This window comes from Chenopodium quinoa, unplaced genomic scaffold (genome assembly GCF_001683475.1).
Source record: "Chenopodium quinoa cultivar QQ74 unplaced genomic scaffold, ASM168347v1, whole genome shotgun sequence".
NCBI lineage: Eukaryota > Viridiplantae > Streptophyta > Magnoliopsida > Caryophyllales > Amaranthaceae > Chenopodium > Chenopodium quinoa.
The window spans coordinates 90,419-162,507 of NW_018742656.1; the positions used below are offsets into that span (position 1 = coordinate 90,419).

At 35.1% G+C, this 72,089-nt stretch overlaps 6 protein-coding genes across 8 annotated transcripts in view; 2 read left to right on the forward strand and 4 right to left on the reverse strand.

The window, feature by feature from the left end:
- Positions 1-1,086, reverse strand: part of LOC110722208 — a 4,099-nt gene extending 3,013 nt beyond the window's left edge. Inside the window, exon 1 of the mRNA XM_021901475.1 lies at positions 634-1,086. The gene's annotated coding sequence lies outside the window, so the exon portion shown is untranslated. The remainder of the gene's footprint in view (positions 1-633) is intronic.
- Positions 1,087-4,960: 3,874 nt separating this feature from the next.
- Positions 4,961-17,247, reverse strand: LOC110722209. The gene is made up of 5 exons (XM_021901476.1): positions 16,751-17,247; positions 14,886-16,132; positions 10,288-11,146; positions 7,854-10,107; positions 4,961-5,412 (listed from the first exon to the last, which is right to left on the reverse strand). Exons 2-5 carry the CDS (start codon positions 16,048-16,050, stop codon positions 5,386-5,388), a joined length of 4,305 nt encoding a protein of 1,434 aa, XP_021757168.1. The 5' UTR covers positions 16,051-16,132; positions 16,751-17,247; the 3' UTR covers positions 4,961-5,385.
- A 5,987-nt stretch (positions 17,248-23,234) lies between these two features.
- Positions 23,235-31,610, reverse strand: LOC110722210 (rab9 effector protein with kelch motifs-like). Of its 3 annotated transcripts, none has more exons than XM_021901479.1 (11): positions 31,155-31,610; positions 29,997-30,146; positions 29,093-29,260; positions 28,630-28,782; positions 28,099-28,251; positions 27,504-27,668; positions 27,182-27,361; positions 25,650-25,824; positions 25,371-25,518; positions 24,438-24,579; positions 23,235-23,713 (listed from the first exon to the last, which is right to left on the reverse strand). In XM_021901479.1, the coding sequence occupies exons 1-11, from the start codon at positions 31,219-31,221 to the stop codon at positions 23,679-23,681; spliced, it is 1,536 nt and encodes a 511-aa protein (XP_021757171.1). In that variant the 5' UTR covers positions 31,222-31,610; the 3' UTR covers positions 23,235-23,678. The 3 variants fall into 3 exon arrangements, with proteins under 3 accessions (XP_021757171.1, XP_021757169.1, XP_021757170.1); XM_021901477.1 differs by having other exon boundaries at positions 31,159-31,609; XM_021901478.1 differs by having other exon boundaries at positions 23,235-23,710; positions 31,159-31,608.
- A 4,111-nt stretch (positions 31,611-35,721) lies between these two features.
- Positions 35,722-37,524, forward strand: LOC110722252. Its single transcript, XM_021901528.1, has 5 exons — positions 35,722-36,258; positions 36,347-36,510; positions 36,665-36,687; positions 36,771-37,196; positions 37,280-37,524. The coding sequence occupies exons 1-5, from the start codon at positions 35,722-35,724 to the stop codon at positions 37,522-37,524; spliced, it is 1,395 nt and encodes a 464-aa protein (XP_021757220.1).
- A 23,652-nt stretch (positions 37,525-61,176) lies between these two features.
- LOC110722211 (RHOMBOID-like protein 12, mitochondrial) lies at positions 61,177-66,540 on the reverse strand. Its single transcript, XM_021901480.1, has 8 exons — positions 66,127-66,540; positions 65,137-65,266; positions 64,788-64,907; positions 63,648-63,758; positions 63,302-63,340; positions 61,887-61,991; positions 61,760-61,801; positions 61,177-61,553 (listed from the first exon to the last, which is right to left on the reverse strand). The coding sequence occupies exons 1-8, from the start codon at positions 66,465-66,467 to the stop codon at positions 61,461-61,463; spliced, it is 981 nt and encodes a 326-aa protein (XP_021757172.1). The 5' UTR covers positions 66,468-66,540; the 3' UTR covers positions 61,177-61,460.
- Positions 66,541-70,290: 3,750 nt separating this feature from the next.
- The window catches only part of LOC110722214 (transcription termination factor MTERF15, mitochondrial), a 2,625-nt gene continuing 826 nt past the window's right edge, over positions 70,291-72,089 (forward strand). The window contains exon 1 of the mRNA XM_021901482.1: positions 70,291-72,089. This exon is cut by the window's right edge and continues 826 nt beyond it. Within this exon, the coding sequence (XP_021757174.1) occupies positions 70,680-72,047 (1,368 nt within the window). The 5' untranslated portion in view covers positions 70,291-70,679 and the 3' untranslated portion in view covers positions 72,048-72,089.

Here is a 72,089-nt window from a genome sequence, read left to right on the forward strand (position 1 = left end):
GTATAACCATTCAGAATTTCAGATGAATTGATGTATAATGTACAGAGATCAGATGCAGGCATGCAGCTAGGACTAATCAGGAGTTTTACACCTTAATTTACAGTAGAAACACAAGACGAGCTTAGCTATGCCATGTAATGAGGTATATTTAAGCCAGTTTATGAGCTTTTATGCCAAACTTGGCATTCATTATAGCTCCACTATTCCATATAATTGATATATTTAAGCTAGTTTGCTACGCCAAGCTCGGCAATTCATTATACCTTTTCGGCTAATCCGGATTCAGGATCAGTTCTGAGTGGTTAGGTTCCAGTCTCCTTCTAATTGTTGTTGGGAAGGATCGAACGCACGGTCCACCCTACCAAGGGTGGACTGTGTAGTCCCAATCAACATTGGTAATTTAGTTATAGTCAAGTCTAATAAATGAATCAAACTAAAAAATTCGCAAATTCAAAAATGCAATTACATAACCTAAAATAAATTAAAATAAACCTAGAATTGAAAATAACCATCAAATAAATAAATTAAAATCTCATGACCACATAATCAAAAGTTCACAATTTTCCCCCCAATTTCAGAAATCATCAACGAATTGAAAAATAACCATCAAATAAAGAGAGAGAAAGAGCGTACCGAAATCAATTGAATCTTCAAATCATCGAAACAGTTGAAGACGAAAATCGAGAATAAAAAGTAGAGATTAATGAATAAAATGAGGGATAAAAGGAGTAATTGAGGGTTTTGAAGATGTCAATCAGTCATTAAAGGGGAAAGAAAAGCTTGAAAGGGAACAACAGAGACAAGGTTTTGGTTAAGGATACGACTTAACTACTTAAGTATTCTTCTTACTCCCGGTTTTTTTTGAAGTGCCCTATTGTGCCTGTCAAATAAAAAGTGCCCTATTGTGGTGTGCGCGGCATTTATTTTTATTTTTTTATTTTTTTTTTTAAAAAAAAAAAAAAGTAAAATAAGGTACTTTCATTACTTCGTATACAATCCTCTTAGCTCTTCTTTTTTGTACTTAATACGAAGTATAATCCTTATTGATGTTGAAATGACTAAAAGTATCCTATTAGCAAAAGGAGAATATTAATTCCTCTTAGAGCATGCTCAGCCATTGACCATTGGGGTCGGTTATTGGGAGAGAAACTAAAAAAATAAACAGAGAGAAAAACTTGGGGAAATTTTGCAGTAACTAGGGGTCTATTCTCTTCCGTTGAAATTCAGTTTAGTTCAGTTCAGCTCTTAATTTACATCTAATGATATTGCTAATGATATAAAGCCAAATTTCATTCTTTTAAGCTCTTATGACGATGACGACGACGACGACAACAACAACAACAACAACAATAATAATAATAATAATAATAATAACAATAATAATTGAAATAATAATACTAATAATAATAATCAATAAATAATAATAATAATAATAATAATAATCAATAAATAATAATAATAATATTATTATTATTATTATTATTGTGTACATTTGTATATACACATATGTATAGTAATAAACAATCAATAAATAATCAAAGATCACTAATCCGTAGTTAAAATCACTAATTAATAAGTTCAGTTCAGTACAATTCAGTTCAGTTCAGTTCACTTCAGCTGAGTTCAATCAATCGGAACAGGCCCTAGGTTATTCCTATAACCGGTTATTTGCCTTTGGTTATGCAATAAAATATTACAAGTGTATGGGATTTTATGACTACTCATGATGATGTGGCACAAGAAGATTGTGATACTCATGTATTTAATCAATGGCTAAGATTCATTCTGAATTTATAATCGTTGTAATTTTTGTAATGGTCATAAGTTTTAAAATATAATTCTAAAAAAAATATCAACGGCTCTATTTTTATTTTATTTTATTTTATTATTATTTTTTATTATTTTTTTTTGCTCTATAAAATGAGCCCAATAATGAGGTATTTTGAAACAATTTTTATGAAAGTGAATATTACTAACTTGTAAATCAAATTGTGTAGAGATTAATATTTCATAATCTAGTAGAAAAAAAACCTACAAAATCTCATAACTCATCACAACCCCAAAATAATCCAAATTTTCGATACAAATTAGTTAGGAACTAATATATAAAGCTAAACTTTTAGCCAAATCACAAGGTAGCGACATTTGGCGTTCCAACTTTTCGCCAAGTGTTGTGCCACGTAGGATAAACTTAAATAGACTTTACAAATAAAAAAGTTAGTTTAGAATTCTATTTGGATAGAATTTTTAAGATAAAATTGTTAGTTTAGAGTTTTATTTTCGATAAAATACCAAAATATTTAAGATGTACCACTTAAATTATAATTTAAAAAAATATATTAGATTATAATTCTATTATAGTTCAAAGCGTAAAACATCCATTTATAATATATATTAATCGGCTAAAATAATATGAGTACTTCACAATCTAATAGAATTTTATTATTATGTAGACTCATCAATTAGGGTCGGGTCATGAGTCATCTCGAATTGGGTTACTTCAGGTTATGAGTCAAGAAAGTTCAACTCTTGCCCAAAGTTTTAGTTTCGGATCAATCCAACGGGTTTTGGATATTTATTTCATTTAATTTATTTTTTGCTTTTTTTTAGTATATTAAATTGAACATTTCCACCAACATTATTATTAGTCATTACATGCCTATTAGATAACAAATCGTGATAAAAGACATCAATTCCTAACTAATTTGTATCAATGATATTTTTTAAAATTTGATATATATAGATTAAAATTTTTTCTTATAGTGTAATAAACAACCCGGGCATTGCACGGGGCACAAAACTAGTGACTAATAATAGTATTGGATTTTTTTCTTTAAAGAATATTGATATTTTTTTAGTTACAATCTAATATTTTTTAAATAAAATTATAATTCAATTTGTACATCTGAAATATTGGTATTTTGTCGAAAATAAAACTCTAAACTAACAATTTTATCCTAAAATTCTATCCAAATTGAATTCTAAACTATCTTTTTTATCGTATGAAATCTATTTAAATCTATCCAACGTGGCGCGATACTTGGCGAAAGTTGGAACGTCAAGTATCGCTGCCATGTAACCTGGCTAAAAGTTTAGCTTTATATATCAGTTATATGATATGATAATCTAAAACAGCGACAATACAACACTTCTAAAAAAGGTACTACAAACCCTTCTAAAAAAGTTCTAATGGTATAATAGTGATAACAATTTAATGGCACTCGTATAGTCATATAATAGGTTAGATCCCGTGCCATACACGGTAATTTCAGTAGTATTACCAATACTATTTTAATTAGCGTAAAAATAATTGTCTAAAATTGTGTGAACTACTATACTACAAAAATATTTAGTAAAATGAAACATAATCATGAAAAAGACAATAAACTATTATGTACTTAGAAATTATGCATTTGATCGTATGATTATTTTTATGCATTTCAATACGATAGAGTTAAAGCTATATATGTAACTAACTCCGCGAAAATATTTTCTTTTACGCACTACATATTATTGAAGATTTTCTCAATAAATAAATAAATAAATAAAAGAAGTGAAATACGACCTCTCTGAGATATAAGGTTTATGCCAGAAAGGTACGAAGGTGGACTAATTTGGAAACATTGGGTGCTTGAGTTGAATCACTTGACTTTGACCCTATCTTTCTAGAACATACCAACATTTTATTAGAATCGTTTCAAAATGTAGTTGTATTTTATTACAGTATTAGTATCAATATTTTAAATAGTAGTAGTATTTAAATATCGTTTCATAATGGATTCTAATAAGATGTAGAAGAAAAGTATGAGATATTGATTTAATATCTGCATTTCTTAGTGGTATCTTCTAAGACATAACTAAAACAAAAGTAGCTAATCTTATGTAATTTCGCTATATTTTTTAGATTATAATTGTCAATATTTTTTGAGGAAAGATATGTGAAATCCCTTTAACTTAATTTAAATATATAATTACTATATAATAATATAGAATAACAATAAAAATAATATTATTTTTGTAAGAGATTTTTTTCCTTAATTAATAGATTTATTTTTTAAAATTTAAAAAAAGAAAAAAATAATAATAAAGACACACCAGGAGATGACACGCATCATTGCTAGTGTCCTTTACTCCCTCCGTCCCATAATTACAGGAAAATATATTATTTTAGATGTCCCAAAATGTTCCTCCTATTACTAAAAATAACACCTTATCATTGCTTACTTTCTAGCTTTTCCATACAAATTACACACATACCTAAAAAACCATTACTTACTTTTTCTCTTTTTCATACAAATTACACACATACCCAAACAATCATTACTTGCTTTTTAACTTTTCTATACAATATTCTCTACTTTTTATTATCCTCATACAACATTCTTCAGTTTTTATCTTTTTCATACAATATTCCTCTACATTTTCCATCGTCCTTCAAAACCGTACTTTTTAGAGTTATTTGCCTGTAATTATAGGACGGAGGGAGAAGTATATTGTTATTGATAGTACCTCCGTTTTTTATTGGTTTGTAACACTCTCACGTTGTTATAGGATTATAGCCAATAGAAATAGGCAAAGATGCCATCAATGACCTGTTGAGCGTTCAATTGAAAAATCCGAACTATGAACTTGACCATGAAATTTCTTCATTATGGCTGAAGTTCACCACTAATGAATAACATTAGATATTGTATGTCTGTATTAAGCGCCAATACTACAATAGAGCATGGGTGAAAAAGGGGAAATGATTTTGGCACACCCCTGTGTGAGCATAGTTTTTAATGCTCCTCTCACATAGAGATGTGCCAATATCAATAAAGGCTGCGCCAAAATCAATTTCCGTGAAAAAGGTGTATGCAAATGTGGATCAGCCGTGAACAAAATCAGGCTGACATTTTGATCCAGCATGAATGGATGCTAAATTTTATCAAATCTTAATTAGTTTAAGATGGTAGTAGGATGGAAGCATGAAACAAATATATGATTGATGATCAGGGCAATAATACACTAATATTACAGAAATCTAAGAGATTGGTCACATCTTCATCTTACAGGAAAGAAGAAATGCACTAACCAAATTTTATGAAAATCTAGACAATATACATGATCAACAAGCTAAACAATCTTCTGACAAGAACCCTTGTCAAAGATCTTAATATACCTAATATCGAGAACTCGGTTTCATGCTCCCTAAGAAAAAATTTGTAAGCCCAAGGCTGGCAAAATAATGTCCTCCACACTAAGTGTACTTGCCAATATGTAACTTAAAATTCTGAGATTTCAGATAAAATCATCCAGCTGATGGGAAACCAGACGTTAACTTAAATTGATCTGGGTGCTTATACTTCAGTGCCTGGAAATATGGCTGGGAATTGGGAGCCGACATCAACTCTTGTATTTACCGACATAACCCTGCATAAACCCAAACAAAAGAAAAAAGGGGTTAGTAATTAACCTGATGAAGAGGTTGGAAATAACAGGAAAACTGAGAAATACTTTTGAGACTGGACGGAGATGAAAAAGGAACTAATTCAAAATAGAATTGTCGTTATGGATCCAATCTTGACTCACCGCACGTTCATTTTATAGATCCTAAATGATGTTCCGCTTCAGAAGAAAGGAACAGGTTCACCAATGATTCAATGGATCACCCAAGAGATCAATGATAAGTCATATTTTTAGAAGTAACAAATCAAACAAACTTGTGCCACGGTGAGAGACTTCTTGAGCCAACCTAGGGCCTTAAAGTGCAGTTGGTCAATAACCCATCCACGGTGTTTGGTTCAATGTACAAAAAGGCTCAAGGCACACAGCGCACCAAGGTGTTTCCGAATTCCCTGCGCCTAAGGCGCTCCTCAGTGACAAGTCAGTGTGCCTCATTGAAGTGAAGCGCATATAATATACAATAAAAAGACTTCTGAAAAATTCTGTGCACCTCAGTGTGCATCAAAATTGCCTCGCCTAGACCACACTGGTTTGGTTCAATAATTTAAAATTTATTTGTATTTAACTCTCAATTTTTCTAAGGTATGGCTTCCCTAACCCACAGGAGGGACCTTTCAAATCAGAAATTAAAACAGGAATATATACCTCTGCCTCACGATGAACCATCATCCAGTTCAGAATGATACAATTTGAGGGCATGCTTGTTTATTTTAAGTTTTCGATACAGACTTTAAAAATAGAAACTAGTGGTAGGAAACTAAATAAAGATGTTTCCAGCACGAAGGGAAGTTTCCAAAAAAAATTTGGCTGTTTCTGTGTTCATATTCTAGCTTAAAACAACAGAACTTCTGATACCACAAAACCAAAAATTTAAACTGACAGTGATCAACTAGGCCCAAAGTTAATCTGATGCTGATAATTCTTCCTCTTTACTTTCTCTCTAAAGTTGGTCCCCTCATCTATAGTTCACTTATCTCTCACAAAATTTTCACCCTGCTCAACCAACAAGCAAAGAGTAGATATTAACTTAACAAACCCTACTTTTCATCACACATTTACCATCTAGGACTACACACTGTTTAAGTGCTGGCTTCTGCACTGCAGAGAATTTCGGACAGTCACTTTTAACCATAAGAAAAAGGTTGAGTAATCATGCAAGCATATTCTACGTCATCAGCTTAAATTTGTTGGTCAGCTAATAACCTTTTATTGCTTTCAATTACCACTAATTTTACCACTATTACTTAATTATAGCCTTAATTTTCGGGTCAACTAGCATTAACTAATTGAACTTCTTGCTATTTGACACTTGCAGTTCACAATATTTTTGCTCAACTGACCACATTATGGGATTTGATACAGTAATTTCACCACTTATTCGTGTAGTTTTAAGAAGACATAACATGATAATTAGAAAGATGGGAGATACTAGGAAAGAGAGAGAAAGGAGGAGATTGAGTATTCAATTAATCAACCAACATGTGGTATTAGGTATGTGTTTTTGTTTCTAGGTATCATTATACATTCTAAAAGATTATAAACATGGAGTTGGTACCACAAACCCAAACCTGATACCAGTGCCGCATGTTGGACAAAATGACTCGTACAAAGACACAAATTTCACTAGAAAGTAGAAATACCAGATTTAAGAAAAACCTTTCTCAGAAAAAAAAGGGGGGGGGGGGGGAGGGTTGGCTCTTTAACATAACCAATCAAAGTTGACCTGACAATCTCACAACATTATTGTTTAATTCACACTAAAGTGTATTGAGCACAACAAATTCAATGATCAAATGCAAAATTGAAGAGTAACATGCAATGCTTAAGGAGACTTCAACAGAAGACAAATAATAAAATAAGTCTATCTTAAAAGCAAACCAATGTATAATATGCCTAAATGCGAATAAAGAAATACATCAACGAAGAGAAAGGAACAAGATTAAAATATTAAATCCATATTTACACAAAAAGGCCATGAAAGCGAAAAGAAAAAGAGATTTTTTAAAAAAATAAATAAATAAAAAACAAAAACCTTGACTTTTTTGGTCCAAAGTTAATTGTCAAGTTTCTACAGTCAACTAGTCTATACCACGTTGGAGTGTAACAATCCTACCAGGGTATATGATGTACTCAAGAGCCAAATCTGATAGGTCAACATTGGTTGTTAATAGCATCCAATGAAAAAAAAGAGAGAGAGAGAGAGAGAGAGAGAGAGAGAGAGAAAGGGGGAAAGTTAAGCACCCAATGGTTTATTTACTAAGGGTGAAAAAAAACTAATACACTAGGTTGGTTAGAGTGCAAACAAGTCTTCACAAGCAAGCCAACAAAGAGAATTTTCCAATAAAGAGCAGAAAAGTCTCAACTATGCAACCAGATAATATCATACAATTATGGCTGTAGAAACTAACCTCCACTAGTTGCGTAAGTTTCCTCCGTGATGAGTCAATATAATGATCTATCTTTGCCTGTGATTTGGGTAAACGGTGGTTTTTCATAGACCCAGATACTTTATCAACAGTTTTCTTAACAATTGTCTTAAAAACTTCCTTGCTCATATTACCCTGCCGCCATTGTGGCTTAAGAACCTCCTTTACAAAATTTGCAACTGCAACTTTGAACAGTTTCATTGACCTAGAGTCCTTATTTTTCTTACTTCTCCCTTCTGACTTTACTTGATCAATCTCAATGCCACCTTCAGCAACATCCGCATCTTCATTGGGACTGCTAGGGCTTCCATTCTCAACAGCACCAACTTCAGCATCAGCTGTCTCCCCAAATTCATCGTTCTCCAGAGACACAGTTGCAGGAACAGCTCCAACCACTTTCTGCTTGTTGTTCTCTTCCACATCTAACACATTGTGACGACTGCTAAACTTTAACATGATATAAGAGTTATCAGCTGCATGGTCCTGCTTTTGAGCATTCTTAATTGATTCTGAAAATGGATTTATGCTGTCAAACAAAGGATCATATTGGTCTCCACCTGAAGTTGGCAGAGTTTGTCCCCCGACCTTAGAAGAATTTGATGAGGAAATAATCTGCCTTGATCCATGATCACCAGCTGATTGTCCATCATACTTAATACCACCAACATCCCCTCTTTCTTGCGTAAAGGCAATAGAACTGAATCTGGTGCTTAACGGCTGATCAAAAGTTGAAGCATATGGATTATAATGGGTGGAAATTCTCGATCCTCCTACATCAAAGAAACTAGATGGATTATCTTTGTCAAGTGTACTTGAAGAGTATCCAGGCATGGACTTAGACCCTCCAAGATGAGAAGACACACTACTCTCAACAGCAGTAAGATGTGGACCATATGGCGGTCGTTTCTGTGCTAACAGATGATTCTGGAAAGATTGTTTTGAAGATTCACTCGCAAGATTTTCCACAGGAAATGACTGAGCGTTCTTTACAGATAAATCTCCTTGGAATGACCCAGGTTGAGGGGTCACCCCAGAAACAAAAGAGCTGGAAGGTACAAGGCTCTGCGTAGGAAACTGAGAATATATATCATCCCTAGCTAGATTGGGACCAGAAAATGGCTGAGCTGGAAAGCTGTTTGAAGGTAAATGATATGTATGATGTGGAAATCCACCAGCCTGAGAAAAACCAGGTAGTTCACCTGGGTGGCCTCTCAAAGACATCGGACCTGGAAAGTCATTTCTCAAAGGAAAATTACCATGCTGAAATTGCAAGTGAGTACCAGGCATAGATGCACCACCCATATGTGATGGACGTGGTTGCGGCAGGGTATTCCATGTAGGATTCAGAGGAACAGGATAATGAGACTGAGGTAATGGAGTTTGATATAAGGGACCACTTTCAATATTAACAGATTGAGGAGGAAAACTAACTGAGGGAGCCAACAGATTTGGTACTTGAGGTGTATTTGTTGGTTGTTGAGGCACGGGAGGTGGTGGTAAGGGGGAAACCTGATGAGTGAAATCTGGCGCAGAAGCATTTACTGTAGATTCATTAGGCATTTTGACCGGATTAGGCTCATTCAGAGAAAGCCCTAATGGAGAACTGCCCGTCTTTTGGGATTCTTCCTCAAGTCTGTCATTTGCTCCAGCAGCTTGAGAAAGATGGATCACTTGCTCGGTAGCTGAAGGCATGCTAGATAATGGATGTTTCTCATATATAGGAAGCTGAGGAATGAGTTCACCTGATGAGCCCAAAACCTGATCTTCCTTCATAGAAACAGCACATTGATTAACATCTGTATTGAATTTTTCGGCATCTGAAGCACTGGGACGCACAGCATCATCTACAAATTCTGCTTTATTTCTCTCATCATCACATGTTTGTGAAGCCAAATCACGACTTTCATGCTTATCAAAATCCAACTGCATTCTCTCACCCTTTGTATCATTATGTCCATGAGGTGATTTCACGCTGGCACTTCCACCATGTTTACCAGGATTATCTACACTCCCCACATTTTCTGTCTGTTGTTTATTGTTATAACGTCTGGAGTATTCACTCTTATCTACCTCAACATGCAAATAACGACAAGAAGCTCCACGATAACACCGTCCTTTAAGGAAATCAAAACATTCCTGTGTTTGAACATTTCCTCGTCTCAATTTCTCACCACGAAAATCACCTCCGGGTCTGTAAGGAGATCTGCTTCTACTTCTTCGTCTCTTTGGAGATCGGCTAATGCATCAGGAACAATACAAAGATCAATCTCATGAACCAACAGCACCCAAAGTACAAATGCAAAGGGGCAATTAAACATGCAAGGCCAAAATAATAAATAAAAAATGAAAATATATACATATTGCAGTATGCCTACCTACTAAAACGACAACATTTTATAGAAGGCAAGACATATACCTTCTAGATCGGCCTCTTCTCTCCTTCCTCCTGCGAGGACTTCTTCGAGGACTTCTTTTCCTCCTCCTATCAGATGGTGATCGGCTACGACTATGGCTACGACTCCTATCTCTTCTACCACGCCTTCGAATATGGTGAGCATCTTCAGACTCACTTTCACTACCACCTTCCTTAACCAGTCTGCCAAATTCATCAACTTTTACAGCTGTAGGGGTACTCTTTTTATCTTCTTTTTCAGCATTTTTAAGTGAAGAAACATATTTTCCATGAAATGCAGTGTTCGGATTGGATCCTTCAACCCTATCATCTACGCTATCACTTGCATATTTTCTGGACAGAACTGCAGTTGGTTTTTCCTGCAGACCGTCTTGAATTGATTGCAAATCATCTCGGTCCTTATTCAGAGCACTCTCAATACAAGTTGTGACAGACTGATCCAGTCCTGTTTCAGGTGTCTTACTGCTCTTTGAGTTCATGTTGCCATGTTCCAAGTCGTAATGTGAGCTTAAATCCCCAGATTTACTATGCGGTGAATCTGCCATGATCTTCACATTTTCACGAGACAGCTTACCATCATCATCAGAAGAATCATCAGATGCATAGTTTTGTATAAGTCTGAATGGGCTATGGATATCAGCGGGTTGACCACCCAGCTTTTCAGGCTTTATCTCAGCACTAGTTTTAATTTTGACAGATGGGCTTGATTTTAGGGAAAGACTGTTACCTCTCGAACACTGCAAATCATTTTCATTCTCTTGCATTTGTGGTTCATACACATTTCCAGCTAAAACAGGCTCTGGCTCAACATCTTCAACTGAATGATTAACTCCATGCTCTTTATCAGATTGTGTGATATCATCTAAAAGCCACAATCCAATAGCAACAAAGCATATATAAACATTCTGATAAGAATAATTCAAATTTGAAATGATAAGAAATTTATCTAGGAAAAAATTTTGACCAGTATTACCCACTAGTTGGCTCCTCTAAGAAAGGAAGGGCAATTGTAATATATAATAATAAGACTATACGAGATATGCAAAAGAATTCATAGAAACCTTAGAATGGCTGAATGATCACTAAAAGCTAGACAGGGAGGCATTAATAAATTAATGCAACAATCTAAAGAGAAAAATGTCATTTTATCCCTTTATAATGTTTATATACCATAGCTTATTCTCTTTAAAATTGTGGATAGAAAATTAAGGCGATCAGAGATCAGATTCTATAGCCCAACTGCAGAGACCAAATTCCCAATTGTTAAGAAACCATGTACTAATGGTAAAATATCATCAACAAAAGGAATCAAAATAGAATCGGACACAAAGAACAAATAAATAAATAAATAAACCTACTCTGCCCCAGCTTCAAGCATTTTATCAAGTGAATGAATGCCGCGACAGAATTAGACAGCACAGTTCACAATGTGATAGAAAATGCAGACAATAACCAATATGCAAACATTATCAAAAGAGATACCTGAAAAAGTGACCAGCAAAGTGAATTGCTCCACGTGATTTCAAATGTGCCATTCAAACACTTCAAGCACAGATAGAGTCAAGCATGCTAGACATAGACCTCAAGTTAATTAAGAAGTTCCCAATTCAATAATCTAATTGTCATCCTACTGTAAGATAAAGCTGAAGCTGCACGCCCCTCTTTCAGTTACAATCATTTCAGTAGATCTCAGAAAAGAATTTACTACCTCCGGTTCTTATTACTCACATCAAAGGAATATTTTATGTCTCACAAATAATACTCCTTGTTGCGAGTAACCTGATCATCTTGATATGGAAACTCTTCTATTTCCGCTTCGGCAGGAGGAGAACCGGAGGTAGTATATTAAAAACATGCAGAAGTTTTGGTATCTTAGAGTTCACTAGGGGAAATTAGCACTTAGGTAAGGATGGGAATAAATTTCCGAGCTAAGCCCAAAGGTATAGACAAATCATTACCTTCTACACTACTTGGAGAAAGTGGCTATTTAGGTTTGGTCACTTTCCAAGGCGGTGGAATCACCGGGTCAACTAATTTGTTTTTTTTTTTTTGTTTTTTTTGGGTGCCAAGGTAACCTTTTAAGTTTTAAATCTAAATATAAATAAACAGAGGTTTCATAAAAACAATAAGAAATCTTGAATAATTTCAGGAAGGAATTAGCACCTAAGGAAGGATGGGGACAATATACTGAGCTAAGCCCAAGGGTACAGAGTCTAGACAACCAATTACCTCCACTACCAACTTATAGAAAGTGGCCACTGTGGTTTGGTCACTTGCCAAGGAGACGGAATTGCCAAGTCAACTAATTTGATTATTTTGGGTGCCAAGGTAACTGTTTACGCTAAAATCTAAATATAAATAAAGGAACAGATAGTTCATAAAGACAGTACTGGAGTTTCAATCTTTTCTGTAAAGCTCATAAAAGAGCTCAATCCATACAGGAGTTTCAGTGTCAAAACCTTTACCTCAGAGTTCCCTAGAGGAAATTAGCACCTAGGTTAGGATGGGGACAGTATACCAAGCTAAACCCAAAGGTATAGACCATCGTTACCAGATTTGCGCCTACCCCCCACGAACCTCGATTGGGTTTGCACGAACCAATTCGTGGTTCGTCGCGTCCCAATTTGGTGTAGTTCGCAAACCGAAATGCCGGTACCATCATCCGAATCCGCAACCCTAGTTTTAGCAATTAAAGGTCAAGGGTTGCGCATTAATTTTTGGAAAAGGTGTAAATGTTAGGGTTTTTGGTAGCCCTTGCAAGAGGATTCCCATGATAGTCTTTCTAAAAATTCCGAAGTGAAGTGGTGGGAGAATAATGTTGCTAATGGCTGGGAGTTAGAAATCGATTAAAGAGAAGGGTGTGGTGAGGAGAGAGAAAAACATGTGGCAAGTAGATAATTTGACCGGTCAATAAGTAATTTTTTTTTTATTATTTTGATCACCATCTTTTCCAGCTGGCTATCCCCTTTTTACTTTCTTTTATAAGAGTAACTTATAGAGTTGTATTCATTTTATAAAATAACTGCATTACTTATTTTATATATGAAAAAATAATCTTTATATAAAAAAATCTAGCAAACCCCAAATCGACCAGGCCACGAACCCGTATCCATACCATGTACCGAAGCGAACCACGAATCTGGTAACACTGTTATAGACACTCCTATATACGACTTGGAGAAAGTGGCCACCATGGTTTGGTCACTTGACAAGGCGGTGCCGCGGTGGAATTGCGAAGTCAACTAATTTGTTTTTATTTGGATGTCAAGGAAACCTAAGTTTTAACTCTAAATATAACTAAATTACTTGGAAAAATAAAAAGTACTTGTATAAGAGAGCAAAGACTACATAAAAAAAATAAAAAATAAAAAAATAAAAATAAAAAAATAAAAAAATAAAAAATAAAAAAAAAAACAATACCCAAGCTACTCAAACATCAGCCATTACAATCTAATAAGCGCAGACAATGGAGGAGCATATGACAAGGAAAATTATAAGACATAGTAAGCAGTAGTCTAGTGGCCATAGCGGAAGTGTGGGACAAATCAAACCACATCATAAAACAAGATCCAGGGCATCAATAGTAGTCAACAATCTCCATGCACTTCTCAGTTCATGCAGTAGTAACACTACAAAGTAGATTAAATACTACACTATGTTTATGCTCAAAACTTTAATCGCCAGGAGAGTTATTGCTTCATTATGTGGATGTGAAATAAAACCATCATATGCACAACTTTGGGGAAGGGAAGTAAAAAAAAAAAACAAGGGAACATAATGAAACACTTATCCTAGAATTAAAAAGATGTAAGATGAAAAACTGAAGACCAAAGGAGAAATCATACCCACAACATAAAATATGATTGCCAAATTTCAAAACATGCAATGCTAGACAAAACACATGGAAGACCATCACTTTAAGGTACAAAGCACACTACAACATCAACTACAAAAATTAGTTTAAAACACAGAACTAAAATTAAATAAGCCCTGAGGTGACTGCTTCAGTGCTTCATCGATTGTGTCATATAGATAACTTTGAAGTTTAGGTAGCAATTTTGCATAAACCAATCACTATCATCATTTACTAAGCCAATTAGATTTAATGTACTGCCTCTGTACCCAATCCTCCCCATGTTTTATAATTTCCCTTTTTCATCTAAAGACTAGTTTTTACAATTCTATTTCAGGAAAGGCCCCAATATCATTAATAATCTCTTTTTCAATTACCAAAAAGTTAGGGCCTCACGCTCTCTCACACTCAAAAACAGTCTTCTATCACATCTAATTTTTTTGTAAAATAATAGCCCATTATCTCTATTCACATCTGCTTTCTTGTAAAACAGAAATTGACAATCAAGCTTATCACCTAAAAGGGTTAAAACTATGTGTCATGTTAAGTGTCAAAACTAAGGTAGGACAGAGAGGATATTTCCTCCCCATTCAAGAAAGTTGACATAAATGATAAGTTCCAACCATTACAGAAGTAAATGATCTTAATTAAGATGAAAAAAAATATATAGTCAAAGCGTGATAATATGAAACTCAGGACCTTTATTTTTGAATTAATAAAACACATTCGCTATAAAATTGGCACTAACCTTCCATGTCCACATCAGAATCTGCAGGTGATTGAGATGTTCTCACATTGGGTACAGAATTAGGTCCTGCAGAGGGCTCACAATCACCATACATATGAGACAAATCTCTCCGGCCTTGAACTTTGTGCAAATCATTTACAAGACCACATTTCTTTTTCATCCACAAGAAATATTCATGTGCACATGAAGCTTCACTTCCCGGATCGCCTCCAACTAAAAAGTTGAACTCTGGATTTCCATATTCTTTTTTACAAGCCATTTCTTCAAATTCCGGCCCATTCTTAGCAATAAACTGGCACAGGACTTCAATATTACGAACAACATTCTCATCCGCTGGCTTAGGTGGTGGGGGAGGAAGATCCAGCAAAACACTTTGTTTTAATGATTCATCCTCATCAGAAATTGGAGTGGCACCACTTTTGTGACTATGAGTGGTGACATTACCACTAGATTCAGACACAAGAACTTGTTCAGAAATGGAATCATGACCTGATTGCGTTGGTGACACAGAAGCTGTATTTGTGGGTGTAGAAAACTTTCCAGGAGAAGATGAGGAGCAGGCTGATGGAGGAGGTGGAGCCCTTGGTGGGGGAGAGGGTGGAAGAGGCGGTGGTGGGGGGCCTAAGGAAGACATATGAGACTCTGAGCTTTGTTGATTAGCAGAGTCAAAATTAGCAGGGGAGAAATGACCAGCAGCTGTTGGGGGTGGTGGGGCCTGTGGGGGCGGTGGTGGAAGTTGCATAAAAGGAGGTGGTGGTGGAGCTCTAGGATGACCCATAGAAGGGGGTGGAGGAGGGGGAGGATTGGGATTGGGACTTCCAGAAACAAAATTTTGTTGAGTAGCTAGATAAGGAAGTTGAGCAGGGGCTCCACTATGTCCTGTTAGAGGTCGATGCATGTAAGGCTGACCAGTGTTCGAAGTAGAAACTGGAGGACCTTGATGTGGCATGCTTGGTGGAGCAGAAGGAGCATTTAAATAGGCAGGCCCACGAGGTGGAACTCCATGAGGAGGTCCACCTTGTTGAATTACAGGTTGCAAGGGAGCGGCATTCCCTGGCTGGAAAAGTGAAGCTGAAGGATGACCAGCAAGTTGTTGCTGATAAGGTGCCATTGGTCTTTGAAGACCTTGCCCAAACCGGGGAGCATAATTTCCTCGACCATACATAGCCTATTACTACTATTACTCAGAAAATTGCAATTATAAATAAATCCCCCACAATCTTTGAATTGTGCCAAATTACAAGTCCCTGCAACAAGAAAATCACAACTTTCTTGATGGTAGTATATTATTACAAACCCAACAGCAAAAGTATCATTTCACCAACTAAGGAAAACAGAGATTCACTAAACAGACAATCAATTACATTTTGCACGATTTCGAATATCGCAACAAGAAAACCACAAAATTCATAAGCAGGGAAAGAACTCAAGTGTTGATATCTTCACAGCTATGGCAGCATTAATTATTAAATACAACTCATACAAACACAATTAGAAGCCAAATTTCAATTTATACACAAAAAGGAAAAAAAAAAAAAAAAAAAAAAAAAAAAAAAAAAAAAACTTTCAAATTAAATTAAAAAAATTCAGCCAAACAATTTTAAAATTAAATTCACTCAGTACACAACAAGCAAAAACTAATCTCACTCTCTAATCCCCAATTATTCTATACGAAATTGCATGAAAATAATAATAATAATAATAATAAACAAATAAATAATCAATTCCACAAGCATCTAAAACCGCACTCTAAATGCTTCAAATTCGAACAAAATATAAAAAAATTAGCACCAACAAAAGACCATAAATGTAATAATTCTTAGCTTCAACGAATCGAAAAGGCGAAAACAAAATGGTAAACGTACCGCATAGCAACGAGCAGCTGATAATTCGAGTAATTGGGAGAAAACCCTAAAGTTTGAAATTGGAAGGAAAGGATTAGGGTTTTTGAGGGTCGGAAAAATCCCTAAAAAGATGAATGGTGTGCAGTAGAAATTATGATTTGTATTGTTAACATGAAACTCTTTTCCAATGGCTAGATTGTGTTGCCCTCAATTTTACTGCATAAATTGGAAGGGGGTGAGTTTTTTAGTTCAAAGAAATTGCAATTGATAATTTTTTTTTTATTTTGTTTTTTTACTCTTCACACTAAGGTTTGAGACTTTGAATATGACAAGGTAAGGGTAAGAGATTGGAAGTTCGATTTTCGGTTTGGATTTGGTTGATCGAGTCCAATTTATATTCGTTTTTGGATTGTAAGTCCACTTCAATCTGACGTGCCAACGACTTCCATTCAATCTAATCCAATTAGGTAATATGAATTCGATCTAAAATTCAATTGATCAATGATAATACGATATTTGGTCGGTCTTTCATAAATAAGATGACCTTTTTTCATCACGGTCTAATCTAAGTAGGTAATATGAATTCGATCTCAAATTCGATTAATCAATAATAATACGATATTTGACCGGTCTTTTATAAATAAGAGGACTTTTTCATTACGAAGTATCATAATATAATACCACCTTTAATGGTATCCATCTTAAATAGGTTATAACCGTTGGTAATCTGTTTCAAAAGTGGCATGCGTTAATCATGGGTTAATAAGTTATGTAAATTAAAATTATTTTTTTTTAACGAAATTTTGACATTTGCTACCAGAAAAAACACCTTGATTCACATTTACTACCGTTTTAAAGAAAAAATTTACTTTGCTACCACCTAAATCAAAGTTTGTTAGAAATTACTACCACTTAACGGTTAAGTTTATTAAAAAAAAATTTAAAAAAAAACCCTGCCACCCGACTGCCACCCCCTCCCCTCAACTGCCACCCCTCCCCTTCCCCCCTTCCTGCGTCGACGCCAAAAGATTTGGCCAATGCCGGTGACTTCACCCCCCTCCCTTTTCCCCACCCACGAAGCCAACCCCCCTCCTCCTTACCCACGGAGCCAAACCCCACCACCCACGAAGCCAGCCCCCCACCGAAATAAGCCTCCCTCCTCGTTACCCCCATCGAAAGCGACCCCCTTCCCCTTCCCCCACCCTATAACTGACACCCCTAACCAAAACCCACCAGTCTCAAACCACCCTTAATGGTTTTTAGGGTTTCGCTCATGGTGTTTTTTGGGGTGGTGGTTTAGGGTTAGGGGTGGTCGAAAAGGGTAGGAGAAGGGGAAGGGGGTCGATTCCAATGGAGGGAACAGGGAGGGGGCTGAATTCGGTGGGGATTGGCTTCGGTGGGTGGGGGAAATAAAGGGGGGTTGGCTTCGTGGTGGGGGAAGGGAGGGGGGTTGGCTTCATGGGTGGTAGAAAGGGAGGGGGTGGCTAGACAGCGGTTCGACCCCACTAACGGAACTTGTTACAGTGTAAGGCATTGGGTAGTAATTTCTAACAAACTCTGATTTAGGTGGTAGCAAAATTAAAAAAAAATAAATTAAAAAATAAATTAAAACGGTAGCAAATGTGAATCGAGGCATTTTTCCAAGTAGCAAATGTCAAAATTTCTTTTTTTTTTTTAATAATTAAATCGTAAAAAAAAAAGTCTAACTAATCAAATAGTGACAAGTGTCACACTTAACCTGTTGATCGGGCTACCAACCGGTCACAACCTTTTAAAGTGATACTATCCAAACATTGTATTATTTTAAAATAATTAGAAAGTTGTCCTACAAGTCCAAAACATTGATTTATAAGCACTAGGCGTTAAAGGATGTATTATGTTCACCTATAAATTAGATCTAATCATGTGGAATTGTGGACATAAAGCTATCAAAAGTTCACTCGTCCTGAACAATTTACCCATATTCGATCATAACACAACCAATTTGATCCTGTCATTAAAAATAGTTAGAAGTAATTAGCTCTACTCTAGGCTAATAAGTAAGTTCATGTGAAAAAGATATTATTTTTAAATTAAGGAAAGAAACTAAAAGTGAAAACAATAGACATTGAATAATTAACACTTATTACACCGATTTATTCGTGAAAATAAGTATATCAAATGCTTATATATATGTAGCTTAAATCCAAAACCCCTAACTTCTAGAGTACGTGTTAAAAGTTAATTTAACATGAAAAATTGACAATAATCCAAACCTTATTTCTTTTAATCCGATTAATCTATCTATGCTTTATTAGTTAGTTAGTATTAGCATTTAAAATCACAAACCAAAGTTCCACATGTCTTCCTTTCCTTGTAACCTTTTCCATGAGTCCAATTAATCTTTTCATTGGATTTCTTAACAACTACTAGTATTTATATTTTGCAACTTCTTTAATTCAACAAATTGAATTTCTTAACTTTCTCCTCTTCTCCCTCCATCTTTCAATTGAATTAGTCACATTTGCATTCAATTATTTAGCTCCTTATCTTCCCCCTATTAATCTCATAATATAAATACAAACTTTCAATAAAGTTTTTTTTTCACATCACCTAATTCCAAATATATATATATATATATATATATATATATATATATATATATATATAGAGAGAGAGAGAGAGAGAGAGAGAGAGAGAGAGAGAGAGAGAGAGAGAGAGAGAGAGAGAGAGAGATTGATTTAAAAAAAATGTAAATTGATGTTACAAAGAAGGAAGAATTGATTTTTCATTCAAGAAAATGAAATATGTTCCATAGTATATATGGCATTCCTTGCATGTCATAGGGCCGTTATTTTCAAGATATTAAACGCACTCTAAAAAAAATTGGTAAATACGAATTTTATAATTTAATATATATTTGATTCAATGTAAATTACAACAAGGGTTTGGTATTTAGCTTTTTGATAAAAAAAAAAAATATTGAGTAACTACACTGTAATTAAAGAATTTGATTTCATAATAATTAAGCCATTTTTTTACAAGTATTGTTCTGCTAATTATTTGTTAAAAGATTGATCTTGCTATTATTTTGCTAGGCTTTTGAAACTTGCAAACATACAACAATTATAAGGGATCACCGACAATTAGTCAGCAAATGAACGCACAAACTATGTCGACTCTTTTCACATTCTTTTTTTATAAATCATACTATGCGGATTCTTCCAAACTAATTCATTAGTACTTTTATTTTTCAAACCCAAAAACAATATAATATAATTTTTTTAGTTATATCAAAAGCTCTTAAGAACAAAAGAAGCATTAATTACAATAATAAAGCATTAGAACCTAAACAGTTTGTAAAATGTTATAATTGTTAAGACTCAATGAAATCAAGTTACTCAAGTAATTTGTAAAGTTTTAAGTATACATAACTAATAACTTATGCATAGTCCGTGCATAGGTAGGGCTCAAAAGCTAGTTCTAGCAATAAGCTCTCAATATTGTTAGTAGGTATTTGATGTTTTGTTAAAGTCATACAAATTCATTGATTCACTTGACCTAATAATCATGTATACTACTATTAGCTAAAATAGAGTGGAATTAGGAAAAGGGGGTGTGATTAGAAAAATAGGAGGAATGTGACATGCATAGAGATGGCAATATTAAGTGGATATCCGCTAACCCGCTCCACCGCTTAAAATAAATGGACGAAAACCCGAATTAAATGGATGAGAAGCGGGTGACGGATGAAGCGGATGATGGATCGGATCGGATGTGGATGATATTTTTTTCACCCGCTAACCATCCACCCATCCATTTAACATATATTAAATTTTTAATCAAAGAATTTTACTAATAGAATATAGAATGTGTAAGAAAATTACTTGTCTTTTTTTTTGTTGCAAATTAATTTTTCAAACAATATGTTGTTATTGTTTCTTTTTTATTAATAAATTAAAAAAATTATTATATAAATAACCGAAAATTAAATTTTATCTGAGTTTTTTTTTTTTTTCATTTTAGTACTCATCCATTTGTCATCCGCTCCACCCGTTTCATCCGCGGATGATGGACGGACGGATATGGATGATGGGTGAAGCGGATGACGGATGGATGTGGATGGAGCAATTAGGATAATGGATGGATGTGGGTGAAGCTCCACCCGATCTAAATTCGATCCATTGCCATCTCTAGACATGCACATGTGGGAAAAAGCAAGGGTGGTCAACGCCTAGAGTCAACGTCGAAAAGTCCCACCTGATTCTCCAGAACAAAAAAAAAAAAATTAAAACAGGTTTTTCCTAGCCAAATTTTTTTAAAAAAGATTTGCCTGAACAAAAAAAATTACTTTAAAAGCTTTTTGGGAACAAATTTTCCTTTAAATTTATGTCTATTTGGTCAAGTATAATTTTGAATATATAAGAGCATCCACATTCATTAGGCTCCCTATAATTTCTCTCTCCACACCTCATTAGTCCACATAACTTCTCACTAACTTCTTTACATACCTTTCCTTTTCATTTTACATTTTCATACCTACTGAACCTACATTCATTAACCTCCCCATTTACTTTCTCTCTTTTGTTTTTCCATACCCTACCGCCTTTTCTCTCTCCTACTTTAAAGTATCCCACAAAGGCAAAAAAAAAAAAAGAAAGGAAAATGACCTTGCTTGATGATGGTGGCAGACAAAAACAAAAAAGGACGGTTAAGTATTGGCGCATAGCTGCTATTTATATATCAAGTAAATAGCAGTTATACGACAAAAGAGTGGTGGATTTTTTTTTTTTTGGAAAATTTGTCAAGAATAAGCCAACCTTTGTCCGGTTCGCTCAAAATAAGCCAACATTTCGATTAACTCAGAATAATCCAACCTTTATAAGATATCCACTTTAAATGAGTCAATTGACCTGCAACCGTTTATTAACCGGTTATTAATGTTAATTGTGACACGTGTCAGCGTGTGGTTCGTCATTTTTCTTATAATAATTAATTAGGAATTATTATATAATTAATTATTAAAAATCTAATAATTATAAATTTAAAAAAAAAGAGAAAAAAATCCCAAACCCAGCTCACCCCCCCTACCCTGCCAGGCCGCCGGTGGCCGGCGACCACAAAATTCCCCGGCGCCGACACCGACGGCCTCTACCGCCCACCCACGATGCTCCCACCTAACCCCACTCCTTCCCCTTCCCCATTCACCTTTCCCCACCCCGACACGACACCACCCCCTCCCCTTCACCCCCTGCCGGAAACAACCCCCCTCCCCCGTCTCCCTGTAGAAGTCGACCCCTCCCTCCCCTTCCTTACCATCTGTCGACCCCCCAAACCCTTTAACCCACCCTAATGAAACCCTAACAAAATCAGTTCGGGGTTCAAGGGTTTTGGGGTGTTGATTGACGGTGGGGAAAGGGAAGGAAGGGGGTAACGGGGTGGAGAAAGGGGGATGGGGAAAGGGGAAAGGAAAGGGAAGGGGAAGGGTGGGGGCGTCGTGGGTGGGTGGAGAGGCCGTCGGTGCCGGCGCCGGGGAATTTGTGGTTGCCGGCTACTGGCGGCCTGGTACGGGAGGGGGGTGAGCTAGCAGGGGAGGGTGAGGGGGTTGGGGTTTTTTCCTTTTTTTTTTTTATTTTTTTTTTGAAATTTATAATTATTAGTTCTTTTTTTATAATTAATCATATAATATATCCTAATTAATTATTAATAGAAAAATGACGAATCATATTCTAACACGTGTCACAATTAACCTTAATAACCGGTTACAACAGGTTTTGGCTTATTTAAAGTTAATACCCTATAAAGGTTGAATTATTCTGAGTTAATCGAAAGGTTGACTTATTTTAAGCGAACCGGACAAAGGTTGGCTTATTTTTGACAAATTTTCCTTTTTTTTTCCAGTGTTTGTACCACTGTCACCTAAAATAGCTATAAATAGTACTACTAAAATAGCTTATACTCTAGAAGTACATTAAAAATTCCACTGCAAGTATAATGGTATATTAAACATACCACTGTAGCAAAAAAAAAAATCTCAAAAACTAAATGAATTTACCAATTAACCCTCCTATATGGCTATATGCATTCTAAACATATAAGAGCTATACGCCTAGTTACACTCAAAAAGGACCCCACTCTTTCATATTGGGAGGGTTCCAATATTATTAACCTCCCAAATTAAAGTGTTTGGACCATTGGTGGGAAGATCCCCACTTTTACTTTTTGTCAAATGGAGAGCTAAATTTCCAAGTTTCCAACCAATGCAGATGCTCTAAGCCTCTAACAGTCTAACCTCCATAGATGATGCTAGTGACTAGAGGTGAATACGTATAGGTATTTTAGCAAATAGCCTCTTATGAAGTACGGAGTACATCTTTAAATTTACGTTGTATTTCTCATGATTGTCAAATGCAGAGCATTTCATAAGACTAGACAAATCACTGCTGAACAAATACACTCTTAGTCGAGTTAGTTTAACAGAAATTTGGTAATCAAGAATGACACAAACAAACAAGTAAACACATCATGACAGAAAGATGCACCTCTATTCAAACTAACTGCCACAACTAGCCCTTGATTGTCAAGGTAAAATACTCATTCAAGAATCACTTTACAATTTAATGTCACTTGAATTTGCATATTCTAGTACTATGCATGTAATATTGTCTTCTAAAATGATACTAATGTGAAGAAGTTACAATCAATTTGTGGCAGTTGTCATCTGTCAGCTGTCTATGATCACCTTCAAGCTATGATGGATGTACAATTAGCTGGTAATATATGTACCTCTTCGACACAAATAAAAAATTCGACCCCAGAAGAAATTTTTGCATGTGCAAAAAACTGCCATTCCTGGAGCGCTTCTAGTCTAGTTTAGCAGTCTTCAAGCTCGATAACTGCCCAAATACTAACCGCAAAAAATGGTTTCCGCCCAATGTCAAAACTAGTTTTAAAAGCTTTTAGTCTAGCTTCATGTTGTCTCAGCAAACTCTATCTGGCCCTCTGCTATAAACATAAAGAAAATAGAAGACACACTATCAGGGAAAAAGTCATTCACTAGTGTCAATCCAAGATACATAATAGAGAACGCTGATATTTAAATTATAAAAAACACCAGTCCACCACAACTTGAGCGATTTCTTTCCAAAAAACGTAAAAATAAAGAAAAAGTACAATCCATCATGACTAGAAGCATTTAACTGGGCTAGAATCAATATTGTTGATATGCAACATTGATTGGGCATCAGTTGAACATCTGTGAAATGGGATGCTATGAATGCTTTGAAATCATTATTACTCTATAGGAATAAAGGCAAAGTGGGAGAAGCAAATCAGAGTCCGAATATCCTTCCAAGGTTTGAAATAAAAAATAAAAAATTAATCCGTAAGCAAGCTCTGGTAAAAAAAATCTGCTTCCAAGGTTTCAAAAGGCAATACCAAATTCTACTTCATCTGCTGATCCGTGACGCTAGTTGCATCGTATTATATGGCCAGTGGGGATTAACTAATTACTGATGTTTGCTATCCCTTTGAAATAAATTGTCCACTCCCAAAAAGAAAAAGATTTTAAGAATTATCAATTTAGAAACTAAGCCTGGAAAATTGGTGATAACAGGGTAAGCATTAGAAATTAAAGCTCTTCTAGAACAGCCACTCAAGAATTCTCTTCATCAAGACTCGTTCTGCATACATGAAACTTTTCTTACAAAAACTTGGAAAACAAGCTTACCTTGGCTAGTAGGTAACACAACAGAGCCCTCAGGTATTGAAGATGGATTATCCAAGAGAGCTGAATCTGATGGGGCTGCAGCTCCATCTGATTTCTTGACTTCAACATTCGCTTCTAATGTTTTCGACTCTCTAATTTCTACCTGAATAATCATTCAAGCAGAAGAGCACAGGTCAAAAACACATAACAGTTATCTAGACACCTTAACTCAATAATTTATGAAAGCATGGTAATAAGCCAAGTATTTAAATTGTTGCAACTTGTGAATTGATTACATAATTATTTTAAGTCCAAAGTGCAATATGAATGGATAGGCATGAATGCGTGATAAACTAATTGATTTGCCAAATGAGCCTCTTATTCCTCAAGAGTATTGTGATAAGGGCAGCCGGGCAGGTAGTAAAGCAGGATAGCCCGTTAAGCTACAGATCATATTCTCTGACATGGGTAAAATCTATGAGCATAACAGTTATTAATTAATCAAGTGAGTGCAAATGAACTGTGAGAGTTATTCATCTGAGCTCTGAACTCTTTAAGTGCTTTAAAATGTAAAGAGGCACACTTCTCAATTTATACATTTGTTTCCTAACACCTGTTGCTAATTTTGAAGCTTTACAATCTGGTATTGCAGCAGTGCCTGTCTCATACAGTCATACAACTATCGTTGATTGCCCATCTCATAGTGAAGAAAACTCTAATTAGAATGCCTTTTAAACAGGTGAAAGAATCATCAAGGACAAGGCACAACCACACAAGGATGTTTTCAGACTCAATAGAACAATGTGTTGTGTATGAGAGAAAGAGACTTATGTGACTGAAGGATGAGGTGAAGCAGCAAACATACAACACATTTTATTAGATGCATAATTAATCTAAACTAGGGTAGGGAAGTGATCAAGCTTTCAGTTTTCTGACGGCAACATATAAACTAACCTCCTGTGACTGGCTCACATCTGAATGCTCTGCAATTTTAGAAACCGATGCATTGGTAGGTTCTATAGACTCATGAATAGTTGGAGATATTGTAATAGGACCCTGTTTTTCATTTACCTTGGACTTGACATTTTCAGAGTCCTTTTTCCTGAACAGTAATCACCATGAGTAGATATTAAAAATAATAAATAAATAAATATATAAAAAAAATTAAAAAAAAAAAAACAACTTCAAGATAAAGAAGAAATTATAGAAGAAGAAAAACTGCTAGAACCTCACCCATGCAAGCTAAGGTTAGCTTCAACAGAAGTTGAAAAAAGAACCCCACGCAATGGTTTTCCGTCAATAATGGTTTCAATAGAATATCCACTAGCAAAGTTTTTAGTAACTTTGGCTTGAAATGTTCTCTTCCCTATTGGGGGTCGGTACATATTTAGATGGAAATACTGCTGACCTGCACAATAGCTCATTGTCTGTAAATCAAGAATACATGTCTGCATTTACAAAAGAAAAAGAAAATCTTCGTGGAATCATCAGGTAATATGCAGGAAAAGGGTACATCATATCATCAGCAAACTATGACAACAGAAGATTTGAAGTCATAAGTAGTACAGTGATAGTAAGAAATTAGAAATTTAAGTGAATTGAATATTGGGGAAAAAACTAATCCACACCATTGGACATTATGAGTGTTCAAGCTCACCTATACTGTCTCCGGGGTCACATATTATAAGATTTGAGATAATTATACACCATATAAATGTCACATCACATAATGTCATTTCCGATCCTTATGCAGCTAGAATTCAGCACTTATTGCATTAACTATTGATCTTATCATGTATGGGAGCCTCTACAAAAGGTCTGGACTTTAAGGTGGCTTAGGAAAAAAAAAAAAGCAAAGAAAGGCCAGCTGTTGATATAGACCCAATGCTGCTCCAGTGACAAATATGGAGACAGCCCCAGGAACTATGATCCTACTTCTGTGATGCTCATTGCCCATTAGACTTCAATAAATATATACAATCTCAATCACATTCATTGGTTTCAAAATCTACCCTAACAAAGCCAATGCAATCCTAAACAACTATATTGTTACCAGACACCATGCCAGGGATTTAAAAAAATAAAAAATAAAAAATAAAATTAAAAAAAAAAAAAAAAAAAAGTAAAGAAAAGAAAAGAAAAGAAAAGAAAAAAGAAAATGTCACTCAATGAAGGTCTTGCTGCTTTCAACTCAGCCCTTTGTCTGTGACAGGCCGCTGAGTGGAGGCCTATACTCATTCAGAGTTTAAGGAAGGGGGTGGGGAGAGAGCAGAAAGATCTGAAATCAAGAACCTAGTAATCCAATAAATGTGAACATGTCACAGTACTACAGATGAACCCTAATTCATGTGGATCCTTTCACGAGCATATACTACGTATAAAGATTGAAGGAATTGATGCTAATGGGCTTCATGCCTTCATCCATTTTGATTGTGTTTATCCTATGATAAACATGATATACTCCAACTCCTATGCATCAATATTAACTAGCAAGGTTTTTATGGATGGAATACTTTTAATCTTTTATATATATCGATTAAAGTTGGCTAATATCATCATATTGCAGTTATCCGCTATATGAGCATTGCACGACTAGAGCCCAAGCATGAAGATTAAGTTCATGAAATTTGAGAAATATGCTTAAATAAGCAATGACATCACATATTTCTATCTTGTTGACTGTTGTATGGCACAGAGAATGGTGGCATATATTGTTACGTTTAACTAGATACATATAATAAAATACTGCATATATGTTGTCTTACTTTGTTGGCTACCGTATGGCACAGATATTGGTGAGCTAAGATCAGCTGCCTCATATGCGACTATAGCCTTATCGTTCTCTGAAGAAGCAACATATTGTTGTTGACACTTCATCTTCAGTTGTTTTCTGAAAGACAATTTTTCTGACCTTCGCTCATCTCTTCCATCATCCCTAAAAAGTTCTAGTATCAAAAAATAAATGCAATCAGCTCCATGCTGCCATATACATATTAATTGGTGAAAGTTTAAATTACCATTAACTGAGTATTGTTATAACATATAACGATGCGTACATATTTAAGTAAAGAGTAGAAATGTAAAGACCTGTGTGGAAGAAGTACATATCATCCAGAGCCTCCAGATTTTTATTGCAACCACCTATGAACACCAAAACACCAACTTTTGATGGATCCAAACAGTCACCAGCCATGGAGAATCTAGCCGAAGGTCCATCACCACTGGGCATAATTTTGGTCCAGATACCAGTATCTGGAAAAAAATTCAAAAGAGCAATGAGTTGAGCACACAAATGACACAATTACAATAAAAAGATAGCATTATTACATAAAACAGTGATTATACTGTATAAGGAAAAAAAAAAAAAAAGCAATAAAGAAAGGAAAAGCAGCAGTTTTTCATGAATTCTAGGCAGTAGGCATTACAGTAGATAAGAAAGTGGTGCAGCTGATAAGATCAACAGCTCCCTCAGAGAATAAGATGACATGAACAGCCAAATTGTGAATTTGATGTGAATGTGAGCTAGCTTATGGGTAAAGGATTGGGATAGGTCCCATAAACTTCACTACCATTTGTGGCTCTCTTACACCTCAAAAAAAAAAAAAAAAAAAAAAAAAAAAAAAAAAAAAAAAAAAAAAAAGGTACAGTGATTGAGAGGGACAAAAGAACAAAATATTCTTACCAATGTCAAGCGTATAAAGATCATCGTACAGGTTCTGAGCATCAGTGAATCCCCCAAATACAAATATGTGCTTGCCGAAGGCCACAGTTGAGTGCCCAGCACGGGGAGGCAACAATTGGCCAGAAGTATTCAACTCTCTCCAAACAAGAGTATCTGTTTCAACAAATGACCACCAGTGTAAGACTACTTTCTCCCTCCTTTCTAACATGAACATATGCATAGGAAACAAAGAAGGCCCAAAATAATAAGAAAAGAAATGTTTGTCCACAGTAACAAACTAATTTTAATAACCTATTATACTTTGTTTCTATTAGACTGGCTAGCTGCCAAAATAAACCGCCATGGTTCTTTACATAATCATGCAGCATGGTGTATTCTTTCTCATTTTTTTTAGAGAAAGGTAAAATGACACTAGCATAAATTTCTGCTGTATTGAATAATCCAGTCGCCAGTCATTAAGAATAATTGGTCCACTATATTGAACTATTGTGTAACGCTGTAACCTCAAGTAATTCAGGAAAAGAATTCAACCTGTATCAAGGATGTGAACATCGCATAAATAATAATCATGCTCATCTTCACCGCCAATAACAACGATTTTGTTCTTCCAAGATGAGCATGAATGGCTATCTCGTGCAGCCGGTGGCTTGCCAGATGTTGTAGCACATTGCCATACAAAGTTCTCTGCAATTAGAAGGAAAGGTAATTAATATCATTTCTTCATTCAGTTGTCACTTTCCAGCCTAACAGACCTTTGTACCCATGTCCATGAAAAAAATCCTTGAACTAAAAGTGAAGTGTCCAAGTGTCGAAAGTCCGACACGGGTACTTGAGGTGAAATAAAGAGTATGAATAACATAGCCTATAGATATTATCTCTGTTTTTTTGCTTTTTTTTTTTTTAACTATTATTTATTTTTTTAAGTCATTGCAAGATGTTACTATTGACTTATTGAGGGAGACTTCACTTGAGAAATTAGAAGCAAAGGGCTTACTTGTATTCAATATATGAAGATCATTATAATACACTTCAGTATGATGGTTCACAGATTTGCCACATCCACCAAAAATGAAAAGTTGTTCTCCAACAAGGGATGCACAATGGCCTTCTCTTGCCTGTGGTCCATCGCCCCTTACATGTGGAGAAATCCATGTATTTGATGCTGCAAATGTATGGACCACATTAGCAAAGAAACATCAAGTGCCAATACCTTGACGCAATAGTCACTCAGCCCAAAACAAAAATTATATGAATAAATAAATAAACCTCTGGAAGTAGGTAGTATTTCTCAATAAGAAATTTGATACTGGTTAAGACTTAGGAGCGAGACAATTGAAAGCCTCATGCATAAACCTATGATGCAAGATTAGCAAACAAGGATACATCACATAACCCATAAGTTGGTTATACAAATTCCCTTCTGTTAACAGAGTCCACTCAGAAAATTCATGCACATATAAATATAATGAAACTGTGCATCCAATAACAAAATCATATAAGATGTCAGTCCCTCTTCTCTAAATTGCTGATAAGCATAAAACTACTGGGATACGTAGAGATACACAAATCATCATAATACTGTCTTTATGTGGAAACTATATAAATTTCACATGTAAAAGTTTGCCAAAATTTTAAAGCTATGAAAGAGCCATTTGAAAATTCACAATAGTTATTTCTTGAGTGTTTGACCATATCAATTAGCTACTCTCCAGGCCAGTAGATTTTGGATACAATAGTCAGGGAAAGTAATATCCTTAAGAGCATTACATCAAACATAACTAGCATGTACTTGATTCAATTTAGCTATCTAAAAATTTTATATCCTATTTTATTGTTTCCATCGAATACATGAAATTTCAAAAGAAACAAAGACAAATATAATTTTCACTTGAACTTACAAGTGTCTAGTATATATAAGTCTCCAAGGGGGTTCATCCCATCTGTCCCACCAAACACGAACAGATTGTCTCCAACTGTTGTACAAGTATGACTGTCCCTAGGAGATGGCGGAGTTCCCTTAATGGCTGGCTCACTCCACGTTTGAGTATCTACAACCAACAGCACAAATGAGATGATGAAGAAACCTCAAGAAGAACATAAGGGAAAGTTTATAAATATGAAGAATTAAAAAAATGAAAAAGAAAAACATGAAAAGAAATAATGAAAGAATATAGAGATGTTGGAGCTAGGTTGAATACACTTGAATCCATACATGTTAGACGTTACTCGTATGAAAATATCATGATATTATCAATGCCACCTAAAACAGGATGAGATTAGAAATACACACACTAATCAAACTGTACATTTTGACTTTGAGATGCCAAAGTATATCTGCTTCAGCACTCACTTAAGATTTTGGAGCATAAATAAGTTTGGCAATGCAAGTACTCAGCTACAACGACCTTCACCTTAGATTTGAGCTGATTAACCGAAATTCACCCCCAATGAGCCATTACTAATCAAGGATATGGTAAGAAAATTTGCTCCAACACCATACTATTACTCCAATGCCTACAAGCTCCCATCTAGGGTATGGTAAGAAAAAGGCAAATGTACAAAGCAACATATCGTTAAATCGTGTATTGGCGTATTGCAAAGCGTTTGTTTTTTTTTCAACCCGAAAATAAGGCTTGGAACCAGCAATAATTAACATGCACTTACTTCCAAACACAATTCCAGCCAACAAGAATAAACAATTGAATTTATCAAGTAGTAGTATTACATTCTCTCAAAATAGGTATTTCAAAATCATAACCTAACAGCCCGTTTGGCAGATGATAAAAACAAGCATAACCAATGCAGCAAAATTGAACAAGAAACATAAAAAGTAACAACATAGCCACCACAATTCCACAAAAAACACATAAGTACATTACAATTAACTATGAACAACATAATTCCAATTAATTACATAAATTAACAAATACCCACGTTAGGAATTTAAATTTAAACAAATACCCAGAAAAATTACAAGCATAAAAAGAATTCCCAGAACAAAATTGAAACAAAAATTCAAAAAAAAAATTCAAAAAAGAGGAGAGAGAAAGACCCACCCACCAGTGTCAAAAACGTGAACTTGGTTAGTCTGAGAATTGTTCTGGCCATAACCACCAAACACATACAAAAGCTTTCCTCCTCTAATGGCGTTGCAGGTGTGTCCCCACCTTTTTCCGGGCCCACCTCCCTTCTCCATTGCTGCGCTCTGCTTCCATTTCTCCCATCTCATTTTTCTGTAATTTTTCTGGGTTTTTTCTTGGTTTTTTTTTTCCTCCTCTTCTCTTTTGCCAAATGTTTATACAAGAAAAAAATTGAAGAAAAATTGGGAACCTGGGAATTGAATTTGAATTTTGATTAAAAGGGTTGATTATAAAAATTTGGGAAAATTTTGAAATCCTAAAGAGTAATCTCAGTCACTGCTGAGAAAAAGAGGCCGGCAAACAAGTGTTATAAGCTGCTAATAGAGTTTAGTAGTTTACTCAACGAGAGTAACGTTTTTTGAGGGTAATGTTGTATTATTGTACTTAAGTTGTTAAGACTTAAAACTTAAAAGGATCACATACTCACAATTCATAAAGGACAATGATGTAAATGAAATTTGATTTTGTGCATCCTTCAAAACTTTAATCAATACTTACTCATTTTTATTTCATAATAATTATAATATTTTGATTATTTATGTACAACTTTGACTATTAGTATTTATAATTACATATTATTAAAAACTATAAATGCTTAATTTATACATAAAAACTAAAAAATATGTTACATGACAACATATGTTTTTAATATAGTTACAACAAATAGTGTATTGCTAAAATACCACCATTTTTTTCAATCAAATCGCTAACATAAGTGATGAAGAAACAAAATTACCCTTACTTATCCCTACTTTACTCTCTCTCCTAAATCCATCAAACCTCAAACTCAACCGTCAACCACCACAAAAGCAACCACCACCCACGTGACCGCGACCACCACCACCCACCATCACCGCCCACAACCACCAAGAGGTACTAGATTTTTGTTTGTGTTGTCGAAACCACCAACAACAGTCAACAATCATCGGAAAAACAACCCCTCCACCTTCCCTCGTCGACAAGAGGGTGGAAACTTTTTATTGTTTCAACGACCAGCACAATCGACGCGCAAAACTGGTCACTTGGGACGGTAATCGGCGTCCAAAACCAGCCACCATCTCGAGTGACTAGATTTTCACGCCAGTTGGCCACAATAACTAGCTTCCAAAAACAGGTTATTATGGTGTGTAATCGATTTTGCATGTCAGTGGTTGCCTCCGGTTGTTGTCGTTGTTGCCTTTCCACCTCCGACGTAGGGTTGAACACAGATGCACAATGTAACGTTGTTTAAATATTGGAAAAATTTACAAAAATAATATAAACTTTGGTCGGTTATTTTTTTAATAATACAGCCTTTGGATTATTTTGTAATAATGTAACCTTAAATAGGTTTTCATTTAAACAAGACAAAATTGAATTTTCAGTGGATTTTGAAGTTAGGAAAAGAGGAGAGGATGAGTTTTTGGTGGTGGGGATTGGGAAAGGGGGAATATACCCTCCCCTTCTCCCACCTTAAAACTCACCGAAAATTCGATTTTTTCTTGTTTAAAATGAGCACCCCCTAAAGATTGTATTATTACAAAATAATAAAAAAGGTTGTATTATTAATAAAGAGAAAGCCAAAGGTTGTATTTAAGTTTTTCCTTAAATATTTAGGGTAATGTTATTTAAATTTGTTCACCTGCTAGTTGCTACGTCAATTGTTTTCAACTGGATACATAAATTTTTGCACTTGCTACTTTAATTGTTTTCAACTGAATATATACATAAATTTTTGCACTTGCTAGTTCATCACCTCCCGTCGTCGCTGCCTTCCACCTCTAACGTACAGTCGTTGCTTCGCCTTTACATTTGGTGTACAACCGCTTTTGTGGCTGATGGTGGTTGTGAGTTTCTGACCCTTATGGGTGACGAGAGAGAGAAAAATACGAGTAAAAGAGGAAAAAAAAATAGTTGGGGGCTATAGTAAGGGCATGGTGTCCATTCACCTAAATATTGGCTGTTATGATAAAAATTATTGTCGGTACTTAACACCCTCCAATAAATGTAATCAAATTTTGCATTAAAAAAAAGTAGATGATAGTAAGCATATGAATAGTGCAAAATTTAAAGTTGCGTTTATTATAAAACGGAGGCAGTGTTGTACACCCTTCGTTCCCAAAATTTTGCCCAATTTGCGCGGTTTTCAAGATTCGTCATAAATGGTTTTATTTTCATTTTCAAACGTATATAAATTATTAAACTTAGTCTCTCTGTTCCTTTGTATTGGTTATGTTTTGACTTTAAACATTTGACAATTCACTTATTTGACCATACTTGTAAAAATTATATTAATTGAATGTGGGAAATTCTCACTGGTGATCACTAAGTAATTTTTTTTCTCAATGGTAAAGGGTGCAACTTTTAATTATATGTGGTAATCAAACATTAATCTGATTAATCAAATGGTAACTTGTGTTTAAGTATTGGTTAAGTGTTTAACCATGGTTTAGATCCTGAGATGTGAAAAGACAAATTTGCCCCCATTTATTTTACTCCAATCAACTGTGTCTAATAAATTTATGGGCATAACTTTGATCGATCATTTTCTTCATTTGCAAGAGAAAATCTGAAGAGGAATTTGCGAAGAACATCAAACCAAATAACACGAGGGATTTAGAAATTCTGGGTTTTTGTTTAATTCATAGGGTTTTTATCCAACAAATTGGGGTTTTTTTGGGGGGATTATTTGGGGGTTTTTGGGTAGAAGATTCGTGGGTTTGCTGGGTGGATGACGACAATATTACATGCGTGGGATTGAAAGATCAAATTTTTAGCAAGTATTTGAAGAAAATTACAACATCCGACTTGAGTTGAAGCCAGGTATGTATATTTTTTTTTTGCAATTAAGTATGTTATGCTCTGTTTTCGTGTGTTAAGGTATGATTCTTATAGTGTTTGTTGTTGTGTTTTGTTTGGTCGTGTGTTTGTTGCAGAATGGGTGATGTTGTAGTGTTGCAATTTCAATATAGGGTATAGATGTTTCTGTGAATGTTGAGGATGTTGATAAGGTCAATTTGATAGACCTCATAGTTGAATATTGGGAGAAGGATAAGGAAAAAAAATGTAGAAACACCCCAAAACCCGACTTTTAAATATGTGTATAAAATGAAGCATGTTTCTCTGGAATGTGATGCTGATTTGATGAAGATGTTTGCTAACCTACCTGGTAAGAAAGAGATATATCTATGGATAGGGGATGGCCTTAAGGATACTGAAGTTGTGTATGCTGCTAGGTCACTTGTTTTAGGTAAATCAACCATGGACATTGATAAACAAGTAGTTAAAGAAATAGGAAGTCCTAGTACTAAGATACCTAAACTGACCCCTAGAAAAAGACATAACACTTTGAATGAAGCTGAGGTTATTTCTGAAGAGGAATTTGAGAGGCATGTTGCTAGTTTGAAAACATCAGAGTCTATACCCAAACCCATAGTTGAAGCTTATATACCTGAGGGCACTAATATTGAAGATACTTGGGGTGATATTTTAAGGGATGGACCTATAAGAGGAAGAGGGAAAGGTAGGGGGGAGGGAGAGGAAGGGGTACTGGGAGAGGTAGGGGAACTGGGAGAGGGAGGGGTACTCGGAGAGGGAGAGGAAGAGACAGGGGTAGGGTAGGGGTAATGCACTTGAAGATTGGTTTAATATCTCACCAACACCATGGCAAGTTGATCAATACATAGAATTTGAACCTCAGTTAGACCATGAACCTATGACAGTTAATGAACCCCAGCCACAAATCAGTCTCCAACAAACGCAATCCCAGCCTTGTACCTAAGCTATGATTGCACCTTTAGCAAACACTGGAGAGTTTGGTGGAGGGAAGAATTCTGAATCATCTAAGGGAATTGTGATAAGTGCTAGTGCATCTGGTGGTGATAGTGATGTGAATACTATGAGTGTAGTTGGGAGTAGAAGAAGGAGTAGTTCTGGTAATTTAGGTGCTGGTAGTAACGTGAATGAGAATCAGAGCCTGTCTTTATATGATGAAGAAGATGATGGAGGATATGAACCAAATGATAGTGATGAGGGGTCAGATACTGATGAGAGTGTTGACACTAAGTATGACATACCTCGGGAGGAGTATGGTGCAATGGTTGAGGACACTTTTGATCTATTTGATGAGCCTGCTTTTGAGTGTGAGAAGGATGAGGATAATTACTTTAGTAAGCTTTACAACAATGGAAAAGTGTATCAGGATATGGGTTTTGGGAGAATTGAGTTGAAACCATGGCAATTATTCATAGACAAACAACATCTTAGGGATGTTGTAAGGGACTACTGTATTCAATGTGGCTTTTCATTGGTAGTGGACAATGCAAACAACCTGAGATACATAGTTAGATGTTCTGATGCACACTGTCAGTGGAGATTGCATGCTGTTGTTCTGCCAGATGGAACCACTTGGGCTATTAAAGGCATTCAGAACTCTGAACACACCTGCCAAGGATTGAAGTCTAGGAATAGCGTGGTTAATGTGTGTTGAGATAAAAGGGTCTTGATGGAAGACATTAGAGAAAACAATGACATACCTGCTAATTCATTGAATGAGCTGCTATGGAAAAGGTTTGGCATAGAAATGGCTCAGTCAGCACTGTACAGAGTGAGAGCTAAGACCTTAGAAGAAATCCATGGAGGGCATAATATGTCTTACAAGTTACGACCGTTGTACTGTGATGTCATTAAAGCTTTGAACCCCAATTCCTTAGCAAACTGTGCTTGGAATCCTGCAACCCGTCCAGAAATCCCATTAGCATTTAAGAGCATTTTCATATCTTTTAAAGCTGTATTGGATGGGCTATTTGCTGGTTGTAGAAGCATAATTAGGGTAGATGGGACTTACCTTAAAGGGAACTATGGTGGAGTGCTTCTGGTAGCTGTTGCTTTAAATGCAAATAATGAACTTTTTCCAGTTGCCTGGGCAACAGTTGAAGCTGAAAACACTAATACTTGGAAGTTTTTCATATGGCATTTGAAGAATGCATTAAAGGATAGTGGAAAAGGAGATGAATGGTGTATCATCTCATATATGCAAAAGGTAGACTCTGTTCCCGTCTCTTTGTATTTCATAATTTTACTAAATGATGTCTTGTCGACAACACTTTGATGATCTGTATGCAATGCAGGGTATACAAGCTGCACTAACTGATTTGTGGCCAAAAGTTGGAAGAAGGTACTGCTGCAAACATCTTGTCAAGAACTTCAAGGCAGAGTTTCCAGGCTTACTTATGTTCTCACTCTATTGGAAGGCTGCTGGAGCTTGCAACCATTTAATTTTACTTTTAAAAAGGCAATGGAAGCTCTTAAAAAGGCTAATACATTAGCATTAGAATGGTTGGTAAAAGTGGGACCCCAGTCAACATGGTCTAAACATGCATTTAACCCAAATATAAAGTGAATTTTGTTGAAAGCTTTAATGCTACTTTGGGAATTAACAAATGCAGACCTGTTCTTACTTTATTTGAAGGTAGCTTGTTATAAATAGCTTATGTTGTATATGAATTACCACACTTAGGAAATAACACTGACCATCTTAACCTGTTATTGCAGGGATCAGAAGACTGACTATGGTCAGACTGGCCACTAGAAGGGAGCAGTGTAAGAGTTGGAATGATGATATTTGTCCAAATATCATCAAAAGACTACAAGTGGTTAATCATGAGTCAAGGACTAGTAGATGTTTGAAGGCTAGAGCTGGAGAGTATGAAGTGCTAGATGGTAAATCTGTGTTTCCTGTGAACTTAAATGACAATACTTGTACCTGCAATGTGTGGCAGCTATCTGGTTTTCCATGTAAGAATGGAATGAGGGCTATTATACATGCACATGAAGATCCTAAGAAGTTTGTGAGTGAACGGTACTCCTTGAGAAGGTACAAGATGGTTTATGCCAACACCATCAAATCCATCCCAGATGTTGAGCAATGGCCTGAAAACAACTTTGGTAGGCCTGCAAGAAATAGAAGAAGGGAGGAAGGTGAACATGCTAAGGGAAAGAGGTCAAGACTGTTAAGTGCAGCAAGTGCCATAATTATGGGCATAACTCTCAAACATGCCAAGGTGGTCTTACTGGGAAAGAGAAGACATATATGGCAGCAAATGCAGGGCAACAGAACAAGAAACATTCCCCAAAATCAAAGCCAAAGGGGGTGTCTTTGTCCCTGCCTGAGCCAACAACAACTATTGCATTGACAAAGGGGTTATCCCTATCCCAGCCTGATCCAACAACAATTGCTTCAACATCCCAGCCCGTAAGAAGATCACCAAGAACAAAGAAGGGTGTCTCTGCCTCTCAGCCTGTTTAGTTAACTTAGTTACATGGCAACATATGTTTTTTGGATATATTTGCAACTTCTGATGGTTTTTGGACATATTTCAAAGTTATGATGTATTTTTTCTAAGTAAATGATGTTAGTAGACACATCTTTGACAGTATTTAGTGGATATGGCAACTAGTTATAAGGTTGCTTAACTTGCTTTGATATGATTTTGTAGACAATTTGATGATTGGTTGCAATTAACTTATGTAAGCTTCACATTTTGCAGTTCTATTACATTGGATGCAATAAGCTCATATTAACTTATGTAAGCTTCATATTTTGCAATTCAATTATATACTGTTGTATTGGATGCAAAGAAATTCATAAATTCAGAAGCTACTATTTTATTCATAATGGCATAAAAGCCTTTTACAGTACATCCTTTAACCAAAGCATACCAACAGGGAATGCATACATTAACCATGGCATAACTAAAAGGGAAGGGAATGCATACATTACTACTTAGAAACAACAAACAACAACACAAAATACAATATCAGCGCTATTTTCACAACAATTTTCATGAAATTGGCCAAATCCTTTACTTTTTTCTTCAAAGAATCAGATGAACCTCCTTCAACCTCAAATTCATCCCCTGCCCTGACTACATCTTCTTCCTTCACCCACGCAAAATAATTGCAACCCCTACACTTGAAGAACAACCTTCGTGGGTTTTTCATGGTTTTAGATACTTTCACCACAACAATTTTAGGGGGAGAACAGTTGCAAGTCACAACCTTTACCCGCTCAAGCTTGTCGTCTATGGTGATAGCCTTCATTGACACAGATGTTGAACCTGATTTTGCCATAATCCCAAATCTGGAGAATGAAGAACCCTAGAAAATTGAGAATGTGAATAATCGAGGAAGAATTGGGGATTTTATAAATGGGTTAGGGAAATCAGAACAAAAAAATTAGAGGGAAATAATTTTAAGGGTAAATTAGTCAAATCATTGTTTTTTAACCATGGTTTATGATTTAATGTTGTTTTTAAAACACAAGTTACCATTTGATTAATCAGATTAAAGTTTGATTACCACAAATAATTAAAAATTGCACCCATAAGGCCTTTATCATTGAGAAAAAAATTAGTTAGTGATTACCAATGAGAATTTCCAATTGAATATTAATAATGTATTCGTTAAAATGAATCAAACAATACCTCTCATGACAATGTTATGTCTTATATATTGGGAATAAATTAAGAGATTGTCTCATACTTTATTATCCCTTACTCTCACGATGATAGTAGAAATAAATAAAATATTAAAATTCAATTGTTACAATCAACCAACGCTTGGTCATTCCTCCTTTTATTTTATATTTTATTTTAAGTACTAAATACAGCAACAATATATTTCAATCCTTATTGGAGGTTCGCCGTTACTAATTTCAAGTTAATAGGGTCAATTGACCCACTTGTTTTTTACTTAAAAAAGTAGTTTAAAAAATATTTATAAAATGAACAAATAATGATTTTTGTAATATTGAATTATTTAATATGAAAATAATAATATATAATTAAAAAATATTTATAAAATGAAGGAATAATGATTTTTGTAATATTGAATTATTTAATATGAAAATAATAATATGTAATTAAAAAATATTTATAAAATGAAGAAATAATGATTTTTGTAATATTGAATTATTTAATATGAAAATAATAATATGTAAATTTTAAGTAATATATGAATTAACTGATATTTACATGTAATTGGTTATTTTATAAATAATTTCACGTAATTTGTTGATGTATAAATAATTTTAATATTATTTGTTTGATATTATTTCAACAATGCTCATATTTTTTTAATAGCAAAATAAATTGTTGTTTCTCAGTGAATTTATTTATTTGAAAGTCATTAGACATTTAAATAATTTTTTTTAATGATTTATATCTATAAATATAATTTATTCACCACTAAAAACAATATCTTAGGCTTTTTGTCATAGAAATTGTCAAATCAGAGACAAATTATGAAAATATATTCTCTGTATTCTCCTCTATTCTGGATCACAATATACACAAATATATATAGCTAGGTTAACAACCTAAACTTTCCATAATATTCTACAATATTCTACCATATCTTTTCATAAGATATGCTACCTAAATATATCACAATAATATCCTAGTGTATCTAGAATATCTCCAATACCCCCCTCAAGTTGGAGCATACGGATCATAGATGCCCAACTTGCGGAGTAAAAAATCAAACTTCACCTTCCCCAAATCCTTTGTGAAAATGTCGGCCAACTGAAGTGTCGTCGGAACATACGACGGTTTTATGAGACCTTCGGTAATAGCGTCCCTTACAAAATGACAATCGGCTTCAATATGTTTCGTGCGCTCATGAAACACCGGATTCTTCGCAATGTATAATGCCGACTGACTATCACAATAAAGGTGCATGCCACTCTCATGTCGCACACCTAAATCTCTCAAAATCCGCTTTAGCCACTTCAACTCACGAGTACATGCGGACATAGACCTGTACTCTGCTTCCGCAGAGCTCATAGCAACCGTTGGTTGTTTCTTTGTTTTCCATGACACGGGAAATAAACCAAGAAACACAAACCAACCTGCCAATGAACGCCGAGATAATGGACAACTCGCCCGATCCGAATCACACCACCCTTCCAACTGTAGAGCACTATCAGACCTTAGCAAAATACCCTGACCTGGACTCTTCTTCAGATATCTCACAACTCGCAAGGCAGCATCCCAGTGCTCTACTCTCGGGCTCTGCATAAATTGAGATAAAATATGCACAGAATAAGCCAGGTCTGGCCTAGTGACAACTAAATAAATCAAACGTCCTATAAGACGTCTATACCGCTCAACATCACCAAATAAATCCCCATCCGCCAGAGCTAGCTTGTGATTTTGTTCCATGGGAAAATCTGCAGGTTTTGCGTCAAGCAACCCTGTTTCAGTAATTATGTCTAAAGCATACTTCTTCTGATACATGAAAATCCCCTGCTTATTTCTAGCTATCTCTAGCCCCAAAAAATATTTCAATACCCCCAAGTCCTTCATCTTGAAACAGTCACCTAGATATGCTTTGAATGACAACAAAGCATTTTTATCATTCCCTGCAACAATTAGATCATCGACCTAAACTAGCACATTAAGCTGCATTTTCCCTCTTGTCAGAGTAAAAAGAGAATAATCATAATATGACTGTTTAAAGCCATAATTCTTCAAAGCTGTTGTCAATTTAGCAAACCAGCACCGGGGAGCTTGCTTCAAGCCATACAATGACTTCTTCATCCTGCATACTTTTCCTGAATTATTTTTATCAAAACCAGGGGGAATTTTCATGTATACCTCTTCCTCCAAGTCTCCATGTAAGAAGGCATTATGCACATCCATCTGATGCACTTCCCAATTTTTCACTGCTGCAACTGCAAGAAAAGTACGAACTGTCACCATTTTTGCCACCGGAGCAAAAGTCTCGTTGTAATCTAGACCTTCAACCTGATGATTGCCAAATATCACTAGTCTAGCTTTCAATCGTTGCAAATTTCCATGTTCATCGTACTTTTCTTTATAGACCCATTTACTCCCTAACGCCTTTTTACCAGGTGGTAGAGATTCTAGGACCCATGTGCCTTGTTCTTCGAGAGCCCGTATTTCATCGGCCATTGCTTGTCTCCATCCTTCATGCTTCATAGCTTCCTTGAAATTCTTCGGTTCATTACTACCTGTGATTGCAGCAATATATGTTCTATGTTTCACTGAAAATTTGTGAGAATCAACAAAATGTGCTATGGGATAAACAGTACCTGAGGAAGTTGTCACGGATGAACGTTGATGTGTGAGTGGACTATTATTCCGAATGGTGTGGGTCACATAATCTCTGTGTTTTACCGAAGTATACTTCATTCGCTTCCCTTTACCCATGTCACAAGTAGCCTCACCGTGCTCAATATCTTCGACAGAACCATCCAACGACTGCTGCTCAAGACCCGTGGCTGCTGCACCACTGTCCGTGTGCTGCTGCCCCACACCATGGCCTGCAGGATGCCCAGCAAGCATATCAACGCTGCTGGCAGTCCCTGCCACGGCCCGGTCGTGGCTGATGGGGGTAGGTCCGTGGGCTGCCCGTGGAGTACTCTGTCTGGGCAGTTGCTTCAGCTCTGCTAGCAGGTGCTTCTCTTCCTTCACCAAAATTCACACGCCCCACACTCCCCTCGTCATCACCACTTTCCAACTCATCATCACTAACAAACATATCCTCATGTTGCACACATGCTTGGCTTGCAATTGCATCGACATGAGTAGAAATAAAAGGGAATACTTGCTCAACAAATTTCACATCACGCGATACGAAAATCTCTTTTGTATCCAAATCGAACAACTTCCATCCCTTTTTACCAAAGGGGTATCCCAAGAACACACACCTACGACTTCTACTAGAAAACTTATCTCCTTTGCTACGTTGATCATGAGCATAGCATAAACATCCAAATACCTTAATATAATCAAATGAAGGTTGCTTATCAAATAAAATCTCATACGGAGTCTTAAAATCAAGCAATCTAGACGAAGTACGGTTTATCAAATGACAAGCCGCTTGCACACACTCCCCCCAAAACCTTATGGGTAAATTTGCTTGAAATCTCAAGGCCCGAGCCACATTTAGAATATGTTGATGTTTACACTCAACACGACCATTTTGTTGAGGATTCCCCACACAAGAAGTTTCAAATATGATCCCATTAGCAATAAAGTAGTCACACAAAGAGTTAAATTCGGTTCCATTATCACTACGAACAATTTTAATCTCATGCTCAAATTGTCGTCTAACCAAAGCAACAAAATTAAGAAACATCAACTCAACTTCAGTTTTATTACGCAATAAATACGTCCACGCTCCTCTTGAAAAATCATCCACTATTGTTAAAAAATAACGAGAACCACAAGTAGAAGAAATCTTGTATGGCCCCCACAAATCAACATGAACAAGTTCAAAAAGACGACTTGCTCTACTATTGCTAATAGGAAAACTATTTCTATGTTGTTTAGCCCTTGGGCATACATCACATGCTTTATTTTTAAAACTTCTACTAGAACTACTCATAAAAGGAAGATGCTGCAGAACCTTTCCCGAAGGATGCCCCAAGCGTTGATGCCACAACTCCGTTGAATGACCACTATCGAGCTTCAAAGCCTTCACCTTTGGAACACCTCGGAAATAATATAGTCCATCCACTCGTTCACCTGCTCCAATCACCTTCCTCGTCGTTAGGTCCTGTATAACACAAAGTTTGTTAGTAAATTGCAGAGAGCAATTAAATTCATCACATAATTGTGTCACGTAGATTAAATTGCAATTTAATTGAGGCACAAAAAGAACATTATCAATTCTCAAACCCCCTTCCAAAATCACAGAACCGATTTTAGAAGAATTTGCACTTTTCCCATCCGGTAATCCTACCGGACAATGTTGCACATTGCTAACATTCGTCAAAAGGGACAAGTCACTAGTCACATGGTTGGATGCGGCGGTGTCAACGATCCAACCCAATTGTTCCTTACCATGAAGTTTCGGGTTCATAACTGAGAGGTGATCTAAAATCTGCTGTATTTGAGCCGGTGACACCCCTGCAAGGGCTGCACCGTCTGCTGCCGCTGCACCACCAGACTTGATGGTCTGAGACGTGGCCTGCCCAACAGTTTTGTTCGCCCGAACAAGGGCAGCAGGGGCACCTCGTCCACCAGAATTTCCCCGCCCTGCTGCACTATTACCGCCAGAGGCACCACGCCCCCTGCCTCGACCTCCACGCCCACGAGTACCCCACCATGGAGGGTATCCGTGAATCTGAAAACAACCGGATTCATCGTGGCCAACCCGATTACAATGATTACAGAATTTATCCGAATCCTCACTAGAACGTTGTGGTTTTGATGGAGCCTCATGTTGAAGCTTGAATGCCACAGCATTATCACGAGCCGTTGTATTAGACATGGCTATATCTCCACCCCGTAGCCTTTCTGCCTGAATAACTTGTTGGTAATCTCTATCCACCGTAGGTATTGGATCTTGTGCCAACAATTGACCCCTAAGTGAGGCATACACATCGTCAAGACCTATCAAGAAGTGGTGAACAAAATCTGAAAATCCTCCTGCCGCAATCGCTCTACTTGCGCCACAATATTACATGTACACGCACCACATGAACAAGATGGCACGACAATGTAGGTGTTTAATTCATCCAGAATTTTCGAAAGCCAACCAAAATACACAGCAACATTCTCCGAAGAACCTTACTTGCACTCACCCAAAGATAATTTTAATTGGCAAATACGAGTGCCGCTAACAACACAAAATCGATTTTTGAGATTAGTCCATAATAATTGTGCATCATCATATTCTCCAATGGTAGCCCTCACCGAAGAGTCCAAGGTATTAGTAATCCAAGCAACTAACATAGCATGAACAGCCACCCAATCATCTAATTTGTCCTCATCCGTCGGTTTCTTAACGGATCCATCAATAAAGCCATACTTGCTCTTGGCCTTCAACGAGGTTCGAATTGCCCTCGCCCACTCATCATAATTCTCACCCCGAAGTTGAATCGGAGTAATAATATTTCCCGGACCATCACTCGAACCTAAGTGATAGGTCATGTCAACCTTGCTTTTTCCTCCATCGCCACCACTGCCGGACCCTGATGCACCGGTCATCTCTTCACGATTTCAGGGAAAAAAAATTATTGATGTGATCGTTCGTTAATTATGTAAATTAATCGAACGGAAAAAAAATCGGATCTCAACTAAGCTCTTGATACCATGTCAAATCAGAGACAAATTATGAAAATATATTCTCTGTATTCTCCTCTATTCTGGATCACAATATACACAAATATATATAGCTAGGTTAACAACCTAAACTTTCCATAATATTCTACAATATTCTACCATATCTTTTCATAAGATATGCTACCTAAATATATCACAATAATATCCTAGTGTATCTAGAATATCTCCAATAGAAATAAACCATTTCGTGCCATTAATTACATCAACCATCTTTAGCATGATAGGAAATTTATCCTTTCTAGTCATAATTCTCATATCAACCATTAATGATTGCGCTAATAATATATATGATTAAGTACCCTACTTTATTAATAACAGTTGTTGAAAATCACTTGACATCCAAAACACCAGATTTATCATTAACAAACCTGTTGATGATATGAACAAGGTTATATAACACTGTCGTTACTGTTAGAATACAATGGATTCCTTAAACCAATTTAACCGAGGTCTAATTTTGACGGTGACCGCAAGAGCCTAATGAGCAACTTTGTTCTCATATATAAGACTTTGATCCCTAATTATGCGTTTTATCACACAAACTGAAACTTACTTTTTCCGATGGTTCATTATCAATTTCCTAATTTTTTTCGTCTGTATTCTTTTTTTTCTTCGGCCTTCTCTTTTGACGATTTAATCGGAGAAACTATTTTCGTCTACTTTTTTCCCTTTTTTTCTTCAGCTTTAGTACAAGAACTGTTCATACGTATTGTTATACAAAAGTAAAAGAATGATGAACCTGTTATTATGTATTTTCAGTTCTTCTGATTCTATTTGTCGCTATATTCTCTATCCTCAGCCCTCACTGCTTTATCTACTTTCTGTATAGAGTAGAAAACCTTCCTCTAAGGCTCTACTAGCAAATTTTGACTAAGGCTTTACTTTCGCCTTAGTCTCCTACAATATCCTCCAAATTGGCGACGATGGGTGGGCTACGACGGGGTTTACAATAAACCGAAAAGGAAAAAGTAAGTGCCATTATGTTGTTAGTGTGTTGAATTAATAATTGTTTTGAACTTTTGTGAACTTTTGTATATAAAGATTTGAAGGCAGTTGAAATTTTTTATTTGTGCGTGATTTATTTAGGGTTTTATTCGAAATTTTAGGGTTTGTATGAAATTAGTTATCTTCGTTCTCGTTCAATTGACAATTTAGGCTTTTAAATCGATATTCAACAACGAAATTTTGTTAATGTTAAATTTGGGGGGTTTTTTAAATTCAGGTTATGTTAAATTTGGGGGGTTTTTAAAATTCAGGTTATGTTAAATTTGGGGGGTTTTTAAAATTCAGGTTATGTTAAATTTCGGGGTTTTTAAAGTCAAATTTTAGGGTTCAGTTGTAGCAATTAAGTCCAAGTTTTAGGGTTAATCTGAATGAGGGGTTTATTTATTCGAAGTTTTGAGGTTCATGGTAGTGCTTGATGTTGAAAGTTTAGATTTAATGCTATATTTGGGTGTTTTGTATAATTCGAATTAGGATTAACGTTAAATTTTGGGGTATTTAAATTCGAAGTATTAGGGTGCAAGTGTACAGATTATTAGGGTGCAAATGTACAAATTATAAGGTTTGTGAAAATAAGGTTATTCATATCGAAATTATAGGGTCAATGATAATTTAGGGTGATTATTAGATTTGGGGGATTTTGAAATTGAAGTTTTAGGGTTCATTTGTGAATATGTGGTCTATTAGCCAATTTGGGGGGTTTTTTATAGTACCATGAGTTGCTAGATTATATTCAATTGCTTTATTATATCTGGAGTATTTTGTAGACATGAATTGCTTGAATATTTGGTGATTATATTGTAGGGAATTATAGGTACTACGCAGCGGAAATAAACATGAATCATATTCATACAGTACCTAATCCCAAGATCTAATACATAACACATAAAAAACATATAATCGTACCTTTGAAGCGTGATTCCACGTGCGATCGAGCAAGAACAATGGGAGATAAAGAACCTCAAGTGTGATTCCTCTACTTGGTCCACGGGCACAGATTAAGACCTCCACTAATGCTAGTTAGTTGCAATTGAACCCTTCAATTTACTTTCTATGGAGAAGTGCAAGCAACGAACCACCATGAACCACCACGAACCACCACACGCGCCACCAAGGTGGCCGGCCGTACGGACGAGGAGAGGAGAGAGAAAGTCGTGAGTTAGAGAGAGGAATTAGGGTCTTTTGTGATTGGTTGCCTTGATGTCAAAATTCACTGTGTGTGAATTATGACTGCTTGCGTGCAACCCTAGGCATGGATCTTATTTATAGATCTCATCTCTAAATAAGAGCCCATGTCAAAAACCCAAAACTTATTTCCAATCTCACTATGCTAGCCCAATCCATTTCATGATTAGTTAAATGCTCATGAGGCCCATTAATGGGCCTCTAACTTGCTTAACCCAATACCCTTGTGTGTGACCTCATAGGATCCATTCTAGCGGGCTTTGGACCATTTGACTAACCCAAAGATCGTCTCTCATAGTCTAGCAATGAATGATGACGCCCCAAGAGAACGAACTTATTATCTCCATAATAGTGATCCTTGATATATCTAATAATCACACTTATCGAAGACACAACTCCTTCAATCTCCCACTTGTCTGAGACAAGTGCGCAATATTCAAATTCCTTAAGTCAATGTGTGTCGATTTGATAATATGATTGCATCTCATGTCGTGATCATATTAGTCTACAAATGTTTTCTTGAAAACTGAGTGAGAATTACAAAACAAATGGTTACTATGTAATCCATTTGAGCACGGCCATGCATTTTCTGAATTCTCCCTCTTCAAGGGGCCAAGACACATTCCTAATTAAATAGGTAGACTCTATCCAATCTTGTGGCAACCAAAGCTCCCACTCAACTTCTGAAATAACCGGGAAACACCCTTTATAATCTCCAGTTACGGGCAGACGTTTGAGTGTACCACAACCATAACATCCATTGAATGAAATCAATGTTCCACTCATGTCAAAGGAATCCACTAATATATCCGGAAGTTCTATACTTGAACTTCAAAGTAGGTCTATAGTTCGATCATGCATCATTCATGCATATCCATGTGATTGACCGAGCCTCACTATGCTCCTATAGCCCATGAAACTGCGCTATGCAATCAATCTTTCATGCTAGTCCATTAATTGAAATCATTTATGTCCACTTTAATGATTTCGAACTAGGAACTTAAATAATATATGAATTTAGTTCACCCGTGGGGTTCCATTCACCAGGTCATCAACCTGATGATCCCATCAATTCATAATTATTTTGGACATTTTATTTAATCTTGAAACCACGATTAAATAAGATTGGAACTTTGTTTCAATTGATAAACATAATTCTGCAAATGAATGTATTACACATGTAACTTGTTTTTCCCCAAAAACAAATACAACTTATAATTACATCATTTGCCTCAATCCGATTTCATTAGCATGTTTCTCATGCTTTGCAATTTCTAAATCTTATAATCATTTTCATCTCCATACACAAAGAATTTTCCTTCGTCCTTTCACAAGGAACTTAGAAATTTCTAATTTGTATTCCAACGTAACATAGGATTTCAATTGAAATCTATCATCACTTTTTCTTAAAACACGTGAATCAAATAGACGAGTATGGTCCATGACATGCATGATGCATCCTTTGCATATTGCATGAGGATCATCACTCAAAACCTTAATTTCATCAACCTTTCTCAAGGCATTGAATCATTAAGCAACGTGTCATGTTACATGGGATTGAAACTCCTTTCAATATAATGTTGAACCTTATAAGAATCTTATAAATATAAGCTTCTTAACCAAACTCAAACATCCTTCGGGACCTATCACTATAGATCTTGAATCCCAAATGTACTCATCATCCTCTTCAAGGTTTTTCATACAAAATGCACTACCCACCACTTGACTCTTTAAGCAATGAATAATTTGCTCTTTATACTAGACCAAGAAGACTTCATAGCTCCCACTAAACATCTTGTACACACAAGACCTGTTCTTCATTTTACGAGAACATCAAACGATTTGATTTACTCACAAAATTAAGAACACTAATTCCATGATGCTATGCATCCCTAGGATTATTGGATCTTCAAACTTTTGATTGTATCATATACAAATCTTCTTTCATGAACAATTTCAAGAAAGTGTTTTGAAATCCATCTACCAAATCTTATAAGGTAGAAATCACTGAAACATCTTTAATAGATCTTTGCAATATAACTAATATAAAGTTTTCATCGTAGTCATATTCATACTATGAATTAGTTGAATCCTTTAATAAGTCTTTGCTTTAGTTAGAAAACATTTTTCTTTCTTGTCTGTTTTGCTTATAATGGGTCTCACCCAATTAGACAAATTATTCAAGTGTCATACACTTGCTTATAGACTTAGAATCTATTTCAGATTTCCTGGTTTTTAAACCACTTGGAGTTATAACTTGTTAAATCATATTTATTACTTGCATTATCATCATGTTCCAAAATGAATATTTTAGAACTCTTAATCAATATGAAATCATATTTCTTTGACTAAGTTTTACATATGCTAGTCATCATTGTGGGTTTTGATGCAACAATTGAAACTTATACAACAACTTTGTTTAGTTTCAATGAGAAACGCCAATTGAGGATGTGCACTTGGAATGTACTACCTTCGACACATGGTTATTATTCCCATTACACTTAATGAGACCATGCGTTGTCACTTGTAACATGAGGTGAATCATGCTCATATTGTTGCTTTGATTCGATTACTTCTCAAATTTCTTCAAGATTTTCGAATTCACTTTTCTTGAACTTTTCAAGATTCTTATACTCCCACTTGCCTTTTGAGGAGGCACTTTTAGCATAGGGTGAACCAACCATGGTTTGAACCATGTTTGTTTGTTGCTTTTCTCGATCTCTGTCAAGATTTACACTACTCCCACTTGACCTTTTGGAACAATTTCCATAAGGGCACCTACTTGAGCAACAAACATTTTGTGCTAAGTATGATTTGTGTAGTAGTACCTCGTGCTCTGTGTAGGAATTGATCGTGCATTAAACGATTTAATACAATATTATTCCTTGCTTTGTAGAAAGACTTAATAAGAACTTTTCTTATCCATATCACATATGAAGTCTTTGCTACAATTTGATTTGACATATATAGTTTGTTTAGTTTTGTAGCTTATCTTAAAAGTATATCCCCTGAATAATGATTGGAAGATAGGTAATTTTCATCCATTATCAAAATATATCTCATATAGATTGGTAGCTCCCTTTATAAACACTTCACAAGGTTTTCTTTTGGAGTTTGTCGTAAAAAGATTTCACAACTCTTGGATGTTCATCAAGGTCTTGGCTTAAATTTTCATTATTACGATTATATCGCAATATTTTGAATGCGTTGCCAAGTAAATGTCTTGACTCAAATTTTCACAATACAATCATATTGTAATGCAATTATTATCTTGTCAAGTTGATACTGAACTTCATACTGAACATTTTGAACTTTTCAAAATTTTCACTCTTATGCTTCAACTAAGTACATATGATCATATCACAAATGAAGTTTTATTGTGCGTCTCTAGTCTTTGAACCTTTGGTTTTCTTACATCAATATGTATTCGACCTTGAGTTCGCATCATCATTTCTCTAAATGGTGACTTTGTCAATACTTTCAAATTAGAATGATATTTACATATATCAATGGATTCATAATCTAATGATATTGAAAGTCCATCCCTTTGGATCTTTCGCATGCAATGCTCATTTTTGTTCGAATTATTTGACATTTTAGAGACAATTCATTTATAGAAATGGTTCAATTATTTCTATCGTATAGAACTTTGAGCCTATTTAGCAACTCAAAACACATTATGACTCAATGAAGCATAGAATAACATTTATTCCACGTTTTTGAATCTTCGATGCTTAGTCAGTACTAACATTGAATGGTGTTTTGATGATGGCAAGAATGAATAACATTTATTTAATTCTATCCAATAACAAGGTAAGGCGAAATATAGGTTCTACTTGTAAAGTTGCAACTTTTGCTTCCAGACTCGTAGACTCTACTTGTGAAGTAGCAACATTTGCTTCTAAACTTGTAGATTTATTTCTCCTTTAGCCATACTTCTTCATTTAGTTCAACCTCATTCTCAATGAGAGAACTAAACAAGACATCATATGTCCAAGAAGTATCAATGTGCTAAATCAATTTCTATAATATACTTCTTAAATTGGAACATTTCCATTCTTTTACCTTCCAACTATATGAGGTAGTTTCTAATCAATTGGAATTGGTCCATTTAATTTGAAACATTTGTTATTCATAACAACTTTTAGCATGTAAGTAGTTCTAGGTTTGAGAAGTAGCAACTTGTTTGCATTTCTTGGCCCATAACTTCTTAATACAATCCTCATATATTCCTAAACCTTTTCCATTTGAGCCACTTAGAACACTTCTCTTAGGTTCAAAATGATGCTTTGCCTACTTTAAGCACTTTTCATGATTTTGCTAAGTCTATTCAATCATTATTTATAATAGAGTTTAATAAACTATTTAACTCTTATATAAAGTGGATGAAGAATAGCGTCATTTGATCAACTTTTGATCATAGAGATTTCCAATCACTTTCTTATATTCAATCATATTGAAGATAAGAGATTTTATTGGACTTTTATACTTGTCTTTTAGAGGGTTTGTACCTCCCATCTCATTATATCCCTTGAAATACTTTTCAAAATGAAGATGTGTTGGCATTTTCCTCAAACATTTTGAATAAAACCAACCCTAGACATGTGACATGGATTTCTAAAACTTGCCTTTTAGAACCATCTTAGCAAAGTTGGAATATAGGTTTATGGATATCTTTTAACCTTTTGAGAACGTTTCTCAACTTTATTTTCAATCGAGGAGATTATATATAATAATAAAATTAGAACGACATGTTACTTGTAAGTAAACGCAAAATTCAATTATGTTTAATAAAATTTAAAGTGCCATAAACAAATTAAATTGGCAACTTTAAAGCATTTATTCAATTTTAATTGATCCCTATTGAATAAAATGATTCCAAGATCCTTTATTTGTGCAATAATTGACCGGACTGAGGCCCTACCATCAAGTATTGCATTTTCAAGGTGAGTAAACTCTAACTGATTACAACTCTTTGTAACTCTTGGTTGAATAATTAACCATCACATGTTTAATTATTACCCTTAGCTTCAAGGTTCTAAACTCTTTAGGTAACCTTGTTGAGTATAACCAATTAAAAGTGTAAAACGTGATTTACCCTCACTCCCCTAAGATATAGTATGACACCCAGCTGAGGCATGACCTGTCATAAATATCGAAGGTTTCATCGGGTTTTTAATTGGAAAAGCAACCTCAATATTACTGGGACCTAGATTTATTATGTTGTGATTAAATAGTGAACTCTAGCGCATCATCACAAAACATCAATAAAATCTAACATGCATAATAAACTAAATGCATAAACAAGACATAGCATGACCCCCTAATCCTAAGAAACTAATAAAGCAAAAATCTCCCACTTGAACCTTCATGGATCTTATCCATCTTGCTCCTTTGGGCCTTCACTTCATGGGCTTCTTGGATTAACTGCAACCTGTAATTTTACTTTATTCTATCTACTACTTAAATAAAATGAAATAAAATTACAAAAATACTTTATCGGTACGTAGACCGTAATAAGATTACAAAAATACATCACGATGCGCAGATCGTATTTAGCAATCTACTGGGCCATACTAGTCATTATATAGCAGTAAATAATATCATATATTATAAAGTGCCACATAATAAATCACTCATCATGCTTTCCTAAACTACAACATCGAATGTTCACAATTAAGGAAACATGGCACCAAAATATCTCATATTTTAATTAATATAATTAGATAATATCATATATTATTCATGACCATCAATAAAATATCATATATTCTAAATTAGTCATGAGATAGAATCAAATCTTATTTTAATCTTAAAAGATAAATCATATTTATCCTCAAAGATTATCCTAACAAAGTTAGGAAATTCTATCCTAATTACTAGCCAATTACAAAATTTTTAAATCAATTATTATCCAAAAATAATTATGGGACACATTATTTAAATCAATTATTATCCTTTTGGAATATGCTCAAAATATCCTAACAAATCTTATCCAAAATTAACCACTTTAATTATGGGTAATTATCAATTTAACAACTTTAAATATGGGTAATATCAAATATAACTACTTTTGAATATTTGATTTTATCCTAAAATAAAAGATTTTATCCAAATAAAACCAATTTTATCTTTTAAAATAAAAGATCATATTTTCAAAATATTTTATCTTATCCAAAATAAAACTGATTTTATCCCAAAATAATTCATAATTATCTTGAAATAATTTTTCAAAACAGTTTTTTTTTTTTTTAAAAAATAAATAAATAAAAAACGCAAGCCACCACCGCCGGCCACCTTGGTTGGCTAGTCGAAGCTAGCCACGGTGGCTGGCTGCCATAACAGCAGCCACTGTCGCAAGGCAGCAGCGGGCAGCTGCTCTGGCAGCCGTGGAAGCAGCCGTGCAACACTTGCACGCTACTGCCCACAGCCACCCCGACCTACGCCCTCCTCTTCCCTCCCTCTTGGACCACCACCCGGTCGGCAGCCGTCGTGGCTGCGCCACCCAACCATGGTTGCCGACCAAAATAATAATTTTTTTTGTTTGTTTTTAATTTAATTAAAATAACATTTTTTAAAATTAAATTAAATCAGTCCATAAGATTAAAATTAAATCACATTCAACTTTAAAATTAGGGTTCATCATAAAATTAATCCCAATTTAATTCTAACTTTTAAAATTAAATTGATCATCATACATAAAACACTTTTATGCATAAATCAATCCGATTAAAATTATGAATCATAAAATAAATCGAATTAAATCAAAATCAAGCACAAAAATCATATTTTAGGGCTAGGAATTTCGAAAAATTCGAAAAATAGGGTTAGGGGGTTCGAAATTTTCGAACATATTAGAGCTAAAATTCTGTCTCTTCATGGCTATTTTGAGCATAATTAAATCATATTTAATTGATTCCAAAAGTTTAATCACATTTAATATAATAATTGAACCATAATTAAATCAATCTCCCTCTTAATTCAATTAAAATTATGGACTATCAAAGAATTATAGTCAATATGCGTAAATGCAATAGGTTAACTGATACCACTGTAGGGAATTATAGGTACTACGCAGCGGAAATAAACATGAATCATATTCATACAGTACCTAATCCCAAGATCTAATGCATAACACATAAAGAACATATAATTGTACCTTTGAAGCGTGATTCCACGTGCGATCGAGCAAGAACAATGGGAGATAAAGAACCTCAAGTGTGATTCCTCTACTTGGTCCACGGGCACAGATTAAGACCTCCACTAATGCTAGTTAGTTGCAATTGAACCCTTCAATTTACTTTTTATGGAGAAGTGCAAGCAACGAACCACCATGAACCACCACGAACCACCACACGCGCCACCAAGGTGGCCGGCCGTACGGACGAGGAGAGGAGAGAGAAAGCCGTGAGTTAGAGAGAGGAATTAGGGTCTTTTGGGATTGGTTGCCTTGATGTCAAAATTCACTGTGTGTGAATTATGACTGCTTGCGTGCAACCCTAGGCATGGATCTTATTTATAGATCTCATCTCTAAATAAGAGCCCATGTCAAAAACCCAAAACTTATTTCCAATCTCACTATGCTAGCCCAATCCATTTCATGATTAGTTAAATGCTCATGAGGCCCATTAATGGGCCTCTAACTTGCTTAACCCAATACCCTTGTGTGTGACCTCATAGGATCCATTCTAGCGGGCTTTGGACCATTTGACTAGCCCAAAGATCGTCTCTCATAGTCTAGCAATGAATGATGACGCCCCAAGAGAACGAACTTATTATCTCCATAATAGTGATCCTTGATATATCTAGTAATCACACTTATCGAAGACACAACTCCTTCATATATGTGGATTATATTGCTTGAAAATCGATAACATTGTTACATAGTCATATATTGTTACAATACTTTTCACAACCTCTTTGAATAACCAATAAGGTCTTCACTTCAATTTATCCACTGCCTTTCTTTTTTTGGGGTTAATGGACGATCCCTTGGGAGGAGAACTCAAATGCTGCAGTCAAAAGGCAATTAGGACCTGCAAAACAACGAACCCTTTAGTGTGTTCGGTAATTTGCCTCTGAAGCTTAAGTTAGTAATTGAGTGGAGAAAAACAATTAATACAATAGTTAAATTGCGTAATCAATTAGGGAAATCTGGCAGAGCCTCTTTATGTGTGTGAACAGTGCTCCCCACACATCATTTATTGATGTGGTACTTATATGCAGTCAATGAGTATCATCCCAGGGTTCTATGCCCTAAGATGATGATTTTTGATTGGTTGCCCGATTAGGAGGAGACACGCGTTTCTTAGAAGGTTAGCTTTAAGGTTTTTCACTGTTTTTGGGCCAATGTTGGCCTTAGGTCATTCTTTTTTCTGTTTAGGACACTTGTCCTTGATCAATCATTTATTATTATTGGTTCAAATCGTGACATTTAGCGTACTTAATAGTAGACATGTGTCACCCTTTTATTGAACCACGTAGATAGGGTATTTAACCCTCAAACATTTGCCCCTCAGAAGAAGGCTAACGTGGCTTATCAACTCAAGAAGAGAAGAAAGAGGGAAGAACAGGAGAAAGTTTGGGAGAAAAAAGGAGGGGAAATTGAAAGGAAGGTGGTTATTGGGACCCACCATATCACGTTATCAAGGTTGGGTGAAGTGGTGGTAGTTTTTAGTGTTTTTGATAAAATTAGGTGGTAAAATACAATTAAAAAAAATTGAGGTGATATTGTACAATATGACAACAAATAAATAGTGGTATTTTTCTAATTTTCAAAATGACACCTCGTTAACTTATTTATAAAGTAACAACAATGATACGTGTTCTATTTCTTCAAATAAAAAATAATACGTGTACTATAAAAATAAATTAAAATAAATAGGAAAAATAAAATTAAAAATCCAACATTTGCCCGATCTTCTCTTAAAAATCTAACCTTCAGTTATTCTCACAAAAATCCAACCTTTATACACCACCTTCATCTAAAGATCCATTATTTGTTGATGACCGATTTTTGTAAGTTATATGCCACGTGTCAGCTAATAATAGGTTAATTATCTTTTTTATTATTAAAAAACAAAAATAATTAAAAGAAAAAGAAAAAAAAATTCAGAAAACCCTTTTCCACCACCACCACCTTCTCCTGCCACCACTCCCTCCCCCTCTCCCTCCCCTACTCGCCCACCGCCCATCGAATTCCAACGCACATGCCACCAATAAAAACGCACAACCCACCGGAACCCAACGCACACCTCAAATCACCTCTGCACTCTGCACTCTCCACTCTTTTTCTCTCCTCCAAAACCCTTCTCCAAAAAGTCCTCATTCTCTGCAACCCCTCTTCAAAACCCTCTTTCTGTCAACCCTCATCTTCCTTCTGACCCCTCTAATGGTGCCATTGTTCAAAGAGCCACCATTGTTCAAAAATGACCTTAGAGTTCAAGATAATCAGATAATGAGTGTCTTACAACAACAAATAATGAGTCAATGTCTGTTCTTCCTGTGTATTGTTTTGATCCTAGGGATTACGGGAAATCGTCTTCTGGGTTTGATAAAACCGGGCCATTTCGAGCTTCTTTCTTGGTTGAATCGAATTTTGATCTTAGGAAGAATCTTAGGGCAAGGGTCTGATTTGGTTGCAAGAATTGGGAAGCTTGAGAGGGAGAATGAGAGTGAGGGAGGGGTAAGTTGTGGCAAAGGTGGCGGCGGCGGAGGTGGTGCTGCATACTCTGTTTCAGTTTTTGAGGAGAGAGAAAGAGGAGTGAGAAGGGAAAGTGAGAGAATTTAAAAAAAAAAAAATTTAACTTGTTTAACCGGTTAAATGTCAAATGGATCTGTTGGAAAATGTGGAGTATAAAGGTTGGATTTTTATGAGATTAATGGAATGTTGGATTTTTAGAGAAGACCGGACAAAGATTGGATTTTTAGTTTCCATTTTTATGAGATTTGTTGGAATGTTGGATTGTTAAGAGAAGATCGGACAAAGATTGGATTTTTAGTTTTCATTTTTCCAAATAAATATCAATAATATCTTGTTGGAGTCACAAGGTGCCAAGGGCCCAACACCAAACTTATGAAATCTAATTATATAATTCATGATCGTATAAGTATTTAAATAATAGTATAAGTACTTTTTTTTTTTGAGGGACAGTATAAGTACTTTAATAATATTCTTAAAAAAAAAAACTTAAATAATAAATAATCTATTATATAATTGCAGAGTCAGCTAACGAGGAGCCTCCAAAACCCCCATTCTTGATTCTCATGCATTCCCGCCTAAACCTGAAATCCCTCCAACTACAACCTAATTCAATTTTTTTTTTTTTTTTTTTTTTTTTTAAAAAATGCCTAAATAAATTCGTGTACATGTGCAGCAAACTACTCTAGCAGTTACTGTGAAATTATGAAACTGCAAATCTACTTCATTTCCTTATTTTTAATTTTGGGATTTACTTCGTATATACTTTGATACAACTAAAATACATGATGATTAGTTTCCTCTTTTCTCTCTTCTTTTCACCTCTTCTATGGCTTTCAATTTCTGTTTCTTATGTTTATATATAATTTCTCACGATTTCCCCCTTTGCAGTAAAATACTTTTGCTAATAGTTTCATTTTTTATGTTACTTTTTTAAAATTTAATTTCGTGAATTCATTTACTAGCTTACTCAATTTTTTTACTTTTTTGCAAGTACTTCATATATAGGATTAGTATAGCAGGGAGATGCTGAAGTTTGTACAGGTTATCTCTTTCCTATCTTCGTTCGATTTTTTTTTTTTTTTTTGCTTAAATTTTTGTTGATTTCCCCCTTTTATTTTGTGTATTTTATGCATATGTTCTATAAAAATCATGTTGCTTTACAATTAGCAATTTTGGGAGTGATAGTAATTTGAATTATTGTATTTTTGTTTGTTTGTGTGGGTATTAGTAATTCTGCACTTTTGTTATTGAAAGTTTTGAATTATGAATTAGGGCATGTTCCGATTGACTGAACTCAGCTAAACTGAACTTATTAATTAGTGATTTTTAGCTACGGATTAGTGATCTTTGATTATTTATTGATTATTTATTACTATACATATGTGTATATACAAATGTGCATACTAATAATAATAATAATATTATTATTATTATTATTATTAATATTATTATTATTATTTATAATATTATTATTATTATTAATTATTGATTATTATTATTAATTATTGATTATTATTATTATTTATTGATTATTATTATTATTATTATTGTTATTATTACTATTATTATTAATTGATGATTATTATTATTTATTGATTATTATTATCATTAGTATTATTATTTCAATTATTATTGTTATTATTATTATTATTATTATTATTATTATTATTATTCTTGTTGTTGTTGTTGTTGTTGTTGTCGTCGTTGTAATAAGAGCTTAAAAGAATGAAATTTGGCTTTATATCATTAGCAATATCATTAGACGTAAATTAAGAGCTGAACTGAACTGAACTGAATTTCAACGGAAGAGAACAGGCCCTTAGATGTGTTTTCAACTATAAAAATCCCAATATGAATCTACAATTGTGATTGCCTTACGATTAATATAAAGATTGGGAGTACTTAGTTAATAATAGACTTAAGAATTTAATTTTGCTCTTTATTATTTAACTGTATCTAATTTAGAAGGATATTCTGATGTTAGTTCTTACGGTGTTATCATGCACATTTGTTTAGGTGCCATAACTATGTTATGATACATATGACATTATGTGTTCCTTTCCCCCAAACCATATGTAGCCACTGTCACTAGGTCTGAGAAGATTGCGTTTGAACAGGCTATTATTCATGTACCAAAGTCGCCCGTGTGACAACTGAAATCGGGCTCCTCGACTCGGGGTCAAAGGAGCACAGGGTTCTTTTTCTAGATTAGGTTACCCCAATACTATATACTCATAGAAGTTTTCTTAATCACCCGCATCAAAGGAAAATACAGAGGAAACTTTAGTAATATGAAGTATAATTTATGCTACTAATGTTAATGGTTTGATGTACTGTATACATCTACCTCCAATTTTTTTTATGTTCATCTATCTCTATTATATTGCTTTTATTGATTAGCATTATGTATATAATCAAGCTTTGATTTTTCAAGCACTATAGTATACATGTGTAACATACACGGGATATATATTTTACAAAAAAGATATTTATGCTTTGATCAGCATTTCTTTAATGTAAGTCCATAATTAATAATCTAAATGTAAATTAAATGTATTATGGTTTAATTGATATTATACATTTATTAAATTGTTGTAAGGCGAATGATTGATAATATTTTTAACTACCGTCATGAATAGTTATCCTCTTATTGATCTTTTTCTGATTTTCTATGTCCTATTGTAGAATGATAAAGTAAACCTTATAACACTATAACAATGACGAGTAACCTTTATAGACACAGTAACCTTTATAATGCAATATTGGTTATATAGGTAACCACTATAACACTGACAAAGTAACTCCCATAATAGCTAGGTACACGGTGCGGCTAGCCACAAACGTAGCATAATATTTAGTTACTATATTAAAATCAACTTCCTTTTTTTTGAAATACAATTGTTGTTAATAGATTTTTTTTTTATTATTATCTTTAGGTAAAATATATATCCTGTGCAATTTGCACGGGTACACTCTAGTATGATTAAAAATGGCAGTATAACTGTTGTCAATGACAAATTTAATTTTGAAGAAAAAAAACTTATTAAAATTTGTTTTAAATGATATAAGTATTGTAAATGACAATATAATTACTTTAATTATTTTACAATATGTTTTTTTTTTTGACAATGTAAATTAAAATAAATATCAATAATATTTGGCAAAGGACCAAACTTATGAAATCTAGTTTTATAATTCATGATCGTGTAAGTACTTTAAATGACAATTTTTTATTTTTTATTATTATTATTTTTTCTATTGAACCAAACCATTTCATTAATGAAAAGTACTTTAGTTAAATAAAGATTTCCTTCATCAAAACTATCAAAACTATCATGGTTGGATAAATAAAAAAAATATTATGTAATAATAAAACCCTACAGGATAAAAGAGGAGAGAGAAAAGGAAAAGACATTCATATTTTTCAGGAAAATGACCCTTAACTAATACTTCCTCCGTTTTCTTTTACTTGTAACACTTCCCTAAAAGGAAATGTCACAATACTTGCAACACGCTGTAAAAGGAAAGTTATTTTAGGAAAAACTATACTATTTCCCTATTTATTATGTAAAGCACATGACCCATTAAATTACACTTCTAACAACCACTCATTCTATTTTAAAGTTTATTATATAATGTAAACCCCACCTTTCTTAATTACCGCGCAAAAGGGTGTGTAGCATCTAAAATAAAACGGAGGAAGTACTAATTAAATCGTCATTTGTTCATAGCAAATTACAAAAAAATAAAATAAATAAATAAAAATAAATTTGGTGAATATTTACAACATTCTTTTTAAAAAGGAAAAATTGCCTAGAATAATCCCTCTTTGGAGAGTCCGCCCAAAATAATCCCACATTTGGGGTTATTTTTAAATAATCCCACATTTGGGGTTATTTTTAAATAATCCGACCTTTATACCCAATCCGCTTAAAATGGTCTCAACCGGTCATGTAACTTGCTACATGTGACGGCCTGTGATTGGTAAAAATAAATAAATAAAATAAAATATTTAAAAAAAATTAGATTTCTAAAGGAAAAAAAAAAAAAAAACACTCACCACTCACCACTCACCAACTGCCTGAGCCTTAGGGATGGCAGTGGGTCGATTCAAATGGGAAAACCGCCCCACCCTCGCCTTAGTGGTACGGGGATAGAGAGAGGTTTGGCAGGTGATGAGGCGAGGAAGGGTATAAAAATGTATCCGCTATGGGTTGTGGGATGGGTATGGATTTTAGAGTAAAACCGCCCTATCCCCGCCTCGCCCCATCACCCGCCTTATACTACTTTTGTAAAGGTTGAAACAAGCTTGGAAGAGCTTAGAAACTAGATTATAATAATATAATAAACACAAAATATAATATTAATGACATTAGTATCGTATGAATTTCACCAAGTGGATAAAAAAGAGGTTTATTAGAAATGATAATTCTTCATATTATTGTCATACAATACTGTCATTATGGTAGCGGTATGAGGCAGGTCTGAGATGCGCCTGGATATCCAAATGGGTGGTGGGGCGGGGATGAATATTAGCTTGTACTCGGCAAGGCGGATATGGATATTGTACCAACCATGGGTGGTTGGGCGGGGATGGGTGTAAGATTTTTAGGCGGGGATGGGTGTAAGATTATTAGGCGGGTATAGGTGTGGAGGCACCATCCTCCGCATCCGACCCGTCCCATTGTCATCCCTTCTGAGCCTGATCCCCTAACCCGCGGCTCTGGCCACCTAGCCCCAACCACAACGCCGGCGTCAACGTCGCGACCAACCCCTCCCCTCCCCTAAACCACCAACCCCATCCCTCCCTCCCTCACGCGGCATCCCCCTACCTTGCAAAACCCCTTTCCCGTCCTGATCCCAGCCCCCTCCCCTGAAAAATAGTCGCATATACATTTAGATTGACAACCAAAAGTGTAGCCACAGTATCAGAGAACTTCCATTTATGATCAGAGCAATTTCATATTATCTGAATATTAGATGACAATCAATCACAACTAGAATGTGATTTACACTAGTCAAATAGTTTAAGCCCTACATTAAAACAACTAGAACCAAAGTTTCAGAAAGCTTTGTTTTTATTTTTACCACAATCAGATCACTAACCTACCCCGTGAAACATAAAGTCATGCATGATTCCAGCACGACAGCAAATCAAATAGCTTGAGCAACCCCAATTAAAATCAAGAATCACAGTGGTTAGAAACGGAGTTTTCGCGTAACACGTAGCCATGCCACAGCCGCAACTACAGCACCACCCAGGTGAGCTGATCCAGATATGTTTTGATCCCCCTGCAGACAATATAATGTGGTTAGTTGCAGCATATCTACCAACATCATAAGTTCAGACATGCAACTATACAATAGCTCGTCAGTATGATTCCGATTTTCAAAGTTGGATAGCATTGTCATTACTTTTTTTTTGTTTTTTAATCTTTTCATAAAGGAAGTTGTTGCTAATAGGAACAAAGAACAAGCAGAATTAATAGTCTGCTTACCTCTAAAATCCTCAACACATCCTTTCCAACAAGAAAGACTCCCTGATATCAATTGAATTGATTAAAAACTGCACATATATATTTAAACATTTAACAGTAAGCTTATTACAAAAGTTAGAGGAGTTACCAGCAATATGGCAGGGACAGGAATGAAGAAGTCAAACAAGAGCGTCTTTTTTGGAAAGAGGAATATATCAAGAAGCAATATGGCATTGACTGCCCCACTTGCACCCTAGAAGTAAATATAGTGAGAACATTAACAAAATTTCCTAAATATTGAATGACATTCTGAATAGAACCAAGTCTCCCCAGAGACAAATTAAGTCAAAAGATGTATGAAAACAACAGCAACAAAGCCTTAGTCCCAAAGCGAATATACAGGGAAAAAACTTAATACTACGTACATAGTAAGCATTGAAATAAAAACAAGAAGTTTCATATTTCAGTGAAAAAACATGAATTTAGTGGACCTAATTCATTTTGAAATCATGTACAAGATCTCAGAGCCCACCAATTCTCCCTCCACTCACTACTCACTGTAATAGATTTATGCTGAAATCACCCCTCCTCTTTATAAGGAATGAACAAAGTGGACGATACTAATAAGCCTAGAGCATGAACTATGGACACTAGTATTGTTAACTGCAGAAGCTTGTTTGAGGAATATAGACTTAGGCAGTCAATTTACTTGTTCCTGAGCCCTGCAGTTAAAATTTTGCATAACCATCTCACCACTTTCTCACTGTTTAAACTTTAAAGTAATACATAGAAACTATAATAAAATAAAGAAGAAAAGGGATTTTTTTTTTTTTTAATATGAACTTCAATCTTTTCCCTACAATCTGTAGGTCTTTCCACCTAACATTAAAATGATCTCCACGACTAAAAGGCAGACAAGGATATTGATTGTTAGAAATTATTGATCAACTTAATACAAAAATAAGCGAAGATAGAATAAGATGAGCTTAACTCTGTCCTTAGGAAAATATTAGCCCCTACTATAAATGAGATTAAGGAACTAATTCACCCCCAAGATCCTAATCATCTCTATCGACACAATATTTGTAAATTGTAATTTTTACAGAGAAGAGAATAACATAGATTGATATTTATAACATAATCTGCCCATTTGAATTTAAAAGAAAAGATAGCAGTTATCAATAAAACATTAACTAGTTTGCTTAATTTTTTTGAGATCGTGTCTCATGCAAAGTGCTAAGCGTTAGTCTTTGACTCTTTGATTAGAAGCATACAAACACATTTTTTATATCAAATGCAAGCACACTCAAGCTCATATAAAAGGTTCAATTCAAATAAATAATCATTTGCACATAATGAGTTATAAATGTATAGATTAGATAAACTACTATTCTTCTTCCAATGTGAAACAAACATTTTTACATAACAAATTTCTCCATTGAAAACTATTAATACAACAATCCCCCATTTAGTCGCAAATATCTACAGTATATAAACAGCTGATTGTTGTGAAACTATAAAAGAATGGAAACTACCCTATGAAGAGCCTAACCAAAAACTTACCAGCCCAGGAGTTCTTGATGGATTTCTTCTGAAAGTTCCCTGTCCAAACAAAAAGTAACATGTTAAGGAAAAGTGATGCACGTACTCTATAGGTCAAAGTCCGTCAAACAATGAACTTGCAACCGATCAAACTAGAAATCAAAAGATAAAACATTAGCATTGAAGGGAAAAAAAAAATAATAAATAAATAAAAATAAAATAATAATAATGAAATCAACAACCATACTAAAAGGCAGAAGAAAAGATATATTTGTCTTCAATTTTTCATAGTGATATTCCACACAATGTTCAAAAAAGAGTAGTCAATGATGCACACACCACACAAGTCAACCTTGATCCCTTATACCTCATATGTATTAGCGAGATAAGCATGGTGCACCAAATAAAATATAGATCCAACAACAGCCCCAGCGACATACAGCTTCAGCAGATACTCTGGTCCAAACACACTTCCAATCTGCAAGAACAATGATCTTACCAAGTAAAAAACAAGGTTGAAAGAGCCAATACTCTAATAGGTGAAATAGACCTCATACAACTAATAAATATATACGTATATGTCCCAATACCATACAACTAACAGAGCAAGAAACAGGATGACGAGACTTGAAAAACCAATATATAAACACAAAAATTAATAAAATAAAACTAGAATTAATAAAAATCATAGCAGGCCAACGATCCTGTTTTTTTAAAAGTTTTCTCAATGCAAGATAAAATCAAGTCCAGAGCACTCAATGACTAACGTCTTATAAGTACCACCTAGTTACAGCCCTTACATACTACAGCTTTTGGCTCATCAATTCAGCATAAAGTTTCCAACTATAATTTAGCTTTTTGATGAATTTCATATAAATCTTCCGCAAGAACCTGACCATGCAAAATTAAAAGCAGGCAACAAGAACTTTGACATCAAAGATCTATCAGACAGCAGCTATTTGCTAGTATTTTTAGAATTCTGTACACTTCAAATCACACCAAGGGGTTAAAAAAATTGTGTTCAATAAAGTAAAAGTTCAAGGTTAATAAATAGCAGCAGACAGGTAGTGTTTTGGAACAGAACATAATAATTCTTCAAACAAGTTCAAAGGTTTTCTTCTCACTGCTAATAGCTACTAAGAGTCTACCACAGCTGACAAATACTACAAAATTAGTTTGCACTACATAAAATGATTAGGAGATTAAGGCCTATGTGTAGTAAACATCTTAACCTTGAGAAAGAAGTATTTGTAGTTGAGCAAGTTTGAAACAGTTCTATTTTGCAATCTAAATCATTTCCTAATAACACAGTGTAATATGTCCAAAGCAACCAAGTTTTCCTCGCAAATTGTTGGCAGGTTTGAATCAATATAAAGATAACAATGTGAGATGTTAAATGAAAAGAGCTGTAGTACAGTGAGAGCAAAACAACAACATATAGTGAAATCAACTTCAGAACTTTAAATAAAAAGCAATGAAATTAACTAGATTGAGCAGCCACTCTTACACTACTGCCAAAGAAGTAGAGACCAAGCATGTTGGATCCAATATGTTCAATGTTTATATGGCTGAATGCGGAAGTAAGAAGTGTGTGTATACGTCCACTTTTTATGTTTTCCACTGAAATCTGCATGCCAAGGCAGGGGTACAAAAGCACAAAAAGTACAGTGAGAAACATAACTGCTAAAATTCACTTATAAGGGCATATCAGCATAATAATACGGAAATTATAAAAGTTGCAACAAGATGCATGGAGCAGAAATTGCTAGCTAACAATAGATAGTAACAGCATTCAAATTCAATACACAAGTGCGGTCAATTTATACATATACAAACAAACATTTACAAAGACTTACTGTAAAGTTTCGATACATGAAATCTCGAGGTAAAACCCGCCACAGCAGAAAAACAGCCGCATTGGCAAAAATTAAGCCGTAAACTACACTATCAGCCGAATAACCTGAATACCCTCGGGACCAAGAACTCCTACACACAAAGACAAGAGAAGCAAGGAAGAACCAAGTCAGGATGAAAGCAAGAATACTCTTGAACTTTGTCTCCTATTCACAATAGATAGGAACAAACACAAATTGCAAAATCAAAAAGAAAAATGCACAACAATGGAAAATTGGATAGTACTTGATGTAAGATGGAATTAGAATTAGAAGGGTACAGCAGGAGCTGAATTCCCGTACCTCCCTCTAAACATTAGTATGCCACACATATGGCATTATAATGCTTAGTTGTGCTTATGTATTGTATAGGACCTATTGGTTGAATATGTAATCATGATGGACTTTGTTGTGAATTAACATTTGTATACTATCATACATGTCTTATCATAGATTCCTGAATTTTGCCATGGCTTCAGGTTGGAAGAAATATTTAATGTGTCACAATCCACATTAATATCTTTATAGATTGCATCACTAGACTAGTAGTCTAGACCTATATTGAAGCATTTACACCTTCAAATTCAAAATTTCTCAGGATGAAACAATAAAGTATAACTAAAACATACATCAAAAGAAATCCAACTATCCAAACACATTTCTGGAAATAAGAAACCCATTCGTAAACTCAGAAGTCAGAACAATAATCAAAATAGCCAACCTAGCAAAATGTCACACAATCAAAACACCAAAAACTGAAATTCAATTGTCACAAAAAAAACCCCACAAAAACCCTAACCTTAGAACCCTAAAAATCCACACGATCATTGAGAAATTCTACTCCAACCCATCAAAATTGATAAGCAAAATGTGATTCCCATATGATAAACAGCATTCAAAAACACCAACTTTGTAAATGAAAGACTAAAAAAGAGTAGAGCATACATAAATTACCATCCACGCTGCTGAATTGGCCCTTTAATCTTGGAAAATTGGGTAGTAAGAAACCCAACTCTGGAACCCAGAAAGCTTTTGATTGGACCCTTTATCTGAGCACGAGAAACGAAATGTTTGGAAAGAACAGGGCTTTTGAGGAAGCCATTAATGGCGGATGACCGCCATTGATGGTAAGGAGAGAGAAGAGAAGAAGGATGGGAATTAAGGTGGCAGCCATTGTTGTTGATGGGATTGGAGAGAGAATGAAAAGGCTTAGAGGAGTGAAAATTGGTGGGAGTTGACAATGATTTATGGAGTTTTTCAGAGATGAATTTGAGAGAAAGTAGTTGCTTCCTCATTTTTAATTATACAGAAGATGTTGTGTTGCAATTTTGCAGTTCAATTATTTTTGAAGTGAACTAGTAACGTGTAAATATGTAATACGAAGTATTATGTGATTATGTCCTGTTTACATGTTAAGTACGTGATGCTATTATGGATTTACGAAAACAGTTTGAGCCACATGAAAATTTATGATTCCTTTCCGATTGAAGGTAGGCAGGTAGCCCTGGTAGGGGTGTAATTATTATGAAATTAAACTGAAATGCTCGTCAATAATCTACTTATAGTCTATAGTTAATGTATTTTTAGATGTCTATTTTAATCATGTTTTCATTTGTCAATACAAGTATTTGATTATCAAGAGATATTTATAGATGATTGAGTTTAATTTTGATTTTTTGTTTATGCAAATGAAAGACAAAATATAATTTAGCTCAACATGGTAAAAAAAAAAAAAAAAAAGAGAAGAAGTTAGCAAAAAAATTGAGTCATTTACAAACATTCTAAATATAGGATTTCTTAACTGATTGAGTTTGGACAAACTTTGAGTTTGATTGAAAGCTTAGCTAGCCTAAATTCAATGAGCATAAACATGGAAAATTTAGGCTTAGCTGGATTTACCTACTTAAATATGTTCTTTGGGATTATTTTTCAATTTAAGTTAAGCTCTAACTTTATGATTATTTAATTGGAAAAATTGCGGAAAATAATACAACCTTTAGGCGATTCTTTTTTAATAATACAACTGTAGACACCCATTTGTGTCTCCCCAAAACCAAACCCAGTGATGAGTACCTTTCACGTCGAATCATAATCGAATGAAACGAAAGTGTGGAAAGGTCTAGTGTTGCGGGAAGTTTTAATTCTCTTCTCTCTGTTTTTGAAAACTTTATTTAAAGAAAACAGCCAATCCAGTTTGGTTGGTCCATGATATGGGTCCAATAGTGGTGTAGTTGGATGGGGTTTGCAAAGACCTTTCCAACGATATATTATAAGCCCAATTCCGATGAATATTGAGGAATTTATGGCCAATTTACTAAACTGGGCCTGGTTTGAGCTTTAAGTACGACCCAATTATCTAGGGGAGGGCCTAATATGATTTATCATTCCTAATGTAATTAGGAAAGGTTTTAGTCTTCTAGAACATTCTAGAAGGTTTTATCATTCTTAATTCAATTAGGATTTTTCAGAGTTTTAATTAAAATCAAATAGCATTTTCGACTGAAATTATATTATTTTATCTTCCAGTACGGGAAATTTATCAGATTTTCGAAAACGCGTTGAAATCCAAGTTGGCGTCCAACCCCAGGCCTTGGCGCCTGGAATCAGGATTGGCGCCAGACGCCAGCCATTGGCGCCTGGCGCTAGCCACTAGTCCTGGCGCCAATGAGCCAGGGCTGGCGCCAAGTTAGTTTTGTGATCTTCAGACTCTGTTTTGATAAATTATCTTTTTTGGATGATTTTCCCTATAAATATCGTATCAAAAACTCCGGTTTCATTCATCAACAATCACTTTATGAATTACCAATAATCAACTCTCTTCATTCACAATATTATTCATCAACTCTCTTCATTCATCATTCATTCATCAATTTTCAATAACATTAATCTTTTAGCATTCTGTTCTAAACTTTACTTTTCCACACAAAATTCCGCATTCACAAGATCTAGAAACACCTAGCCATATTCGAAGTTGTCTTCGCCCTAGACGTGAAATGTTTTAATTTTTGAGGGTTTGGTCCCAAATCTCTCTTTCAATTATTTAATTTAATTGTTTTGATTATTATTTTCCTTGAAGTTGCTAACGTGTGTATTTTGTTATTAGAAAGAGGTACGAGGCATCCAAGTATGTACTTTAAGGGATTTTATTGATTAATTGATTTATGATGTAGACATCATGTTTAGATTGTTATTATGATATTCCTAGTATCATGTCTAGGGTAACTTTAATATCAAGTATGATTAAAAGTACGATGCTTCCTATATTCTTCCTAATATTTATTCATGTTAGTATCATGTTAGGGTTAAAGATTTGATTTTTATTGCTTAGTGACATGCTAGGGTTTGTTATTAATCTTGTTAGTATCATGCCTAGGATCTTGCTATGCTTTAATATGATTATGATGAATATTATGATTATTATGATTATGATTAATTATTGATTATTTATTATGTTGCTTGATATGCATATTATTTTATATTGTTATTGCTTGATCACCTTTTTATTGCATGTTTAAAGGGAATTTGTATTTGCATCATGCTTAATAAGATAATTAATAATCTTGTTAGGTTAATTGTGATTATAAATTCAAGTGATCGCCAATAATAGTTTATTTGTGCATTAAATTCAACCAACATAGATTAAACAGGTTTAGGGTTAATCCTATTGATTGTATGTTAATCAGAAAGCGCACATGAATACAAGCAGAATAAAGTAGAGGCCTATTATTAGGGCAAGTTCAATCTCTTTTAGGTTGGATTTGTACCATCATCCCCGAACCCTTATTTGGTTCATGACCTTATGGAGTTGACGATCTCTTGGATCGTTAAGGGGTGTAACCTTCATCCTATGAACGGTTTACAAGTTCCTTAAAAACTTGTTGGCGACTCTTTTGCTCTATCTTCTTCCCTTTTGGACGCCACCGTACTTTAGTGTATGATCACAGTGGGGTTCAAGCTAGTGGGATTTTTAAGGCTTGAAACTATTCCCTACAATAACCTTTCGATTATTTCTTAATATTACAACCTTTGGGGGTGTTGAATTTTAACAGGCAAAATAACTCGTAACCGGTTGAATAAGTTACCATGACACGTGTTGTCATGTAATTGATTTAAAATTAAAAAAAAAAACAAATTTTTAATTAAAATTGTTTAATTAACTTTTAAGTTTTAATAAAATAATTTTAATTATAAAAAATCAACCCTCCAGCCACCACCACCCTTGCCCCTCCCCTGTTTTCTCCACCACCACCTCTCCACCTCCCCTGTTTTCTTCACTCCCCTGCCATCACCGTGCGCCCAATCAACAACAGCAGCATCGACCACCCCGCATCACCCTTTGCTGCTCCCAAACGCACCACCACAACAGCCACAATCATCACCACACATCCAACTCCCTTCGCTGCTCCCACACGCACCACCAGGCATCACTTAACGCCACCACCACAATCCCTCTTTTGGTTTTGGGTTTAACCTAGAAAACCCTTTTCCTAGGGTTTTGGGGTTTCGGGTTTTCTTGATTTAATGGATTTTTAATAGTTTTAGGTGAGGGAATAGGGTTTATCGTGGCCGGAAAACAGGGGATGGGGTGGTTTCTGGCTGCGATGGTCAGTTCGTGGTGGAATCGGGGCTGCGGTGGTGTTGGTTTTCGAGGGCGCGACGGGTAAGGGAGGTGGAGGTAACATGGAGTGGGTTGCCGGCGGTGTGTGAGCTAGACGCCGGCCGTTCGGTTTCTTGGCTGGGGAAAGGGGAGCTGTGTGAAGACGGGGGGGGGGGGGGAGGAATGGTGAGGTGGTGGCAGGGGTGGTGGGGTTTTTTTAATAATAATAAAAGTAATTTTATTATTAATTATTTAAAATTAAAACAAATTGACAAAGTCAATAAAACAACGACACGTGTCATGGTAACCTGTAAAAACAGGTTACCAACCGGTTTTTGCCTGTTAAAATTCAACACCCCAAAGATTGTAATATTAAAAAATAATCGAAAGGTTGTATTATTAAAAAAGAACCGGCCAAAAGTTGTATTATTTTCCGCAATTTTTCCTATTTAATTTTTGGTTCAATTTTATAAGGTTTAAATTCATAAATTAAAACTCACACAAAGATAAAAGAGAGTATAGTTTAATCTTCGTCATCTAGGCCCTGTTCTTTAGAGCTGCTCTGCTCTGTCCTACCCTGCTCTGCAATGTGTGAAAGTCTAGCCATGTTCTGTCATACTTTGCTCTGTCTTGCTTTGTGCTAAGCTAAAAAGAACAGGGCTAAGCCTAAGATCTGTGAAACATACTTAAACAATGTGTAGTGTAGTACTTGTTGCAATATTAAGTTAGGGGAACAAAAGAAGTACTCAAGATTTCGTTTTTTCATGCACTAGTACAGTAGTACACTAGTACTTGCTAAAAATTCGATTTTTACATGTTTTGTGTTTAATTAAAGTTTTAAACTTCCACTTAATAAAAAAAAAAAAAGTTTTAAACTTCCACTAGCAATTCAAAGGCTTCTGCTGCTCTAATGAGGAACCATTTGCGAAAGTTGAATTCCCTCTTTCTACCTCAAATTTCCATCCCAAAATTTCCCAAATTTGTACCCTTTTCCAACATTCCAAATTCACAAAAAAGTTTCAATCTTTCAAACTCCCTCCCACAAACCCAGTACAGAAAACAGATTTCACTTGCCAATCTTTTGCAGAGGTATGGTTTCCCCTCTTCTGATCTTCACTCTTTTCTTACCAAGAACAAATTTTTATTGACTTCTAATGTATCAGAAATTGAGCAATCTCTTGGAATTTTATTATTGTCATTCAAATTGCAGCAAAATTTGATTGTTTCATTAGTTAATGGGTGCCCTAGCGTTCTTGATTTGGGGTTTTTGAAGAAATGGGAAATGGGTATTGAATCATTGGGGCAATTTGCTACTTCTCCTAGGGTAATTCGAAGCATTCTCGAGATTTCGAGGCGGTTTCGGATTGACCCAGATAGGTTTTCTAGTTGTGTGCAGATTTTGAAGGGTTTAGGGTTTAGTGATGGTACCATAATTAGGGTTTTAGAGGGTTTTCCTGAGGTTGTTATGATTAATGAGGGTGAACTTTGGAAGAGGATAGACTTTTGGATTATGATTGGTTTTGAAAAAAGTGACATTGATAGGATTTATCATTCTTTTCCAGGAGTTTTAGGGTTTCGGATAGAGAATAGGTTGAAACCACTAATGAATGAGTTCTTGGACATGGGGTTTGGAAGGCGTTGTGTTAAAGAAGAGATCATTAAAGAACCAAGAATTCTAAGTTTGGAGCTTGGGGAGTTGCGGCGGTGTTTGGAGTTGCTTCGGAAGTTGAGGTGTAGAGAATCTATTAAAGAGAAGATATTCAGTGAGGGGGAGATCAAAGCCGGATTTGCTGTAAAAATGAGAATTGATTGCTTGTGTAGATATGGGTTGATCCGAAGAGATGCTCTGAACATATTAAAAAGAGAGCCAAGGTCAATAATATATGACATTGAGGACATTGAAAGTAAAATTGAGTTTCTTTTGGATAGGATGAAATTTGATGTTGAATGTTTGATGGAGGTCCCCGAGTATTTGGGGGTGAATTTCGATAAACAGATTGTTCCTCGGCACAATGTGATTGAGTATTTGAGATCAATAGGTGGGCTTGGTTTTGAGTTAGGATTGAGGGATATTATAAAGCCTACTAGGGTTAGGTTCTACAACCTTTATGTAAAGCCATATCCTGAATGTGAAAAGATGTATGGCAGGTTTTCTGAATATGTTGAACAGAAGAGCCGGCATCCTGTTGGACTGTGGCAACAATTCAAGCCTCCAAAATGCCCAGAATTGAAGCAAGATTTGAAGAATGTGAAATCATTCATGAAACTACTGGTTTGACGTAGAAGCCTTGATTTGTTTCATGATCACATTATGATCTCC

Excerpts from the sequence above, each read along its gene's own strand:
- LOC110722211 (XM_021901480.1), bottom strand. The coding sequence starts at position 66,467 with ATGAGGAAGCAACTACTTTCTCTCAAATTCATCTCTGAAAAACTCCAT. Across the intron at positions 61,992-63,301 it reads CATCAAGAACTCCTGGGCTG|GGTGCAAGTGGGGCAGTCAA; the intron begins GTAAGTTTTTGG and ends ATTTACTTCTAG. Across the intron at positions 61,554-61,759 it reads ATGTGTTGAGGATTTTAGAG|GGGGATCAAAACATATCTGG; the intron begins GTAAGCAGACTA and ends TATTGTCTGCAG.
- LOC110722252 (XM_021901528.1), top strand. The coding sequence starts at position 35,722 with ATGGAAGACATTAGAGAAAACAATGACATACCTGCTAATTCATTGAAT. Across the intron at positions 36,259-36,346 it reads TCATCTCATATATGCAAAAG|GGTATACAAGCTGCACTAAC; the intron begins GTAGACTCTGTT and ends TATGCAATGCAG. Across the intron at positions 36,688-36,770 it reads TGTTCTTACTTTATTTGAAG|GGATCAGAAGACTGACTATG; the intron begins GTAGCTTGTTAT and ends CTGTTATTGCAG.
- LOC110722209 (XM_021901476.1), bottom strand. The coding sequence starts at position 16,050 with ATGTATGGTCGAGGAAATTATGCTCCCCGGTTTGGGCAAGGTCTTCAA. Across the intron at positions 11,147-14,885 it reads TTCTGATGTGGACATGGAAG|ATGATATCACACAATCTGAT; the intron begins GTTAGTGCCAAT and ends TGTGGCTTTTAG. Across the intron at positions 5,413-7,853 it reads AACTTACGCAACTAGTGGAG|GGTTATGTCGGTAAATACAA; the intron begins GTTAGTTTCTAC and ends GGGTTTATGCAG.
- LOC110722210 (XM_021901477.1), bottom strand. The coding sequence starts at position 31,327 with ATGAGATGGGAGAAATGGAAGCAGAGCGCAGCAATGGAGAAGGGAGGT. Across the intron at positions 25,825-27,181 it reads GCCATACGGTAGCCAACAAA|GTCAGCAGTATTTCCATCTA; the intron begins GTAAGACAACAT and ends GCTATTGTGCAG. Across the intron at positions 25,519-25,649 it reads GCTAACCTTAGCTTGCATGG|GAAAAAGGACTCTGAAAATG; the intron begins GTGAGGTTCTAG and ends ATTACTGTTCAG.